The 72,089-nt window shown below is 40.0% G+C and overlaps 1 protein-coding gene across 2 annotated transcripts; it reads right to left on the bottom strand.

Annotated features, from left to right (window-relative positions):
* Positions 1 to 20,762: 20,762 nt before the first annotated feature.
* On the bottom strand, positions 20,763 to 64,556 carry serpinh2 (serine (or cysteine) peptidase inhibitor, clade H, member 2). 2 transcript variants are annotated; one of them, XM_074661982.1, is made up of 5 exons: positions 64,337 to 64,556; positions 61,979 to 62,605; positions 51,816 to 51,908; positions 51,079 to 51,311; positions 20,763 to 22,374 (listed from the first exon to the last, which is right to left on the bottom strand). In XM_074661982.1, exons 2-5 carry the CDS (start codon positions 62,598 to 62,600, stop codon positions 22,069 to 22,071), a joined length of 1,254 nt encoding a protein of 417 aa, XP_074518083.1. In that variant the 5' UTR covers positions 62,601 to 62,605; positions 64,337 to 64,556; the 3' UTR covers positions 20,763 to 22,068. The 2 variants fall into 2 exon arrangements, with proteins under 2 accessions (XP_074518083.1, XP_074518086.1); XM_074661985.1 differs by lacking the exon at positions 64,337 to 64,556 and adding an exon at positions 64,108 to 64,238.
* Positions 64,557 to 72,089: the final 7,533 nt, after the last annotated feature.

The following is a 72,089-nucleotide window of genomic DNA, read 5'->3' as shown; positions in this document are numbered from 1 at the left end:
AAGTCAACCCACATTTAGGCTGTCACTGTGACATTTTTTCAAAGAGGAAGCATCCAGCCTTCATCGCAACATGCTCCTCTTTACGGAGGAATTGTACTGCACATATAAAAGATATTTGACAGTCTGGTGATATAAAGTGCTGTTCCAGAGAAAGGCTGGCAAAGACACAGCCTCATCTTCTTCAGGGCTGAAAAAGTAGACAATAACATTTGCTGATGCAGAGACTTGGGAAACAGTAATTGCAAGACAGTAAATGAGCAAGAGACAAATACTGTACAGTCCAGTCTGTGCAGTATTCCACCTGTGGACTGCACCATAGCTGAAAGATGTTTCATCAATTTTAAAAATGAAAGAGTGAGACTGCACCAGCCTCTGTTCATTCAAGTCGTTCACTTCATTCAGTGAGTGAACGAATTGAATGAGAGCCCCTCTCTTCCTCCCAGTCAGTCAGTGAGTGATTCATGTCAGAGCATTGTTCAGTTTGTCCACTGAGCTGACTGACTGAAAGTGTGAGACCACAAGTCTCCAACTGCCAGCTGAAACACCATCAACTGAGATCTTCTTTAGTGGATGTATCAGCTGTTTGCAAACTGACAGCAGCTATAAAAAGCACATATATGTCAGAAAATGTAATGTTTGATGAAATATTTGCTACTTCCTTTGATTTGGCCAGGGATAAGAGGAAGACACAGGGGCAGGATTGAATGAAACAAGGCTCCCAACCAAGGGAAAACCTGAGGTCAGAGAATATAAGACAATGTGGAAGTGTTAAAATCTGCTGTTTGTCGAGTGTCCACTTGAGACCGGCTCTGGAAATACCAGAAGTAACATACACACCAAGCCAAAAAAAGCCATTTTAAAAGCAGAAATTAACATATTTACAGCCTGGGTCAAAAAACATCTCCTGTCTGAGTCACTAATTTTACTACCGGCTCCCACTGTACGGAGGGGGGGGGTATTTTTTGACTCGGCCGTTCAGAAGATATCAAGATCGCAAGCTTACCCAATCAGACGCACAGCTCAGGGTCACGTGACTGACAGGTGCCCTATAGCTGTACGTGAAGCCTTTGCCACTACCAATATGGCTGCTATAGCCGACGTGCTTTTATTTTCCGTTCTATTAACAGACTGGTGACGTCGGTGAGACTTTGTCTATTTTTTATACAGTGTATGCTCCCAACTGACCCTGACTTGTTGGTTCAGTCAGTACATACCACCTCAAGAAAAAGGAGAGGAAACGTGGGTTTGGGCGACTCATAGGGTGGAGTGACAGAAGAAGGGATGAAGGAGAGCACTACTGAAGTTCAAATGAACAAATCTTTTAAGATTCAGTGATTTAGTCCAGTTTGTTCACCCAGATGATTTGTTCATTTTGAATGAGTCTTTCATGATGGGTACTTTTCACATTTAAAATGACATGGTACCAAGGCCCAATACCTGGTAACTAGTATCGGTACTCAACGGTAAAAACTTCCAGTACTTTTGTGTGTTCCTATGGTAATAATAATTCATTTCAATAATAAAAGTGTTTGAATTCAATGTGTATTTCTCAGTAAATAAACGTGCAATGCTGTGTTCATGTCACAAATGGAAAATCTTTGTTTTTACGTGAATCCGTACTCAGTACTATAGATAGAATTTTGTCGGTATAAAAGTACCTAGTTTGGTTCCTATTTCTATTCACAATGACACATAACTAACCCCAGTGGGCTATTAAAGATGGGAACTCGGGGGGCGTTTACACGACAACAGTTTTAGGGTAAAAACGCAACAGTTTTGTTGCGTGTCAGCCTTGCATTAACACGGAAACAGTGTTTCAGCCGACCTAAAACGCAAACTTTTGAAAACGGCCTCCAGAGTGGGATTTTTCTGAAACACTGCTGACACCATTGCCGTCTTAACAGTCAGTTAGCGTTTTCAGTGGAAATGCTGACGTCACACTCCGCTTCCCACGAGCGCATACAACAGTCTGCTGGCTGTCTTTAACAAATTGTGCATCTGTTGCTTCACTTCTGCTCTTAGCATTCACCAATAAACCAGAAAATCGGCTCAACTCTACTTCAGTGAGTGGCTTCTGGACAAGACAGTTATAGCACAGACTACAGGCCTGGCATGCTCACTACAGCGTTTTCAGGGCCTTAGTGTTTCCATGTAAACGCAGATTTTTTTCACTGCGTTTCAGCGTTCTCAGAGGAAACGTTGTCTGGTAAACGGGACCATAACAAACTGAAGTTTGAGACCTTTGGTGAATAAGGCCTTGTACACATGTATTTTAAAAAAAATCAAATACACCTACTCTCTCGTTTTTAAAGGTACTGTCATCCACACATACAGTGTTTTTTTCAGATGTGAAACCCATGCCAGCCAATCAAAATGAACCCCCATCATTCAGTTGTGATGTTCGAGAAACAAAAACTCTGTTCCCAGCGTCTGCATGAAACAATGAAACCAATTTTCTCAAATCTTCACTTTGGTCGCAGTTTTCAGAAAACATCGTTTTTAGTTACTCAAAACTGTGGTTAGGTGTGGATGACAGGCCTAAAAAAATGAAAAAAGTGGGGTGTCCTAAAACTTTTCTTCTTCCCTACACCATGTTCCTTTAAATTGTGACATCCTGTCAACAGCACCTCAGTCAGAGAGCAGAAAAACAAACACCATCTCCACAGAGCAATCATCCTGTGACGCTGACAGTGCTCCACTACACCTTGGTGGTCAAGTTGTCATTGATCCTGGAGACAACAAGGGTGCACTCAGCAGGTCACCCTGCACAGGACGGGTGGGTGGGGTGGTCCTGCACTCTGCTAAACTGTAACGCCTCATCAAACGTCTCTTCTGTGATTACTATCCATGACACATGGACATAGTGGGCCAGCTGCTCTGCCACCTGTCTGCGTAAAAACTGAAGCACAGGAGAAATTAATCACAGCGGTGATGGAGAAAGGTAAAGATTCAAAAAGGAAGGAGGTGAAGAGATGAAAGCAGAGATAGAGAGAACAGGGGAGGAGCAGGTAAATGTAAAATGGGTGAGAAGTAGAAGTGAGGTTTGAAAGAGAAGGAAACACAAACAAGGAGAATAAAAGAGAGAAAGAGGGAGAAGACAAGGAGCCGGATCATAATGGGGATAGGAAATTTCCAAAAGGCACAATACATGCAGAGAGACACCCTGAAACACATAATTAAATTATGGCATTCACTGATTCTCTTTTGTGATCTCTCGAAAGCAGGAAACGGCTGCAGCCATGAAATGGGAGACATTTTTATTAATTCCTGTGGGTCCCTTTAGTTGCAGCTCACTTGGTATTCAGGGACATCATTACCAAAATCTACAAAAGCTCTTATCAGTTATAATACGGCACAGCACTGCAGCGGTGTGTGTGTGTGTGTGTGTGTGTGTCTTTGACAAGGCTTGGCAGCAATCTCTGCTTCACATCTCTTGGCTTCTGAGGAGAATGGGCAGTCCAGCTTTTCTACTGTGTTTTTGACATTTCCATTAGTCAGGATGAAAGCTAAACAGGTATCAGACAAGCTGGACAAGGCTGCATAAAGAGCCCGAACAAAGGCCGTCCAAATTCTCTCTCTGATGGGGACATGTAGGTACACGCATACAAAACTTTATACAAATAGCCCATTAAAAAACATCAGCTGAACACTGTTTCATCCGTCTCTACTTCAAGCCAGATTTTCACCTTCAGCACATGGAGCTACTTGAACCAACTCATAGGAATTAAGCCGCTCCCCCCCTGGGACTTTCAAAGTCAGAACATTCATTAAAGGGCTCAATGGGGCACAACTCTTTCATTAAGGGCTCCATAACACATGTCTCACCGGGGTTCAGTTGTTATCTGGCTTTACAGCTCTCCACGGCGGCTACATTTGTTTTGGAGGGGGTCAGCCTTCCCTCTGAGAGCACAGAGGTCTCTACCAGCTGCACTGGCTGTGATGGAGCTGTCCTTAAAGGACTTACACAGCGTTCCTTTTTTGTCTTTTGTCAAGAGTCTACACCAGAAATGATCTGTGGGACAAGGTTATTTACGGTGGCCCTGAGAGCTCAGGATAAGTTCGGTTTATACAGCTTTTACATTGTTTATAGAATGAAGTAGAACAAAATACTCACCCAGAAGGCTTTCCTGATCCAAGCAGTGCTTCGGGAGATATTTAGAGCCAAAATCGTGCAGCCGACGTCCGTATAATGGGATCCATGGGGGCATAGACAGCGTCGCTCCTAAAACTGCATTAATCGCCCAAAAACTCATGTTTTTCACCAATATTCCATCATGGTCTGAACTGACGAAGACTTTGTTTACGTTTGCCCCTCAAAGAAAGGAGAAAGTGGAGTCAGCTCTCCAGAGAGTACTGCGCATTCACGGAGGGGCAAACGTAAACAAAGTCTTCGTCAGTTCAGAGGTCATTACAGCCACACAGCGCTGTCTGGAGTGACACAGACTGCAGCAGAGGACTAACCCGGAGTGGACCATGACGGAATATTGGTGAAAAACATGAGTTTTTGGACAATTAATGCAGTTCTAGAAGCGGCGCTGTCTATGCCCCCGATGGATCCCATTATATGGACGTCCACTGCACAATTTTGGATCTAAATATCTCCCGAAGCACTGCTTGGATCAGGAAAGCCTTCTGGGTGAGTATTTTGTTCTACTTCATTCTATAAACAATGTAAAAGCTGTATAAACCGAACTTATCCTTTAAGAAAGCACATGAAAAAAGACTAAATACAAGCAAATTAAGAAAACATCTTCATTAGTTTGACAACATGTATGCAGCATTCAAGAACGTGCTGCAAAAACCACCACACAACGCAAGTGTTTCCAGAGGACACTTAAAAGTGACACACTTGTCCCAACATGCTTGTTGTTGCCGGGGATTTTCAGTCACAGCTGAATGTTTGTTGTCAAATTATCCAAATGGTGCATTTTCATTGTTGCTGTGTGGTTAGTTTTAATAGTTATGTTGAAGTTTTTGAGTATGTCTTGTTTTTTTACGTGCAGAAGGAGGTTACGTGTGATTGTACATAAGTGTCCTTTTAAAGACGCAATGTCAGCTCTTTCAGCCTTCCCCACAGCACTGCTGTGTGGTGTAGGACAGATACAACACGCTACATGGATTAACAATGATTCTCTTGTGAGGAAGTTATTAACATTTATTTGTTCAGTGATGAAGGTTGATATTTTACGACGTTGTATTGATGTATGCAAACCGCCAGCATAATAATGTAATATCCAATATACGTTAGCATCAAGCTATCGCCAAGTGTTCTATAGCGTTTTAGTAGATAAAGAGCTGTATAATATGTTTGGATTAAAAATAAATCTCATGTGCTTTGCCGGAAAAACAAACTTTGATTGATGTGTACCAACTGCTTTAACTTCAATGCAATTTCTGATTTACGTTAGCATCAAGCTAGCGCCAAGTGCTCTGTAGTGTTTTGGTAGATTAAGTGATGCACATTGAATGTATGACATAGGAATCTTTTGTAAGAGAGTTTTGTATTAAGCCATCATTGGGCTTCAAGGGGTATATCTAGTTGCCACATGAAGTGAGAGGTAAAAACATATAACTTAACTTACTTTAAAGTATGATTGACCGGAAGCTCTTGAATTTTTAACACAAAATCAAGTCTTCTAGCTCAGGCTACGTAGTTTTAGCAAATTCTCTTCAAAGCCCTAAAGAAATGAAAACACATTTTAAAGCCTTTATACGACTTGCTACAAGGTGTTGTACTAGATACCTGAATAATTCTCCGTATACCATTGACAGACACTTTAGGTAACTCCAGCAAACACCTTATTCATTTAAACTCTGCCACCATAACACCGTCTGCTGTCACTTTCTACTTCTTCTTTTGGTAACTGGAAATGCTGAAGCCACCTCCCACTAATGTGGAGCGATCTGTGCATACACTGTTATACAATGTAAAATAAAACTAAAACACACACTTTTCACCTTATTTCCCAAAACAACTGATGTAAAAACAACCATAATAGAACTGTGACTAAAGATCCCCAGCAATAACAAGCATGTCGGCAGATGTGCATCTCTTTTAAATGTCCTCTGGAAACACCGTGTTGTGTTGTAGTGTATTTGTAGCGTGTTTTTTCTAATGTGCTGTGTTGTGGTCTTTGCAGCGCTTTTTCTCAATACTGCGCACATGTTGTCAAATTGATACTGATGTTTCTTAATTTGCTTATGTTTTGTCTTTTTGTCTTTTTTTTCTTCTTAAGTTGCAGCCCTGTGAGCTTTCAGGGCCACCGTAGTTATTACAGTCTACAAAAACTAGAGTGCCTGTAGCGAGAGAGTGGCGACAACGGAAGTTCAAAACGCTGGCCAATCACGTGGTCCATGTAGCCTCAAAAAGTTCCCTGAAGTTGGTTGGCGGGCAATACAAAAATATAAGGAAAACAATTATCGGTAAAGAACGTCAAAGAAATACTTTCCGTTGTATTTTTTTCTGTATATTTTAATTTCCTTGAACTCTAAGTTTACCAAACCTATATCATTAGCAATTATCATATAATAATTATCTCATAAATTGTAATAATTGCTTTGACTTTCTCTCTTTACTAAACTTGTGCATTTGTTGTCTACAATAAACTGATATTTCTTCTTTTTTTCTAATCTTTTAGACTAGAGTGAGGCAAGCCAACAGGTGACAACCAGTTAACTACACAATATGTCTGGACTTACAACAGCATACTGACTAACTAACTGTTCTAATATTTTAATTCATTGCAAATAAACTGAGTTCCATAACTACCTAACTACTCCTGCTTATCCCAAACTTACTCTAAGGGATGCATAGTAACTCACACAACTGTTTTTTTCCCAATGAACTGAAGACGACAAACTGTTTTGTGTCATTTCCACTATGATGTCCTTGATACAGTCTTCACCATGGTGTACTGCGTTGCATGGGGTTGCTCCATCTGCTCAGAGAAAGGCGTCCGCATGTATGGCTTTCCTAAAGACAGGGACAGAAGTTGGAAGGAGCAGTTTAGCTCTGACAAAGATTTTAACAACAAAAAAGTATGTGAGGTAAACACATTCAAACAATGCATTTGCATATTGACACATTTTCAAATACCAGACCACTAGGAATTAGGAAATGTTAAATTTATAGTATATAATGTACTATTTAAATCCCACCAAGGGAACAATGTCAAGAATAGAAAAAAATAAAAACACATGGAATCCAACCATAATTTTAGCAATACTGAAAATAATGCGAATAATATAAATAAACAAGAGCTGTTTTTTTTCTTTAAGAAAGAGACACCAAACTATTAATTATTCCCTGTACTACATACAAATCTCCATCTGCGCCCAAACAGAGCTCGACAAAAAGCAACAAAATGAATCTTTAATTCAAGAAATCCAACCCATTGTTACTGAAAAGCAGGACTTTCATCCATGTGGGGAGAAAAAAACAGGGTGACACAAGGAAAACAGTTCCTTATACATAATCCCAAAAAGAAATACAGAGAACATTATGAATGAATCACACAAAAAAACAAATGAATAGCCTGGAATCCAAAAGTTGCATGTGACAAAGACACATGTTGGAGTTCAACACTTGTACTGCTACAACAGACAAAATGTAATGTTGGTTTGAAAAGTCTAATTAAACATCTGCAATGCTAAAAAAAAAACTACCCTTATTTCTTTAATCCATTGCTTCTGACACGCTTCTGAAACAGTCAGCATGTGGGGCTTTTCTTTTGGTTAGAGAATATAACTGTAAGTGTTGACGAGGAACACAGACAGACATGTTTTTCATTAGTTAGTATTCTAATTAAATGTTCATCTGCAAAATCCACGCAAAGCATCAGATGTGGTGGTTGGTACACTTCATCATCTTTTGTTTATTGTTGATGTTTCCATTGAGAGGTTAGTGGCTGAACAGTTGACTGAGTGGGTGTGACTAAGGTGTGCTTTGGATATTTTTTTAATCAGATATCCAGTTCTTTGTTCCAATTGAAAATAATGTCTTGAATTGTTGTTTGTATCTTGATATCGCTTGTTATAACAATCTATCTAACTCTGATACAGCTACAGCTAACAATGGCTACACAAACTTCACCACAATGAACTGCATTTCATGTATGACTAGACAGCTAAACTACATTCAGCTATGATAAGCTAACATTTGGAAGCTACAAAATATTGCTTCCGACTACCATAAAATTAGCCCAACATTAGCTTTTCATAGCTTAGCTGTCTCATCACTCATGTAATGCAGTTAATGGTAGTGAAGTCTGTTAGCTGTGGATATGTCGCTCTAAAATGACATCAGTCTTTCATCACTTTGTAAAATCATGTTTTGTTTGGAAGTGAAGAAACAGTCGCTCTGCCGACAACAACTAGAGATAGACTTGGGGATGATGACGTAGCAGGAATCAAGTGGCGTCTGTTTTCTAAGAGATGTGTTTTCACCCTCAAAACAGAGGGTCAAGGGGAAGGTAAGAGATGAAGGGGTTTGCCCTCAATGTCCCCCTCCGAAAAAGTCTGTTTTACCTCTATAAGTTTGTGCTGTGTCCATAGCAACTCTCACTCTGTAGCCTTCCAACACTGAGCTGACATAGTATTACACATTAAATTAATCATTCCTTAAAGTGGACTAAACTGGCTGTTGTAATGTACATTAACCCTCTGAAGTGAAATGTAACAAGAGCCACACATTAGCATGAGCTAGCATAGCATTTGACTGAGGTGTTCATTTAAAAACAAATGTAGCAAAAAATGTAAAAAATAAATATCATCCTTTGTTTTGAAAATGAAAACAATGCCACTTAAAATGGTTTAAAAAAAAAAAAAAAGATAGGATAAGAATGATGACTGTTAACCCCTTAATTCTGCACATGCAGTCAACATGACAGGTTCCCCAGTCCACAAGGCTAAGTGTTGGCTAATGGTTGGAGCTACACAAGTAAACCATGAGGAACATAAGAAGCAGTCCTGTATTACTCGAGAAATCTTAATTTTGCATTCACTTTTGTATTTTTCTTAGTAAAACTGAAAGTTTAATTTGGTATCAGAACAGCTTTTTGTTTTTTTTTATGATTCTGGTGAGTATTCATGCACCTGAGCCATGACAAACTTAAAATTCCCATCTTTCTCACCAGCTCCCAATCTGAGGATTGACAGCTCAGGCCCGTAGGGAGCACGATGAATAATTTGTGGGCAGAAAGAGCCGCAGGCAGCCGAAAAATTCAGAGACTAAAGTAATAAAATGGTGAAGTCAACAGCTTCATGAACTATTTATCTTTCTAGAACCGATATGTCCTCTTTCAGTGTTATTCTGTACTGTTCCACTCTAGCCACCTTCCTTGTCAGAGCCCACAGCAGTCCAGACTTTATTGAAAATTTGATTCAGTTTCCCAAGATGTCACTTTCCAAGAGCTGTGAGCAATAAAGGAGACAGGTTATTGGGAAAAGGAGCAGAGAATGGGTTTAATGAAAAAAAGAAACCTTTACAGGAGAGAAGAGTCCAAGAAGTGAGGCACTAACGTCTGATCTGAGTTTGAAGGGAGCACAGAAGTTGACAGTGATCGATAACATTAATGTGAGCTTCTTCAGAGTGGTCCTGATTAAGATACCTGCAGCTGAGGAGACGACAGACAGAGGGGACAGGGTGAAGCAAGGTGGAGGTCTATGTGGGATTGTGGAGTTCCAAGTTTAAAACTGCTGATTAATTGTGAGCTTATATTTTCAGTACTGTCTCACAAATCCACATCGTCCAAACAGCTTATAGTTTGAAACTGACTTGTTTTGTGTTGACTGCCAGTGTGTGAAACGAACACCATGAAACAGACTGGTAAAACTAAGAAGCCTGTAAACTCTCTTAAAGAGGTGGATTCAAAGATTCAAGAACAAGGGAAACTACACACACGTTGTTCTAACTTTCACTTGTCTGAGCAATTTACCTCAATTTATTAAAGGAGCTGTGAGGAGTTTCTGAGTGATCTTGAAAAAGTCTCCCCTCTAGATATATGCCTGATTGTAATCAACACTGAAAATGACATTTTCAGGTCAAGCAAGATTTGATGGATTTACGGCACATCTCAGTCTCTATGACAACACCACACGGCTAACAAAGTTTAGTAGAGATAACAGAGGTCTGTGTTTTTCTCTGCTGAAAACAATTTCTGTGATTAATTTTGTAGTGATGGTGGACACTGGAGCCTAACTGTCAGACAGAAAAAGGACAGAAGAGCAGAAGAAAGATAAACAGGAGAGAGATAGAGCACGAGCTAAAGGCTAACACAGGAGCTAACCTGTTTGTGCTAATGTTCATTCCAACCCACAGTCAGCAGTTATTCTGCAGTGGTCTGTTCAAACTTGAGAGTCTATCAATAAAATGAAGAGTGAGGTTACGTTAGCTCTGCTTGGTAGATGACTGGCAGGACATAACCAGGATTCACTAACGTTACATGTCTCAGAGCACTGGACTGTCAACATTACATATGGACGGCTACTAAACTACTATATAAACTGACAGTTTGCTGGTTGACACATTTGCCTACAGATACATCGTAGCACTGGGCTGCTAGTAGTGCTACATATAGCCAGCTACTGACGTAAGGTACAAACTTATGATGTTTGCTTGTTGTTATGCTTTAAACAACAGCGCTACACAACTGTACTGATAAACACCTTACCTCGTCACGTTGTATCTGGTAAAAAGTTAATTTGAACAGAGAAAATTTCTTCACGCCTGGTTAAAAGTGTGTGTGAGACTCTTGGCCAGAGGGTGGCGAGGCAGTTTTATGTTTATTGACTAGATTTGCGGATGGGCTATGCTTTGTTTGCCAGTTTTAAAATGAAGCGTAAAAACCAATACACTGGTGGTCCATGTCATGTGGAGCACAGACAGGCTGTTCACTTGTGCAATGTACAGCAGGGTCTTATTTTCACCGTGTTCCCTCTTTGCTCTTGGTAACAAAATGCCATCACAACAAACATTACTTTGCAGTGAAAAAAACAACAACAACAACAAAAAAACAGCAGTATTTCAAGAGTTTGTAAAATAATGGTATTTTTCTGAAGAACTCAATTGTAGGTACCCAGTCGTAATAATTTAGAAAAATCTGTAAAATAATGGTGTTTTTCTGCAGAATATTTTTTTTTAATTAAATGTATTTTCACTTCATTGAACAGAATATTTGACTTTAATTTGAAGGGTTTGTTTGGCAGTCATGGTTGCCAGTCAATTACAGTTTTTTTTACAGTATTTTTTTTTGACAGTGTAGCCTCATATTTTCCTGACATTTTCAAGAGTCCTCCTTAAAAAAAATAAATAAAAAAAATAACCAAAACATGTTTTAAGAGCAGCAGGTTCAGTTAAGACGACATTCAGATCTACTGACCCTTTAAAGATGATCAGTGAGAGTCGTGTATGGTGTAAGTCCTCGATTCAAAACAGACATTCTGAAAACATGTTGATCCATCTGTAATCTTAAACATTTCTGAGTATTTCAACACATCTGTCTGACAGTGTCAGAAGATGGCTCTATGGTTCAACAAATGTGTGAAGTGTTGCTTTTTCTATCACATGCTCGTCTCTTTCTTTGACCTATGTTGAAGAGCAAGGCGTAAACGGTCGGGCCCCTGAAGCGGCCCTATCAGCAAGTTGACCCCCAGATGAACGGAGCCACTTCTACGATTCCCTCTAAAAGGGTAAGTACTGTAAATGGTCTGACTCTGCTCTGAGTGCTCTTTTGCTGTCTCACCCTTTTTTTGTACTGCTTGAATTGTGCAGGAGCTGAATCCATCACATGCGGCAGCAGGAAAGACACAAAGTCCATGGTCCCTCTTTTATCATGTTTAATTTAAAAAACAAAGATTAAACATTAAACCCTCTTCAAAGCTTTTCTGTGTGAGCGGAGGGGAAATTCTACCACCGGTGAGTGTCAAGTTACACACAGATCACAACGCACTTCACCTCAATTGCCTGTTCAAAACATCGCTGCTCCAGTGTGCTCCCAGACACAGTGTTCTGAGGAGAAAAACACAGGCAACAAACAAAAAAGAAGAGAATAAAATGTGATGGTCAATTTGTAGGTGATGCTGTGTTCTTTAAAAGAACAAGCTATTATGTCGTGAATAATTACTCAATAAAACCTGAAGAGTGTTACTCTTAGGTTTGGGAATTTACCCTGAAAACAAAATTGAATTAATAACCATTGAAAAAATCCCCTATAAATAATACAAAGAACAGCTTCACGACACAAGAATAAAGGGGGGAAAATGCTGACAGGCTTTTTGAGAAACTAAATCAGCAGTCTTGTGTTTCTCACAGATTAAAAAGGTCTGGTTGCACTTTAAAGCCACCCCGTAGCTCCCAGGTACCGTGGCAGGGTCTGTTGGCTCTGAGATCTCATTGCAGCCAAGGTTGCTCTGCCTCAGGCACTTTTATTTCTTCAACCAAGATGAATTGAAATGTTGCCTTTATTGAAACATTTCACTCAATAAAAAATCAACTTCAGCTGCTGTTGGGTCTATGAAGTTCTAGAGCACGGATCTTAAAAACATGGAAAGCATGACCCAAACATTAACCAGGGCCTGTATGCATGTTCAGTCATCAGACAAACAGGACCATCAGTCCTAACGTTCTGTTATGGAATGGCCTGTTTGGCTGCAGCGTTAGCCGCATGCACGACTGCAGATAATCAGCCAGTTTACTAATGACACCATGAAAGAATAAATAAATAAATAATTAATAAATAAGTAATTAAATTATTTTAAATAAATAATATTAAATAAATAACCATAAAAGAAATAATGTCATAATGCATAAATAAATATGTAAGTATTTATTTGATAATTGTAATAAATAAATAAATAAATGAAAGTGATGCAGGTGCAGATTACATCATAATTGAGGGGAACTTCCTGGAAAACCCCATCCAACAAATTCAAAGTGAGCTTGTCTTCCACTCTAACAGGGATAAACCTGTCGAACAGTAACAGTGTGACTGAGAGAAGATCAGGAAAAACATTTTTCATTGGAAGAAATTGAGATTTTATTACAAGAACACACAAACAGCTGTTATCAGTGAGTCAATCAGGTAAACAAAGAGAAAGAGAAAGTTTAGATAAAGGTCTTGAACAGAGTAAATACGTGTGGTGTCGAAAGCTGGTTTGTGGAACAGGCACTACAGCAATACCCCAGTAACTCTATAAATAACTCTACAAGCAGTTTATGGACTCCAACATTTCACCACATGCATCTTCAAGGACCTGGACGTATAAAATCAAAGAGCGAATCAGACTTGTACAACTAAAGGCAGCGAGCCTCGCCAGTTTGAGACATCGGTTACTAAAAAATGTTGTGTCTCGTAGCTCAACACCTTTATACTTTTCCAAAGGATTTTTTTGGTCCCTAAATATCTGCTGTCTTTGCATATTTCATCTTAAATGGTAAGCGCAATGTCTGCCTTTAGAAAGCTGAACAGGCGCTGTTATCCTGCTGTTAGCGCCTCCATTAAAGTGTTGTTGTGTGTTGTTGAAGTGTTAACTTGGCCCAAGTATACCACTTATCAATATCTTTTTTTTTTTTTTTTCACTGTTACTACAAATGGTTCGTTTTCTTCACCAGTGGCTCGACATGCATATGGGCCCTGATATCTAAACTCAAAATAAATAAATAAATAAATAAAATTCCAACATTAATTTTGAAGTGTGTAACATATTTGAATTTATTAAAAGGAACCCTGACTGTAAGGACTAATAGGCATAAAAATGCTTAAACGCTTGTCTCAAACAAGAATTTGTTGTTAAAAGACATAAAGAATTGTTTTTTCTTTCAAAAAAAATACAGTTTAAAACACTGTTTCTATCCTACGGGCACAGCCGTTGTTTTATTCTTTGTTGATGACGTAGATTGGTTGCTTGGTGCCGAGCGTCTGGATTTGGCAGTTTATTCACTACTAGTCGCCATAAGTCACTAGGTTTCAGGAGCGAAAAAACTATAATAATGCCACATTGCGCTGCTTTTGGGTGCACTTTTCGGTCGAAAGGAAACGAGGAGACTGATGTTAGTCTGCACAGCTTCCCAAAAGACAAGAAAAAAAGGAAGTTATGGGAAATCGCTTGTGGACGTAAACAACTTCCATTGGACAACATCAAGTCGTCAGTCATCCTCATGTAAAAAACACAACAGCGGAGGATTCCAGTGACTGCAATAATTTTTGATAGCATTAATTTAATCAGTTAGATATTGTTGCCTTGAACGGCTGATGACAGAAAGTGAACCTCCTTACAGCAGACGCTTTCCCTCTACGTTGACAAAGCTACGCAGCAGCCACAAGCACACCAGCGACTGTTTTCAGTATTATCATTTTCACTTTTACGTCTCTCTCGGGTTCAAACTGAAATGGTTGAACAAACGACATGACTTTGCGTCGTGAGGTTAAATCCTATATGAGATTGAGACCGGTGCAACCATATGACGTCACTAGCCAGATGTCATTGTGGCGTAAACAACAATGGCGACCTACAAGTGAAAATATTTTTTCAAATTTTATAGAAACTAAGATATTTTGAGAGATTTTATTATTGTTCTTATGTAGCTAGTAAAAAAACTGATCATTTAGGAAAATGACGTTCTGGTAGCCAGGGTTCCCTTTAATGGATTGTCCCTTGAGATGTAGCATCTTATCTCCAAGGGGCCCCTTAATGAATAATTAATAATGTTAATAATTACAATAGTGTATGAAACCTGCAGAGATGTTCACAAGTCTTTGGTCACAAGTCCAAGTCAAGTCCCAGGTCTTTGTGGGGTGAGACCTGGATAAGTCTCAAGTCTTGGGTCATGAGTCTCAGTCAGATCACAAGTGTCTAGCAAGTCTTATGAGCTTTTGTTGTCTGCTGCTATCCAGTCCAGTCTCTAAATCCTCAGAGTCCCTTTCTACTTTAAGTGGTGTCTGAAAACTTATCTGTTCAGGCAACACTTAGGCTCTTAATTCGACCCTTCTCCTCTTTGTCCTCAGGGGCAGAATGAGTCAGAAGGTCTCGGACCCAGGTCTTAGTCAGTATTCAAAGTCTACGATTTGAATACTGACTATAGTCTACGATTTGGAAGCTTTGTACATCTTAATAACACTGTTTATAGGGCTGTAATGGTCCTATGATCCAATCTACACAATATAAAGACCAAAAAGAATGAAAAAAATCCATTCAGTATATCCGCTGCAAAGCTGCATACTAGTTGACCAATCCGAACCGCGCATGGCATGCTCAGTTCGGATTGGTCCGTGAGTCCATTCAATCCCCTGTCCCCCTCGCTTCTCACCGTCATGCCCATGGTCCCACCTCGTCCTTCCCCACTACCCCTCTCACGTCAGCTAGCTGCTCAGCCACAGAAGCGTCACGGAGCCAGAGAAGACCGAAACCAGGAAGCTGTTACTGTTACCCTCCACAGGGAAGGGAAGAAAACGAAAAAGTTTCAAGGAAAAGGCTGAAGCAAGGAAGAATTATGAGCGATACAGGTGCCAACAGATACTGAATATTATTGGAGAAATGTACAGGGAGGGGTGAGTGAGGTTACATTTTTCAAATGTGTCTCATCAGCCAAACTGGGTTTCAGATCGTAGACCATAGCTTTAGCGCTGATTATTGAATGTTGTTGAACGTTAAACTATGTTGTTGATGCTGATTTTTAACTGTGGTTAGCTGTTGCTTTATTTTTTTAGATGTAAAAAATGGCACCTCTCCTGGCATTTAATGGCAGCACCTTCAGCCAAATAACTTGTAGCACTTTGTCCCACTAACTAGGTTTTCACTTCTGTTTGAATTCTTGCTGTTGTTGTATGTTGCCTTGGACATCTGCTAAAAGAAACCGTAGAACTGTAGAAACCTGGCAACCTAGCGAGGTATACTGTGCATAGAGCTGCCCTCTGCTTCACTAAGAGCTGTTTTTCATTCTGAGTCAGATGAGGTCTGACTTCCTGTGAGCGGATGTGGACATGCATGTGTTTGTGCGTGTTCTGAGCTGAATAAAAAGTGAAGGTGAATCAGCAGGGAGCTGGTGTTGGAATGAGCAGGATTGATGTGCTCACAGCAGCCGGCCTCGGATCCATCATCGGCTCGTCTAAATTGAGCTCCTGGGTTTATTCAGAGCAAAACTATACCTGCAGCACCGTGCCCTTTACAGGACTGTGCTGCTCAGAGGGCCACTGCAGAGAGGTCATTGTAGCGGCTTTATTCACACATGAATGCACAAGTGCACTGTACATGAGCACACACACCATACACACACACACACACACACACACACACACACACACACACACACAGACGCTGTTGCTGAGCAGACCTGTGCAAAGGGCTAAATTAGGGTCAAGGCAGTTGCACTAAAGTGGAGCAGATTCATTATGCTGTGCGTTAGACGGACCAGCTGTGAGTCTAGACGTTGAAGCTCAGCACCATGACATGGCAGATGTTGCACATTTACATGTTTACTTTCAGGAAACAATGTACAGAACCTTGAGTGGCTGCAGCCAAATTTGTCATAAACAAAAAATACAGAAACATTTTTAAAGAGGACAAACAAAGAAGGACCATGTTATACTCATTTATACATATTCTGGTCATTTATCTGTGGAGTGGATGACACATTACGTCTTTGTTGGTAACAAGTGAGGAATGAGCTGAATAGTTTGTATTTGTTTTGCCTTTGTAGTGAAGTCCCTTTTACCAAGCTGCAGGCAAGGATCTGTAGAGGTACGTAGGTCCGTGACATTTTGGGCTCTAATTTCGTAGACCAGGCGCAAGCGCAGGCGCACCTGCCCTGCGCTGGCCTTTGCAGCGCGGACAGGGCGTGACCAGCGCACTTTGCATGTTTCCTGCAGCACCAAGAGAGGCGCAGTCAAGGCGCAAAGGAGCGCAGAGCTGTGCGTCCACGCCTCCCTTCACGCAAATGGCAGAGAGGGAGGAGAAAAGCCATGAGTGGGTTTAACACAGCCGAGCGTTGTTTTCACCAATCAAATGAGCGCCTCTCCTCGCCTTTAATGCGCTGCGGCCGAGGCGCAGCATCTGATTGGTCTGAGTGATCCCCAGCACAGCGGAAGGTATGCTGGAAAGAGTCAGCAGTGGAGACGGTCAGAGCCGCTGTCCCTGCAGCAGGAGAATGAACAGCGGGGCACATCGGGGGGACACGAAGCGCATCACCTTGTGAGCCAGCTCCCAGGACAGATTTAATCTGTTCCTTTGTCATTAATAGGAGTAAAAAATGAAGAGACAGTTACACAGCTGGCTCATCCATTCAGAATTCTTTTGATCCACCTGCACTCCTGGTTTGTCATCGCCAAATAGCAGAACCTTTGGTGATATACTGTATACTCTCACGGGTAAATCCTGAATGACAAACATTTATTTTGTCTCTTTTTTCTTCGTTTTTTCTCTCCCTCTTTTCTTTGAATTAAATGAAATGAGAGAACCAGATATATACTCAGTATCAGATGTTAAGGCTGTTTATTGTTTAATTGTAAGATGTGCATCAAACTTCCAGCTGCCGTCAGGTTAACTTTCCATTATGACAAACGGCTTTAATCTGACATCAGATGTGACGGGACAGTTAATATAGATACAAATGTATATTCTGGTTCAGACGGTAACATTAAATAGTGATTGCTGTGATTGTTTATTGCATTAAAATGTGCCTGACACTCTGGAAACCTGCCTCTGAGGCTTTGATGACATGTGCGCCTGTCACCAAATTACAGCTGCGTGGGGTGCGCTCCGCTTTGCGCCGAGGATAGACCTGGTTGGAGCTGGCGAGCTTTCAGCGCACTTTTTTGGCACGAGATTGTCACTGCGCCAACATAAATCTGCCGACACCTCCCCCTGGTGCGCCGTCAACTCCCACTGGTGCGCTGTCACACCCGTCTCTGCGCAGACGGTCTACCAAATTGGCAGTGCACGGCGGTGCACCGCACGAAACACTTATCACTGCGCAGGGTGCGCCAGGCTTGTGCCCCCTGCGTTGTGCCACGAAATTAGAGCCCTTTGGGTTGATAAGGCAATTTTTTTTAGTAATTATTCAAAATATTTCAATTTTTCCTCATGTTTTTGTCTTAAACACACATCAGTGGATACACAGAGGCCAAAGATGTTATCTCTTTCTGTCAGAAATGAACACATTAAGCAACACAGCAGCTCTCTCAAACTCAAGACAGAGGAAGACCCGCCTCCATCACAGCTCTGCCAATCACGTGGTTGCATATTTCATAACAGCTATGACAGGTTCATGTTCCCCAGAATAGCTTATTCTGAATACTGAATGCACACTGACAATGAGAGAAGAAGTACTGATACGGCAATACATCACAATACTTTGACCTGTGATGAAATATCAATATTTCAACTCTTAAAATCAATATTTTTGTTGAAATAAAAAATCATATTTCAGCTGAGTTTGAAGAACAATACGTCTTCTACACCTCCTATGCATTCAATGGCTCCGAAGAGCTACTTTGCTGTATGTTGCCCATAAACTGTATAAAAAATTTAATCTAAAAGTCTATTCAAAATATTTTGTTCCTAAACTTGATGATGTGGGTTTTGATGCTGTAAACATCATTGTTTTCTCTCTATTCTTGGATAGTTAATTTAAAATTATTTTAAGTTATTTTATAGTGTAGTTGGCTGATAAAATGATAATCATAGTTTTGTGTAACATCAGATTCTTTTATATGTGTAACATTGGTTACACTAAGTGACATTTATCAGTTTCACCAACTGACCATGTGTATCACACAGTAATTTTTTTCAACGTCAGTTAAATGCCACAGTAGTTTAAGTGACAAACTTGATGTTTTCAAGGTAAGTACATGTATGAAACACTGAATCTGACTTTCCTTAATTTAAACACAATAAAATAGAAAAAAATTGTTTTCAATCAAATAGTTAACTGTGTAGAATATCACAATGTATCACAATATTGTGATATTGTGATATGTATCGAATCGTGAGGTTCTTGACAATACTCACCTTTACTAACAAGATACGTTTTTAAGTAGTACTAGGCCCAGCGTAGTGTCACTAGGGATTAGAATTGATAAGATTTTGTCAATACCCATGCCCTGATCCATTCTGCTTATCGATCTGATTCTTTATCGATTCCCTTACCAATTCCTGTTGTGAATTTTCTTGGTAAAAAAAAGTAGCTTCACAGGTTTTCTGTGTCAACAAAATTCAATTGAGTTCATATTGTAAGTGAATAAAATGTAATTGGTCCCTCAGTCTGGATATTTCTGGGCATAATTATACAGAAACAGGAAACATTGCACATGATGTGACGTTGATGTACTGTGTTGTAAGATATTAATAACTCAAGTAGGCCATCTAGTGTCTCAAAGTGGTTGTAGCAATGGTTTAAGTTGTTTGGAAGCTTCCTGTAGTTATGAAGTCAGCCATGAGCCTTTCATTAGCCTGTTAGCTTTTGACATTTGAAATGGTCTGTATTTTTTTTTACAAAGAGTTGATGTGATATGTTTCTGTGATGAAAGTTGAAATTCTATTCTGAAGCTGAAGTTATACTGATGAATGCTAACTGCTAGCATATCAATGCAATTTCCCATATACGTTAGCATCAAGCTAGCACTATTTTGTTATTTTGGTAAATAAGGTGATTTATACTATTGAATGTACTGAATATGAATCTCCTGAGAGAGTAATGTACATTTCTTTGTGAAGTCAGTTCTACAGTAAAACTTCAAGCTAAAAATCCTGAATCAAAGTTTTCTTGGGAAACGTAATCTAACTGCTAAGCTAAGGTAGCTGCAGCAGACTAGTCGACGTAAGGCCCGGCGGCTCCGGCACAACGTAAAGAATTGATAAGGGAATCGTTAAGCACAATGACTAACGAAATCAATGGATTGAAACATTTCTTATCGATTCTCAACATGAACTGGTTTTTGATTCCCATCCCTAAGTGTCACACACACACACACACACACACACGGTCTGGAAAACGTTGAAGACCCCTGGTGGAGGATATAACTACAGTGGGAATCTTTGGGACAAACTTACCTCTCCCAGGTGAAAACAGGAACTGTGTGTTGCCATGGTTTCACAATGGTGTTTTGTGGGAGTGGGATGCCGCTGTGCACCAGCGACTAATGCACCGGCAAAAGGTGAACTTTTTTATGTTTTTGTAGCTAACGCATTCTGTAAAAATGTTATGGATATTCATTTTATTCTTTAGTAAATCATATCACTTTAAACTAATAAATTATCCTTTAGTGTAAATTTAATCTTAATTGTAATTATCCATAGCGTAATACAACAGGTTGTCCTCAATTAATGTATGAAAAGGATTATATTTCTGGCTGTCAGAGCAGCACAATGCCTCTTTTTTTGTTGCAACTTAAAGGGGCTGTGAGTTTAAAAGTGATCTTAAAAAGTCTCCCTTCTAGATATATGCCTGATTATAATCCACACTTTAAAATGAGATTATCAGCGACACTGAAGGTTCTTCCTAAATGCTATTTCTCAGCTTCAGGTTGAGCAGGACCGGATTGATTTATAATCCGATCAAAGTCTCCATGAAAACACCACGCTTTACCTAACTTCAGCACATCGCGTCCAGTAAAAAGTTGTCTTAAATAAAGACAAAAAACAAATCCTCCACAAAAGCATGTTTACGTTTTTATTGAGATTTCACGAAGACATTCAAAGAATAATATTATAAAAGAAAAAAGTGTAAATAATAACAGAATTTTTCTGCAACATGATCTTGATCAGCCCATATCACCCAACTTTTTAAATCATCTCAATATATTAATGTAAGTCAATCAAACAAATGTCATTGTTTTATCCAAAGAGAGCAGAATGCTATACATCCAACTAAAGCAGCCGCCCCCATCATGGTCCTGTAGAACAATCCAGAAGCCTTTCTCATTAGGGATACCACCGGACAGTGGGCATCAGTGCAGACTCACAGGTGGAGGGTTTGTAGCCCACTACCACTCCCAGCTAGTTGGTTTGGAAAGGACTTCATGGAGTAAAACAATAATAACACAAACAATCTCTTGTTTTGGTCTGTATCAGAGCTGTTAGCTAACATATCTGTCATCGTCAGAGTAGTTGAAAAATATTAACAGAAACAAAATATACAAAAGGAAATCAATGCCTCCTCTAAATCCTATAACCACTCTAAAACCAGGTTGATACATTTAAGTCCGACTATTTTAGACATGTTTGTATCCAGTGGCATTACAGTGTCATCGATCCCTGATGGTATTAAGAGATTAGAAGGTTCCCTGCCCTCTCTGTGTTGTTGACAAGCCTTGTGACTCATTATAGCCATTAGCATCGAGCTTGCTCATCAATAAGCACTTGGCTGTTCCATCAGTCTTCTTGAGATGCAGCCCAGGGGACCCGCAATAGGTCTCTGCCAGCTCTGAGAGCAGCCCACACGGACACCCTTGATCTGTTGGGTCACCACACAGAGGCACGGACACGTCCACCTGCCCCGCTGCCCGCTGTTTGACAGAGAGGACTCACCAGTCACAGGAGCCTCTCTTTGTCCAGCTCTTTGTTGGTGCTGCTCTAAGTGTTGTGTCAGTGTAACCACTTCTGCCTGTCAGCGCGTTACTGTTTGCCAGTGCAGTCTTGTTTGTCTGTCTGCTTTGTGTTGACTTGATCATTGAGACCTTGAATCTGTGTGTGTGTGTGTGTGTGTGTGAGTGTGTGGGGAGCACATGTGTGATAAAGAGAAAAGACAGGGAGCTCTACCAAGTTGGTGTTTTTTTCTGTCTGTCAACTTCAGTAATGTCTTACAGTATTTTTATTCAAGTTTGCCATGTAGGTGTTAGTATGTGTGAGTGTGTGAGTGTGTGTGTGACAGTGTAAGTGTCGGGTATGGCAGTGTCAGTGTCAGTCAGTGTGAGAGGATGCAGTGTCAGTGTGTGACAGCCAGCCTAGTCTGATGTGATCGGGTGCCACAGTGAATGACAATGTCTCCTCTTAGAAAGCAGTGTGTTGTCTTAAAGAGGGGGTGTCTGGGAGACAAAGTCAGGACTAGCAGAAGAAAGGAGTTTGTGTCAGGGAGAGTTAGAGTTCATCGTGGAGGGCTTCCCCCTCTGCATGGTCCAGAGCTCCCATCAGCAGCAGGGCTCCAGAGGTGTTGTCCCTGACAAAGAAAATAAAAGGATGATCTGCGTAGAACAGCTTGGGCTTCTCTACGTGTTCCTCCTCCAGCTCTGCACCTCCTCTTCCAGCTTCAGCGGTCAGCTCCAGAGAAGCCCAATGCAGGACACCACCAAGATACAGCTTCTCCTTCTTCTTCTCTGACACCCCGGAGAAATCAGCTACTTTCTGGTCCCAGGCGTCGGTCAAGCCCATGGCAGATAACCGTGTCTGGAATCAGAAAGCACAGAACAGTGGAGTTAAACCACCGAGAGGACATTTTCAACTCTGCACCTTCAAAACCTTCGCCCTTTTTCCACAAGGTGCTCCGGTATGGATCAGTACAGTACATCACTAAAGCCTGGTCCTGTTTGTTTTTCCACAGTAATGCTCCTCTATTAATCTAATTGTAATTGTGATTTGAGAAAGTGCAATTATGTTATCGCACAAGAGACTGCAATTTGCAATTTAAATTGCTAAATGTGCCCCTGTTTAGGGATGGGTACTGAATTAGGTACTTTTATAGGTACCGACCAAAATCAGTCCACAGTATTAAGCATAGGGCTGCAACTAACGATTAATCTTAATGTCGACTGATCTATTGGTTATTTTTTGATTTGTTGTTAATCAGGATTATTTTGTGTTTCAACCTATAATTAAAATGTGCAGACCTTTAAAATTCAACCTGTGTTGCACTTTCACTGCTTTTACTCAGAGTTAGGTTCTCACCTCTGATTGGTCAGCCCTGTGTCATGTTTGTTTGTCTTTATTTTATGCATAATGACATAAAAGTATAAGTGCAATATATATAAAAAACAACAACAACAACAACAAAAAACAAAATAAATCTCAAAATGAATGAAGCTGCTTCCACTTCACTCATGCGCACTCCGCCCCTCCTCCTCCTTGCTAGGTGTTACGGATGCAGTGTGAGCATGCCTGAGCTCCATTGGATAAATGTCCCCTCTTTTACAAAGTTAGGGGAGTTTTGACTCTAGATTGTGACTCAAATCCTGAAAAACTGCAAAGGAGACTCACTAAATCACGTTATCAGGTGCTAAACTCCGGGAGCTGTCAGGCTGTCCAACCCGGAGATGCAGAGCCCCCGTCAGCGTGCAGCGCCATCTGGGCGCGGAGATTTTTCTTCATCAATATACCTCGTGTATGAACTTAGTGATGTTTTCCCATAAAAGTATCTGTTAACTTAGCGCCTCATGCAGTGAAGTTACAGATGAGCATTACCTCCTGGTATTTGGTTTCACCATATGACAACAACAATAAAAACAACGCATTGACTATAAACATTACATCCATTAATTTTTTTATAGTCGATTATGTCGACTAATCCTTGCAGCTCTAATTGAGCACCAATGCATGTAAAATCAAACAGTACCATGTCTAGGTACCTAAATGCATCCTTTTAACTGTGAGGGAGTGGAAGAGTAGGCCATTGTCCATGCTGGACATGAAAACAGCAGTACAATTTTGTTTATGGAGAAATAAATATGTTAAATTGAGAAAATGTTGGAATGTTATGATTCACCAAATTAATATTTATTACCAGAAAGACACACAAAAGTACAGAGAATTGGTACTGTTTAGTACTGATACCCATTGCCAAGCTCTGGGCATCTGTACCGTACCATTCAAATGTAAAGATGCCCACCCCTATATGTGTGTGTACGTTCCTGTAACACTTTGCCTGATGCTGTGTGCAGCGTGGCTATGACCATGAAAGTAAACCAACGTAACAACAGAAACCTAAATGTCATAAAAATATTCTTGTGCATTTTTGACACCCAGCACCGTGATAGACACGTGTTCCTTATGGTCCATAACAACAGCATAAAGAGTTTTATATAAACCTGACCTCTTGTTAGTAAACATTCAAACACCTATCCTTCAATACTCTGTTCTCTAACTGGTACTTTTAAGGAGTCTGCTCAAGATCTTTTACTAAAACATTTACGAAGCTGGGACCCTATTTGGTTCACCTGCAGATTATTAGTGACATGATTGACACATGCAGAAAACTTGCTCCAGAAGTTTCAAAAGTACAACTCTAAACATTTTTGGATTTAGATAATAATGAAATACAGATCAGTTTTTCTCAGAACACCTCACTCTAGTGAAGAAAATCCCCACTATTTATGGATGGATTATAATTTGTGAAAATAGACTGCAAAAAGGGAGAAGGGAGGCAGGACGCTGATCGACCAGAGTGACGCACTCCATAAACACTGCAAAAATTTAAATCTAATTAACAGTTTTTGTCTTATTTCTAGTAATTTTTTTCTTATTAAACTGAATATGATTTAAACTCACTTGACAAGTATGAGGTCTAAATTGCTTGTAACAGGTATGAACATCTGCTAGTGGGGTAAGAAAAATTTAAGACATTATTTCTAATTTCAAGAAACCTTTACAAGCACATTTTTCTTATCCAGCTAACAGATATTTTTAATTGGAACAAGCAATTCAGACCTAATTAATGTCTTTTAATAACTAGAAATACAACATGTTTCTGTACTGGTCAGGTAAATGTGGCTCGTGTCAAGTGTAAAATTACATTTTTTTTTTTAAACTGAAAATAATACAAAAACACCCGATTAGATATCAGTTTTTTGCGGCAAACAAAATTGTTCAGCATGAATTTCTAAGTCTGCTGATGAGCACAACGTAATATACCTGCGGCAAAGTATGCACCAAAAAGCAGGGGCGTGTCCACACCTTTAGACTGGGGTGCCCCAACTAGGGTACTGACTTATGCTGGGAGACATGAATTTTGTTGGCCTACACTAGAACAATAGCATTTTTTTTCTCATATGTTTGTATTAAAAATTACAGGATTAGCAGGCTTCAACAAAAAGTAAAACAAAAAAAAAAAAAAAAAAAAAACTAGACCAAAACAAGGAGATTAAAAAAAAAAAAATATATATATATATATATATATATATATATATATATATATATATATATATATATATATATATATATATATAACTGAAATCAGCACAGTACAAGTTTTCTTTAGTTGTACTTTTAATTTCAAAATATGAAAAATTATTAATGTTATTTTTTGTTTGTGATTGAAAATTACATATTTCATAACTAGCAATAATACCTGCATTGCTCCTTTACAGCGAAGCATGTAGCCTAATATTATTATTCATTATAATCGTAAATAGCAATCGCACCATTTTGCCAAATTCTGCAGCTCTGTCCACCATCGTGGTAGGCGGTGTGTTAGCCAGGTGCTGATAGCCGCGTCAGTTTTGTAAATCTGTGACGCCATTGCAGCATCAGTTACCCAATAGAGTGATGCCATAGCAGCAGGACACAGTGTACCCTGCTAATAAATCCAACGAAGAAGAAAAACACGACGTAGTAAACAAAGAGTAACGATGGAAGACATTCAGCAATTTGTCTTCTTTGTGATTGTCATGAGGCTCTTTGTTACAAAGGACAATTAACTTTTGTTTCAGAGAAGTCTGTGTGCCTCCAGGAGAAATGCAGCAGCCGCTGTCACACAGGAAGTGACCATTCTTTCCACCAATCAACAGACTGCAGTGTTTTCAGCTCCACCTTCTGGGGTTTAGTCAACAAAATGTGCCATACCTAGACGAACTGACCTGAAGTGCTTGGTGGAAACGGGGCTGTAGAGACATCCTGTGTGAGAGTGTGTGAACAAGGAGCTTCCAGGACACTGATCAATTATGCACACAGGACGACCAAACAACAAGTAGGAGGCACGTTTTAAAATTTCATGATGCTGTGACCTTCAGAGGTTGGGGACATTCACCACCCATTCAAACATGACGAACAATGAATATGTCCTCCAGAGCAGCCATTGTGAAACTTCTCTCCAGGACTCCTTCACAACCATGTTTATTTACCATACAGCCCTAAAAAGTGAAGATGGAGAAGAGGCTGACAGCCGCCCTTGTTGTAAGCTGGCAGAACAAAGTGGGCGACAGGCAGAGAGGATTCAGAAGGAGGAAGCAGAGGATGAATAATTTACGAGTGATGCCCCGTGACCTCAGCACCTCCTTTGTTTTGCCTCTGATATGAATTCCACAGAAAGTCGTCGGCATGACAGGTAGTTTATCCTCCAATGGCAGTGGGCCACTCACAGTGACAGGCTTCTGCAGGGGCCAGATGAGAGCATGTGTGGGTGTGAGTGTGTGACTGTGTGAACTTGCATGTGGATGTGCAGGAGGCTTGAAGAGAAGTTGCAGAGGGAGATGAGCGGGTGGAGATGTAGTTTTCAGTATTTGTTTTTAAACCTCAGCTGATTAAACTCCTAAATGGAAATATCTCCTCCTGGCTGAATTCTGTTTTTCTGACAAAATCATTTGGAAAGGTTGTTGCATAAATGGAAATGCTCTGTGGATGCTGTTTGGCTGGCTTTGGATGTTGTGTTTTTTCCATAACCACATGGTTAGAGCTCTGCTGAGTTCACAAAACCACACAATAATGGACAATTGTTCTGATCCATGAAGTATTTCTGCTTTCCTACTTAAAAACTGGGACGTAGGGGTGAGCAATATGACCTTAAAATCTATATCTTGGTATTTCTCCTTTGTATTGCGATAACGTTATCATATCCAACATGACATAAGGGAAGTCTTTTCAAAACCTGATTCTAGCACAATGCTTGTTCCCCCTTTCTCAACAGTAGATGTCCACAATTTAGAGCAGGCTGGCAATTCATGCCTAAACTCCGTCACAGCTTTGCTAAACTCAGATTTTCCGTTGGCACCTGTTTTATTGATAACGAAAATAATGGAGGAATTTATTGTTTTTGATGTGACAAGGCTATGAAGCTGGTTAGACCTTAGAAATCTATTTCTTTAGCTGCACCAAATGGGTTCAAAGCGTGTGAAAAATGTAGCGGCCTAAAGCCCACAAACTACAATGTTCGGTTTGCTTCCTCTCTTAGCGCTGTTTCGCTTTCTGCATGCCGGTAAATATTTTCTTCCTCTAGTAGGAAAACATCACTGACTCAGTGCTACTGGCCTTAAAGGTGTATGTGCATTTATTTTCAGAATGGCTGTGGCAAAAAAGTGACCTCTCACAACGTCAGAAAAAATAAATTTCCCACATAGCCTAACCGAAGGGTCTTCGGCTCTGGAGCCTCATGCAGCTCTTTGACTCCTTGTAGCTTTAAAGAAATATCACTGAAATAAAGAAGTTTTATTTTTCTTATAGAGGATATTGATGATTAAAGAAATTAACACTAAATAAAATCATGCATTAAAATTTTGTTGTACTAAATCTTCATCCCATCTGTCAATAAAGGCTGCCACAGCTCTACTTCCCCTCCTACAACATCAACAGCCCACCAACTTTCCATGCACCTGTGGCTAACCTCAAGTTTCACAGCCCTGGGAAGATAACTACATCTACAAAAAGACTAATCTGGAAGAAAATACAGATTTTAATTCTGTGTGGATGAATACATTGAACTGACAATGTGCTGACATAATGTTTGATATTAGTACATGACAAAAGGTAAGGGTAGAAGCAAAGTTATCAACATACGTTATGAAATTCATGTTTTTTTTTTTTTTTTTCAAAATTTTGATACTTTTTAAATTGATGAAATTTCTGCAGTTTTGGGGAAATTTTAAGAAAATTTTTAAGGACTTCAATTTTGTATTTAATTTCTTTTTCTTTTCTTTCTTTTTTTTTTAACAGTTTTGCAGCATTAAGTTTCATAAATTTTTGAAATTGATGAAATTTCTGCAATTTTGGGGAAAATTTTAGGACATTTTTAAGGATTTAAATTTTGTATTTAATTCCATTTTTTTTTTTTTTTACAGTTTTGCAGCATTAAGTTTCATAAATTTTTGAAATTGATGAAATTTCTGCAATTTTGGGGAAAATTTTAGGACATTTTTAAGGATTTAAATTTTGTATTTAATTCCATTTTTTTTTTTTTTTTTTTTTACAGTTTTGCAGCATTTAGGTTTCATAAATTTTTGAAATTGATAAAATTTCTGCAATTTTGGGGAAAATTTTAGGAAAATTTTAAGGACTTAAATTTTGTATTTAATTCCATTTTTTTTTACAGTTTTGCAGCATTTAGGTTTCATAAATTTTTGTTTTTTTTTGCCATTTTTTTTGCATTTTTTTTGCATTTTTTAAATTTTGAAATATTTTTTGCATTTTTTAAATGTTTATTTTTTTTTTTTCAATTTCTTTAATTTTCAGTGTTTTTTTTTTTAATTTAATTTAGGCAAATTAATTAAAAATACCATAAAACGCATTATGTCCAGTTGCTTGAATTAAAAAAAAAAAAGTTTCTATAATGATTCACTAAATCTTAAATATGTATAGAATTGTATACACTTTATAGTCTTTTTTGTAAAGATAAAGCAGATTGTGTGGCCCTGGTCTGACTTTAATCCAGGTGAGCTGAGCCAAATGCCTCCTATGAAAGTGAAGGTTGCAGAGCCCTGGCCTAACCACTACTTACTTACGTAATTACAACGGTTGTTACGCAAATTCTATATATACTGGTGACGGTACCAAAACCGGTATACCACCCACCCCTACTGGGATGTGCATTAAAGTGGAGGTTAAACTGGATCATGTCAGCTTATGCCAAAAGATAAAGTGAGTAGATGTCTGTACAGGTGTAGGCACATGTCATTCCCATTCTGTTGATTTCGTGCAAAGCTCTCATGCACACAGACACACACCCGCACACACACCACCTTCTGCTCTAATGCACTTTTATTGTCCTCATCCATTATTCCTCCTCTGTTCCTCCCTTCTTCCGCCCGCTACCACTACATCACTGTCTTCCTCTGCTGCTCTGCCCGTTGCCTGGCATCCCCATTCCTCATCTGCCCCACGTGCCTCTATTTTATCCCACTCCGTCTCTCCCTCTTTGCTCCTAACTCAGTCTTTTTCCCTCCTTGCCTCATCCTTTATGTCTCTGACAGGCCAGTTCGCCCCCACATACAGCGCTCCCTCTCAACTTCTCAATCTCCATCGGCAATCATTTGGAGGTTTTTTCTTTTTTTTTCCTCCTTATCTAACAAGGAAACAGAAACAGGCTTGGGTGGCAGATTCCCTGAAATTGCCGAAGACAAATGTGTGTGAAGAAAAGCAGCTGGTTCCTGTCTCTCCGTCTCAGTGATATCCATCCTTTCTCTCTGTTCTCTTCTCATCTTTGAGGCGTTCCTTCACTTGCTCTACTGTAATGTGGGGCCCTCCTCTATGACACCCTCACTTTGCTTGTCAACAAAGAATGTGCTGCCCTCACAGTGTGTCATCTTACAGCCAGTAAATATCCAGGAGCCTCAAAAAAAAAAATGATTTTCCTGTTTTTCCTTGACTCTTGACTGAAGTTTGTAAAACTCAAACAATATAGAGAAAAAAAACAGAGCAGTATACAAGCTCTGACTCAGTCATACCAACACGGGGCTCTACGACCAACTCTCTCAGTTGGACACACCAGCACATGATTTAGTCTCACCCTTTATTTTTGGGGAGGGGGTGTATTGTAACTCTAGTTATGATATCTGCTACTTATCTTCATATAAATAGTTTTTCTTTTATACAACTTTAAAAGAAGACAAGAAAAATGCTTTTAAAGAAGAGAAATGACATTTCCTTGCAGCGAATGTACTGAAATGCCAAAGCTGAAGAATGACAATGTGAAATCAATTTGCTAGAAGTGGTGAAAAAGAGCTGGGAATGTGAAATGAAGAAAAGAATAAGCAGAAAAATACTAAAAGTAGTAGGAATAGAGGTTTAAGAAGTAGAAGAAGTAAAAGTAGTTGAAGTAGTATTTGTTATATAACATGAAAAGTTGTATTTGGAGTGAGAAGAGTTAGCTAAAGTTGAAGTTATGGTTCACTAACTTAAAAGTAAGTTACTTATGTAAGTTAAGTAACTTATGTTGAAATGCTGAATCAGCATTTCAACTTTATAAAAGAAAAGATTAAAAACAGACATGCACATGCTAACATGTCATTATAGCTAACAAAAACATTTTGTTGTTGAAACAAAAATAAAAACGAGGCTTTAAATAAAACAATCACTAACTAAAATTCTAACGTGAGTTTACAAAACTAACTGAAATAAACTAAAATAAATTAAAATAAGAGAGAAAGAAAATGTTTTAGTTTTCTTCTTTGTCAAGCTGTCTTGTACATAAACTTATTATTTTAAACAAACAAACCAATCAGGAGTGTGTACAGGCTGCCAACACAGTCATGCAGGTTTGCATGTGTTACTAGTTTAGGATTTACATTTTTTTCTAAGGTAAGCGAAAAACAGCCCTCTGCTGTTCAAACAGGGCATTGCTATTTATTTATTTTTTTTTAATCTTAGCCAATTTAAAATGGCACACATTTGTATAAATTTTTTTACTGTCTCGTGATGTATCCTTACATCCCTAGATAAAATATTTAGCCACGCTTAGAAAGAAATTTTAGCTTAGAAATAAAATTTTGGGGAAAAAAACAAACACAAAAAGCAACCTTGTGTAAAAATTAAACATTTTTTTATTCCATGTAGGGCTGCAAGGATTAGTTGACATAATCGACTACGTCGACGATAAATTAATCGACGCAAATTTTAATAGTCGACGCGTCGTATTATTGTTTTTATTGTCGTTGTCACATGGTGAAATCAAATACCAGGGGGTAATACTCATTTGTAACTTCAGTTCACAGCATGAGGTGCTGTGTTATTGGATACTTTTATGGGGAAAGATCACTAAGTTCATACGTGAGGAATATTGACGAGGAAAAATCTCCAATCCCAGAGAGCGCTGTGCGCTGACGGAGGCTGTGACGGAGCCTGACAGCTCCCGGAGTTTAGCGTCTGATAACGTGATTTAGAGAGTCTCCTTCACTCTCTGTTACAGTTTTTCAGGATCTGAGTTGGACATTTTTCCGATGGAGCTCTCACTCTCAAGCTCACACTGCAGCGGTAACACTAAGCAGGGAGGAGGAGGGGGGGAATGGGCATGAGCGAAGTGGAAGTAGCGCATGTAGAGAAACTAAACTAAACGCGTTGTTATGGAGAGCTGGTAGAGAGTCAGACGGGATCATACAGAGAGCAAAGCCCCAATAAACAAATAAACATTAGAAAACAAGCCTAAAGTTACTAATGAGCGGTCTGTCCAACACTGAACAACAACTTCATTTCCCTGTTACCTGCTTCATTCAGTTTGAGATTTAGCCTTTTTATTTTTTTTGTATAGTACTTGTATTTTTTATGTCATCATGAATGAAATAAAGACAAACAAACAAACAAACATGACACAGGGCTGACCAATCAGAGGAGAGAACCTAACTCTGGGTAAATGCAGTGAAAATGCAACACACAGGTTGAATTATAAAGGTCTGCACATTTTAAAGGCCAAATTAGGTTGAATCTCAAAATAATCGTGATTAATCGACTAATCCAAAAAATAATCGATAGATTAGTCGACATTAAGATTAATCGTTAGTTGCAGCCCTAATTCCATGCGTCACAGGAATTGGAGAAAACAATAAAGCACCTGTTATTTTTATCATTTCATGCTGAAACATTATTTAAAATTTATATTGCATGCCAGGAAAAAAAAAGGCCGGGGGTGTCAGAGAGCCGACAGAGGCCTCATGCACCACAGAGGTGTTGCAATGCATTATATCAGAAGAAAAGAAAAACCTCTGGGAGGTGCTCTTTGGCTGCCCTTTCTCTCTGTAGCACCACATGAATCTTGGATGGAACTGCACTGGGCAGACTGCTGATGCCTCACACACAACATCAGCAGGCTATTTGTCTGCAAGTGAGAGCCACAGGCGTTGTCAGCTGGTGGTTTCCTCTCTTTCTCTGCGTAGGGCGTACTTGGTCTACATCAGTGCATTCTGCCCAAGCCTGGGGTAGCATGGCATGACCCCTCAGGCATGCAACGCTCCACATCACATTATTTCAGCTCACTGGTTGAGCCCGCTAAGTGACTTGTTGGGAGTACCTGAGGGGGTTTTAAAGGGACGGGTTGTGGCAGTCAGGACATGTTACAGCTCTATGTGTGAGGAGTTACAATGGGTGACGCTAAAAGAAAAGGCAGCCTCTGTAACGACTATGGATCAAATATGGAGACAATCACAAAAAAGCCTGTTGTTGCAAAGACCAGCACTTCATCTGAGAAAGTGCTGACAATTACCAGCTATTGAAAGACTAAACAACACATAACTATCCCCCCAAACACACAGACACGTGTCTCACATCCTACAAGGAGCGCATGCCAAACGACTGAGCAGAGATCTTTTATTACCACGCTACTATAAAACCTCATGAAACACTCTGTACGGCAATTTGTAGCACTGAATGTCCTCGTGTAACTTTTTCTAAAATTGCTTTCATTGATTTATGCGATGCTTTATGGCTGTAGATTGCAGTTGCATTTATTGCTTTCGGAAATGCTGCAAAGTCAAAATTAACGTCCCCAAAGGTACAATTAAGTAAATTATTTTCTCTGTTATCTGGTGAAAACAACAACAAAAAAGTCCAGTGCAAAAAAAACACACGTTCCTGGATGGATGGATCTGGATGGGACTGATTTTAAACATCCATCACTTGATAAAGTTTTAAATTTGTGAAGGATATTGACCTCCTAAAAGTCTGCATGTGGGGACAGTCTGTGTCCCTTTTAAAGCTTGTGATCTGAATTACTGCATGGCCCATTACTCCTATTGTTAATCGAAGTCCTATGACTCACTTGATTCCTGAAATGTGGGGAGCTGCTTTTTCCTATTTTACTTAAAGGCCAGCTGCTGTTAGTGTTGAACAATTACTGCCCAAGACGGAAACTCTTAGTCCCAGCTAAGCTCTTTGAGAGCCATGTGGTTTAACAGCAGTGTTACCACAGACTCAAAATGATCCAAATTATTGTACATCCATCATAACCAAAATAAAAAGCTTATTGTTTTGCAATTTTCTGTGTTTAATAGTGTCTAACCAACACACACGGCTTTGCAGTTTCAGTACAAAATGGTCAGACTACTCTTCTTCTTACAATGTTTCCCTTACCATTATATAGGGGGGCAGCCTACCCCTCCTGGAGGTCAGCGTCAGATCACAGCAGAAGTGATTTAGAGTTCCTTCTCTCATAAATCAGATCTACATCTTGTTTTTTTTAATCCAACAGACAAAATAGCCTTATGTTATTTATCTGATTTACATGATGGGATGCTGTACACTGCTGGGTTCACATTTCTCCTCGCAGAACTTCAACTTGCCTGAAAGAGCATGTGATCTTTAGCACAGGGTGAAGTTCTGATCCAACCATTGACTGTATATAGAGTGGTCAGTGTGGCTACGCTATTTATCATTCTACGGTTATGAAGCCAAAATACTGCCGTCTCAGGCGCCACCATTGTAGCAGTTTGGAGCCAGATTCTGCGCAGTAAAGACGATGAGGGATTCTGGGAGAATCTAAGTGGAGCTGGGTGACAAAAATAATAATTGATTTTTTTTTTTCCGAGAGTCTAATCACTTCCTGACTCTACCTCCTGACATATTTTACGATCCCCGAAAAAAATACAGGAGAACGGCAGCTGTCAGTCATCGTTAAACGTTACATAAAGCCTTATTTTAACCTCATATAACTAATGAAAATGAAACTTTTCAGAAACAAGATAACTTGAATACAAGACAGCCAACTATCTTCAAATCACCACAACAATCGGACGTGAGAAACATTTCTACGAGGTGTAATAATTTTTTAAAGTTTGACCACAGCCCATCTGGAATGGCTGGAAAGCCATATTTTTAAACCTATACTGCAGCCAGTCACCAGGGGGAGCAGTTTTTGTGGAGACCTCACTTCAAGCCTAGAAAGTGGACGTCCATTTTTTTTTCTTACAGTCTATGGATCCAACGTGTTCACAGACACACAAACACGGCGACAACGTCACCGCCCCCCCAAGGCTGTTAATCTAGGGGAAACATTTTCTTATGCTATTTAACCAATGCAACAGGCTTAAGTAAACAGAGAGAATACAGTTTAGGCTATAAGAGATCTAAAATCTGACTTCCCAGAGACTGCATAGCTGAACAATGCGTTGTACTTAAAGCCATCAAGAATCGATTATCAGTGCCGGTATTCAGCATTTTAAGACACAACAGCTGATAAGAAATCAATTTACAACTGGCTCTGATGTAGCTGGCCACAATCTGCAGTCACTTCTCAGTCCCCAGCACTGTCCCACCCACAGTACCATCTGATTGGTTACAGGCAGAGCCATGGCTCAGGTAACAGCCAATCAGCTGTGAAAGCTGTGCACATGCAGTGATCTCTCTCTCACACACACAACAAAGATGAAAAACGTTTTTTCCAAGTGGAGAAACTCTGGATAGCAGATATATGTTTTGATGGTAAGTGAAAGCAGCAGACTCTCCCGGAATTGTAATTAACATCCCAGCCCTCTACAACTCACAACAAACGTTACTGTAAGCCCAATAATATCATGTTAACATAAGCAACACCTCTGCTCACTGGCAGTTCCTCCAGAAGTGTCCGTTGATCACATGAATTAAGGTTGCTGATAACACAGATATGGAAATAGTCATAGTAGAAGTATGTGTGTGTGAGAGAGTAGAAACCTTGTGAACTCTATTCTCCTCTCCCTGAACGTAAGTGCTCAGCTCGGCAGATCACTGAACGGTTCGTAGGGAAATAAGAGATGGTTGTTGTTGGTTTGGTCATTTATTTAGACCAGGGGTCTGCAACATGTGGTTCTGGAGCCTCATGCGGCTCTCTGACTCCTTTGCAACGGCTCCTTGTAGCTTTAACAAAATATGATTAAAATAAAGAATTTTTGTTTTTCTTACAGAGTATTGACGATTAAAGACATTAACACTAAATACAAATGCAAGTTTCATTTTCTTTGAATTTTTTGATATTTTTTGTAGATTCTTTAAGTTCCACATTTTAAAAAATTGCAGATTTTTGACATTTTTTTCTGGCCTTTGAAAATTTTTTAATATATTTTGCAACTTATTCACATTTGATAGATTTTGCAAATTTATGAAATTACTATCTTTTTAATTTTTTTCAAAATATTCGCAAAGGTATTAAAAATAATAATAAAAAAACTAGGACAACACATGTTCAATCTTATAAAAACAAACTTTTACAAGTTTTTTTTTTTTACAAATTTTAAACTTTTACAAAAACTTCTTGTTTAAATAATTAATATCAAGATTTTTACTATGTGTAGAATTTTATACACTTTTTTTACTTTGTTGTGAAAATAAAGTAGATTTCATGGCTCCCAAGCGACTTAAATCCAGGTGAGTTGAGGCAAAATGGCTTCTATGACGGTAAAGGTTGCAGACCCCTGATTTAGACTCAACACAGAAAAGCACAGTAAAACAAACAGCAAACTATATACCCAGCCTAACTGAGCAAAGGAAAGTGATTTTTAACCAGCTAGCTTCGGTCAGCGATTGCAGCTAGCTTAATGCTGTCAATAAAAAATCTCATTGACGGGCCAATGCAATTAGTATTGTGAGTATCTTACAGTCTATGAGCTTATTTTAACTCTCATAGACACAAAAATCACTCCTCTTACCAATATCCACAGGAATATATTTCTGCCTCTTAAAAAATGATAAGAAATGTTTTAAACTGCAGACATTCAGGAGCTGCTTGTTGATGCTTCTCTGCACAGTTTCTCCCTGTCTTCACTATGGAAGCCCTAGATGGTCAAAACATTTAAAATCAGTCATGTAAAACTAAACAGAAAATCAATTCAACTGCATAACATGCCTGTACAAGGCACCACAGACTCAGTTCTGTCCAGTTTTACTGCAGTAACATTAAACATTTGGAAAACTTTATTTACCGTAGAAAACTTTAGCTATTTATTTTTTAGTTTTCATTTCACTTTTGCTGCTGAGCCTGGGAGCTGTTTGATAAACATCTGCTTAAAGGCATTTGAATAAAGTTAAGTGTTGGAGTTCGTAATATTTAACATTTTAATGCCAGTATTTTCACTTTGACTGCAAATGAATATCGGCTCCAAATATCCTTTAGCTGTCTGCGGTTCTGAAAGTTAATGTCATAAATGAAGACATCCCGATCTGCCAGTTATCAGCATCTGCAACGGTTTCCATGGGTTCTGATCAATAAGTTCTGCTCTCACTGCTCAGCACGGAGCTTTAAGGAGACACATTGATAAACAAAGTTTACAGCAATACACGCTAGAAAAGTGATGACCACTGCATTGGTATGTGTAGGTGCTCGGGGTTCTCCGTGAGTGTTCAGGCCCCAGAATCAGCACCTGTGTTTGCATGCACTGTATTATGCATCTCTTCACTTTATTACTAATGCATAATCCCCTACTCACTATTGCATTCTTTATGATTTGATGGATTGGACATTGTTCGCAACTTGCACACAACAACACTGGATTATCTTCACTTGCTGGTCCCTTAGAATAAAATCACGCTCTGTGGTCACACGATGCTTATGAACACCTTGGTGCTGGGGTTTTTGAGTCAGGCTGTTACATACATGTCCTCTCTTATTTGAACCTGTCCCCATGCAGTGTGGGGTGAAACAGGGAGAAAATGAAAACAAAATTAAATCTTATGATAGAATTAAAGCAATAACCAGCTTATTTCAATAAACATATGAGTACAATGTGTTGGGAGTTTTAATCACTTTAAATTGGAGAATTAAATTTAAAAACGCCAAATATAGCATGTCTCACTTGGACATTTTAAAACGATGTATTTGTTTATGAAGACTCTATCCCTCCTCTCCTCTTATGATCTGTGCAGCAAGCTGAATGAAGGAAACTGATTAGTGCTGCTAAATGATTTGCTCAGTAGAAGCTACCGTGTGCAGTACGAGTTGTCTGAAGCATTAAGAAACACTGTCACAGCCATGGAAACCAGTCCTCGAGTTGATCATCTGATTTTCTGCTATTTTAGTTTTCAGGCCTCTGGTCCAATCAGTTAATGAGAATAGTCTATCCCCGCTCTTTATGCTAAGTGTCTTGAATTAAAATTTGTTATGAATTAGCTCTTTAAAAACAATGATTAACTGATTAATTGATTAAATGAATGCCTGATTGGTAAATGGTCCAAACACTATTAAAAACCATGGGCTGAAGCTCTCTGCTCACTGCTCCTGCACACTTTACTCCCCCTGTTCCCTCTGGCTTATCAATCACACTGGCCAAATTAATCTTTTAAGCTGTTGCAGCCACAGACATGTTGTGCTTAATTCAGAACTGCCCTCAACATCCTGCGTGGGTGGTTTCAAGTATGCAGCACTGGCAGCATCACAGCTCCATTACATGGACGCATAAGATGAAGGCTTTAAAAAAAATCATGTGTCTCTTTTAGCTCTCTTGAGGCTTCAAAGCCTCATTTCTCTTTATGAAGTCTCATCTGTAGCCCCGTGCCTTGTGTCTTATTTACATGGGCTTTTACATCTTTTGTGTTCTGTTGCTGAGATAAGTATATGAGCCACTTCCTTCCATATGAGGCAGCTGACCACAATTTAAAAACAGGAAAAAAGGAGCCGGAGAACTAGTTAAACTTTTAACCCTTTAACACCGGAGCCTCAAAATGCCTGCCTGAATCTTTTTTGCTTATTTTGACCATAAAGCATCCTGTGAGTAAATGCTCTAGCCCATTTTTCTGTAATTCTTTGAACTTTCAAATATCTGGAGTTACACTATATCACCAAAAGTATTCGCTCACCCATCCAAATGATCAGAATCAGGTGTCCTAATCACTTGGTCTGGCCACAGGTGTATAAAATCAAGCACATAAGCATGCAGACTGTTTCTACAAACATTTGTAAAAGAATGGGACGCTCTCAGGAGCTCAGTGAATTCTAGCATGGAACTGTCATGGGATGCCACCTGTGCAACAAATCCAGTCATAGGGCTGAACATCGTTTTCAGATCGAAATCGCAATTTTAGACAATGCAATTTTAAGATCGCCAAAGCAGCAATTTTTTGCAGCGCTCCTGACTGACTCAGGATCTGTTGTGTCAAGTATTATAAACATTCTGTTTTACAAATTTGTAGACAATCTATATGTTAAAAGTGCTGGTAAGCAGGTCAACAACACAAAGCCTCTGATTAGGAGTAGAAGTTGATGAAAACAGATTATTTATCATCACTATTGATGATTAAAAAATCGTGAATCACAACATCTGCCAGAAAAATCGCAATTCAATCTTTTCTTAAAATCGTTCAGCCCTATCCAGTCGTCAAATTTCCTCGCTCCAAAATATTTCACAGTCACCTGTCAGCTTTATTATAAGAAAATGGAAGAGTTTGGGAATGAAGTCATGAAGTGGTAGGCCATGTAAACTTATGGAGAGGGGTCAGCAGATGCTGAGGCGCATAGTGCAAAGAGGTTGCCGACTTTCTGCATGGTCAATTGCTAGAGCTCCAAACTTCATGTGGCCTTCAGATTAGCTGAAGCACAGTACGCACAGAGCTTCATGGAGTGGGTTGCCATGGCTGAGCAGCTGCATCCAAGCCATACATCACCAAGTGCAATGCAAAGCATCACACCGCTGCTGGACTGTAGAGCAGTGGAGTGATGAATCACACTTTTCCATCTGGCAATCTGATGGACAAGTCTGGATTTGGAGGTTGCCAGGAGAACGGTACATTTTGGACTGCATTGTGTCAAGTGTGAAATTTGGTGGAGGAGGAATTACGGTGTGGGGTTGTTTCTCAGGAGCTGGGCTTGACCCCTTGGTTTCAGTGAAAGGAACTTTGATGCTTCAGAATACCAAAACATATTTGACAATCCCATTCTCCCAACCTTGTGGAAACAGTTGCGAGCGGGCTCCTTCCTCTTCCAACATGACTGTGCACCAGTGCACAAAGCAAGGTCCATAAAGACATGGATGACAGAGTCTGGATGAACTTGACTGGCACAGAGTCCTGACCTGAACCTGACAGAACACCTTTGGGATGAATTAGAGTGGAGACTGAGAGCCAGGCCTTCTCAACCAACATCAGTGTGTGACCTCACCAATGCGCTTTTGGAAGAATAGTCAAGAATTCCTATGAACGCACTCCTCAACGATGTGGCCAGCTTCCCCAGAAGAGTTGAAGCTGTAACAGCTGCAAATGGTGGACTGACATCATAATGAACTCTATGGGTTAGGAATGAAATGGAACTTAAGTTCATATGTGAGTCAAGTCAGGTGAGTGAATACTTTTGGTAGTATAGTGTATTTCCAATTTACCACCTGTTGCATGAGAGTACAACAGTTTAAAATGACACAAAGACAGAGTTGGATATTAGAGGTTTAGTCAAGGAAACCACAACAATCAAACATCAGGAACAAATTTTGCAGGATAAGCTTAAAGCTTGAACTTTGAAAAATATACGTATTTGAACATTTATGTTGACAGCATCACCAGGATCTTCAGCATCCACACAGCTCTCTCCTCAACACACACACACACCACCTGAGGATCACTGCTCCTCGTCACAGGAGAAACTGAAAGTGAAACTAAAGGAGAAAAAGATTCAGCTGGTGACGCACACTGTACAGTACAAATGAGGCTTGATGCATTGATTTACAAAATATGTCACACAGTACAAGCCCCAAATCATGCCCAAACAGTAAAAAGAAGTCTTGGTGCACTGTTCTAACATCGCACAATAAATACACGTGCTTAGGCCTGTCACGATAATCAATAAATCAATTAACCAAACAATAAATAAAAACGTCCTCGGTAAGTTTGCCAGCCTCGATAAACCGACACGTGCATGCATGTTTGTTTTCCTCTCTTTCCACCAAAGAGGCTGAATGAGAAGATGGCTCACTACGTCTGTCTTTCCTAACATCGGGGTGCATAGGTTCTATAGCGGATTTAGAGCGGAGTGAGCATCTGTCAAAAAATCGATCTTTGGGGTGAAGACAGGGCTGCTCACGCACACACGGAGAGAGCTGAAGTGAGCGTCCTGAGGGGTAAGGAGGAAACACGCTAATATGAGTGATGGCACGAAAGATACGGTTCTTAAGCTGCCTGCCACAGTCCCAGTGTGGGAATATTTTGTTTTTTATCAGAATGAACAAAGTGTGAGCTCATGAACACCAACGAGCTGATATGTCGCATTTGTTTGAAAATAGTGGCGACGAAGAAGAAGAAGGGGAGGTGCAGCGGAGCTTGTTCTTTGACAATCCACTCTTACTGAGGCTTTGGTCTGCAAAGTAAATAGAAATAAAAGCGCCAAATGGTAGGCGCTCAAAGACAGCTACATTGCCAAAGAAATGCAGCCCCTCAATACGGTTGAAAGCCAGAAATGTTCAAAATGTTTGACAGACAGTACAGATTGACTTGGAAAAAGTACATGTTACAAACATTTCAGGAACTGTATCAACTCCCTTTTATTCAGGCTATAGTTTTGATTGTTGTTTTTTCTTTTGGAGTTTTGTTTTTTCTTTAGAGACAGGGTCTATGTTTTATTGTTTTTGATTAGTATTAATTATTTTCATTGACATGTATTTTTTTCTAAAAGAGAGTCCATTTCATTTTCATTGTATTTTTTTTCTCTTTCTTGTTTGTTAAATTTATTATGTTTTTTGTTTAATTTATTTTATTTAAAAGATCCTGACCTTTTAATTACAGTTAGATACTCTAAAGAAATTAAAGTTTCTTGCTTTTGATATGGTGTACTCACTTTATTATCCCATTTATCATAATTACATCAATGAAAAAATTAAAAAAAAATAATAATAATATTGACAATAATATCGTTTATCGGCAATAATATTTTGGAAAATTATCGTCTAGCAAAATTTGTTATCGTGACAGGCCTACATGTGCTATTTATCCACCCACTAAAGTCCCGTTCCCACCAAGCAGTCCGGTTTAGATCAGTACAATGTGGTCAGGTTGGATCGGTTAAGCCTGGTCCCGTTCCGGTTCGCCCCCTCTTGGTAAGGGCTGTGTAAGTGGGATGCCGATAGCCATGTCAGTTATGTAAATACGCATGCTTCCTCAAACGCCTGAGTAAAAATACTGTTAAAACCTCATATCCAAAGAAAATGGAAATTTTCCAATTGTGCAAACCCATTAGGGATAATGGTAATTCAAAGTGCGCTTGTGCAAGTGCGCTGACGCATCCAGTGTTAAAGGGTTAACCAATGGCCGTGAGCCACTTTTGATTATTTCAAAGCACAGAGCTGAGGGAGCTGTGTTAAAACAGCTGCCCCTTTGTACTGTATACTGTGGAGTGTGCTCTTGTAAATATTTGATGGCCTTTTGACCTCATTAGCCATGATTGAGTGAGCACCCCGGTGCACACTCATATGTCTTAGTCACTGACTAAAAGATACAGCCAGAATAAAGCTGAAGTCCGACCATTAGTGTGTGTGCGTGTGTGTATGTGTGTGGCCTGGTCAGCAGTGGATCAGAGACAGAGGAGGAGAGCGATGAGGGTGGTTTATTTAGTGACCTCCGGGCCAGGCTTGTTAAAAGGGTTCTCCATCTCTGGCTGCAGACTCCAGCGCAGTCTGCCCTTCACCAGAGGAGGACGCAGCAAATAGGGAGATGTTCAGAAAGAAACAGGCAGAATCCGACAACTAAATATAGTTCTCTGTGACTCTCAACCTTGTCCCTGAGCAATCATTGACCCCTCTCATCCTCCTCCACCTCTCCTGCTCACTTGCCTGCTGAATGTCACTTCTATGTAGGTCAGCTGAGCCAAAGCGTGTTTACTGAGTGATGGTGTGTTATAGCCAAATATCAAGTAGTGACGAACAACTTAACTCCTGTTTAAAACACTTCTGGGGTTCCTTTTTAGATAACATGATTATCAATTAACTGTCGATAAGAAATTCCTTGATTTTAAAAAATAAAAAAATTGCTATTAATCTCATTTTTAACCAGTAATTCCCCGCTTGCCTGCATGAGAGCGTGCTTTGCGCCAGACGTCCTTGATGCACATGCGGGACTACAGGAGAAGCAGACCTCTGACAACAACAACAAGACAAACGAAAAGAAGAAGACAGCTTTCTTAAAGATCCACCACCACACCTTAACTCAAGTCCTGCAGCATGGTGGAAGGTAAATGAAGGCAGGTTTCCAAGAGTGGCAAACCCTGCACAGAAATACCTGGCCATACCTGGCACGTCTGTCCCTGCTGAGCGAGTGTTTTTAGTGGCTGACCAAACTGTGAACAGGCTGCGCACAAGGCTCACTCATGACCAGGAGGCACCTGCCCCCCTGAAAGTTGAGTTATTCTTATTTTCCATATATCACCAGATCACAGCAGAAGTGATTCAGCTTTACCTTTCTCATAAATCAGGTCTGTGCCTTGTTGTTTTTTAAAATTTAACAGACTAAATAGCCATAGCTGAAACATTGTCGCAAGGCAAAGGTCCGCCCCCAACTTGTTGACAGACTCACAAACACATGCGCACATTTTAACACACAGGCAAGCACATTCTGTAAAGTAAAATCACCACTAAAAACATCTGCCAGCGCCTTCTCTGTGAAGATGCAACACTCGCTCTCCTGCCCCCAGCTGTCGACAATGCCATAGCATGGATGTTTTTGTTCTGTTTATGGGCACAGCCATTATTCTCTGGGATGTTTTTTGTTGTTTACAGGCAGCCTGTATTTCAAGGTAAAGGGGGATTGTCAAAGGTTCCTTATAGTCCAATTATGAAACCTTAATTTCTTTTCAGAATTTATCTATTCTATTTTATTATACTGCTATATAAGAGACAATGCACTAATTCATTATTTAAGTTAAAGTCACCTTCATTTTTGTTGTATTTATGAAAGTACTATTTGAGAAGTTTGTTTTGCTTCAGACAGACAGTGCACATTTGTGAATGTGTTGTTCCCTGCTGTTAGGAAAAAAACAATATTAAAGAGGACATATCATGCTTGTTTCTCCTTTTCACTATGCCAGACTAGGATGCCTGTAAAGCATTTCTGCCCTCAGTACAAGTCATTTAGTTCCTTCATTGCCCCACAATAGCGTTCTCAATATCCTCATTTTAGGCCATTCTGAAGATCTCGTTGAAATGCTCCGTTTGGAGAATGACCTCCAGTAACCTCGCAACGTCACAGCCCTTTGTGCTCTGATTGGTCAGTTCTATCAGAGGGGCGGAGGGGGTAGAGCCAGGGGGTGGTTTTTGCAGCATGACAGTATTTACAAAATTGCCATATTGGATGGAGCAGACCGAGCGAGTTTGCTGTTTGCCAAAACTTCACCATAAGGCATTGATAGCACTAATAAAATGGCAGAGTGTAGGATATGTCCTTTTGTATTGGACCCAGAGTCAGACCCAAACAAAGTACCCATTTAAACTGAACATGTTTCACCTCTAAATAAAAACAAGTTAGACCCCAAAGAATACAGAAAAAATGTCTTTCCTTACTGTTTATTAGTCTTTCCCCTCTTTAACTGCTCCTGCGTTCTTTATGTTACTTGCCACGGCCGCACTCCATTGTACAAGTGTCCCACGTCCCATATATCCCAGAAAGAAAAAACAAAACAAAAGCAAAAGTAATCCAGATTCCTAGCGCAAATTCTTCCTCCAACAGTCCAGCCCGACAGAAAACACAAAATCCAGCAGGTTCTGAAACAATAAGACTTTCAAAAACCAAAATCCGTTAGTTCAACCAAACACATTTAGCAGGCGCTCCAGTGTGGTGAAGATCCAGATCCAGATCCAGATCCAAATTCTTTTGTCTAAATCCTCGTGTCTTAGTCGCTGTAGAAAGTTTTCTGTCATGACACATCCTTAGTTCACGTGGCATTTGATGGACCTCCCCCTGCTGGCTATGCCATATGCTTAAATAACCTCCCTCCTAGATTAAAATTATGGAAACTTTCTGACGTTCTTAACCTTTTTATTACAAAAAAAAAAAAATCAGCATTGACCACAAAACAGCAGCAAACAAATCCCTCTATTAGATTAGCCACCCTATATTTTTCACTTCTTTTGACACACAAATACACACACACGCCATCTAATGTGGCTCTGTCACAAAGTCTGCAAACAGGAGTAAGATCTCAGGGACTTGTCTGACAGCGAGGACGGAGGTAGAGGTGAGGATGGGTGTATTTATATGTGGCAAATCCACCCAAAGGCTCAGAGGTGCCTAATTTTGTTTGCTCTCATTTGTCTCAAACAGTGGACACTTGTGTTCGGGCAGACACACACATACACACACACGCACACTTTTCTATGATCTTCTGTTTGTCCAGATGCTGCCCTCTAATCTCAGGAGTCCATGGTCATCCCAAGCACTGACAGACAGAGTGGTAAACAGCATTAACGCACGGTGATGAGCAATTATTTGCCTGACCCAATTGGAAAAATGATTGTCAGAGGAGATATGGTGGGCCGTCACTGGCCAAATGAGTTGGGCAGACAGACAAAATGAGATTGGAGTGGGTTGAGGGTTTGCTCAAAGCTTCAGCCCTTTCATAATGATTCCTCAAATGCACTTGTTTTTCTTGAGAGGGCATACCGAGGGAGACAACTCGTGACGGAGACACAGAAGCCAAAACATTGGAGAGCTTATCCATAATTAGGTTACATAATGACTGAAGACAGCAGCGACTTTTACTTATTTACGAGGGTAAAAGTTTTTTCTTATGTCTGCCAAACTCTCAGACAGAGACAGAAGAGCATTTGTATGCAACAGTATGTTTTCTGCTCTTTTCCCTGGAAAGTCAGAGCCGTGTCAAGGGGAGTTGTTTCAAGCTTCAGTTCTAGATTACAGCCTTCTCCCCAGAGTGTCCTGACCATGTTAATGTCAAAAGCTTGTTCTTCAGGGCATGGCTGGCAGAAAAACATGGCAGCAGAGCTCACAGATGTTTGTTAGACTAAAAAGAGGGCAAAGTGGATTTCATCAGCCCATGATGAGGTTACAATGTACATCTAAAGAGGATGTGGTAATAGGTTCCAGTCAGTGTATGTCGCTCAGGGGAAATGGCTTCTTCTGGCGTGCCCTCTGTAACTGTCAGGTTCAACTAACCCTCTCCTCCATCTCTTTCTCTGCACATGTCTTTCACACTCATCCACAACAGTCCTACCACAAACTCATACATCTCTCCATGACTCAAAAGGTGTGTTGTGGCTGAAAATGATGCAAATGTTTGAAGCACTGTGACTGCATACAAATTCAAGGAAAGCATGTAACAGGAAGCAAACAGAGTGGAATTTGTTGAAAGTTTCTTGAACTGTCTTAAAGATACACCCTCGCAAATCAAAACTTAAAGTGTTTAGACTTTGCTAAATGTGCTACTTTTCAGTTTGTATGGTTTAGAAAAGTCAGTCAGAGTTTAAAGGTCAGGTCTGCAGGAATTTTTGTCACTTGTTAGTAAACACAACATTCAAACTAGGCTCCACCTCTTTGGATCAGTGCCAGCAGCAGCACACACCCAAAAGCCTCCAACCGTGACTATGTGAACACAACACTACCACCTGTAGTACCACTTTTCTACATGGGAGAGACTGGAGAGCTGTGCACCTGACTCGCCATGCTAGCACAAGCTAATCACATGTATTTGACACGTACCTGGTTAGCAGAAAGCTAACTCACCTTGCTGGTAAACCTAAAGGGTCCCGGCTTTGTAAATGTTTCAGACAAAGATCCTAATCAAACTCCTGAAAGTGACAGATTGAAAACAGAGGATTGGAGGAAAGGGATTTGAACGTTCACTGACAAGAGGTCTAGTTTATATTAACCTCTGTGGGCTGTTGATACAGACCATAAGGAACATGTGTCCGTCAAGGTGCTGGGTGTCAAAGACGCACAAGAACATTTAGGTTTCTGTTGTTTTGTTAGTGAACTGTTAAATCACGCTGCACACACGTGGAGTCAGCGCTTGCTGCTGTATAAAAGGTGCACAATAGCAGCTAGAAAAAATTCAAAATTTTCACTTTTAAATCATCCACAAGGGAAAATTCAAATTAATGGATATAATCGATATATCGCCCAGGCCTACTTGATGTCCTAACATACCACACTTTCACAGAAAAGGGTGCATAGCACTTGATCTCCAGCCATCTCTGGCAATAAATCCATACTCCCTTGTCCAACGCTAGAAAGTATGACTGAAACTTGGTTTGTTTACCTTGATAACACAGTTGAATCTTATTTTATTTCATTTAAATTATATAAATGGATGCAATTGTGAGCTAGCACACTGACCTCCCAAGAGATGTGCCGTGACGCACTTGCAGGACATATTTGCGCACTAGTAAAAATTCAAGATTTAAATTTATCGTCTAATATTGTTTGTTTATTTTTTGTGAAAACATTTATAGTGTGCTCTATTTCTTGTGAGTGTTCAATAAAATACAACACAATAGTTTAATTACATATCTTTCTTATTTATTTATCTATTTATTTCCCTGCCTTATTGTAACTGTTTTCTGTGTGCCAACATAAATAGCCTCACGTGCCAGCTATGGCACCAGGTTGCTGACCCTTGGTTTAGATTTACAGTGAAGAATGAAAACTTGTTAAAGTGATAATGTGTTATGAATTAAAATATCATCTGCACTCCTGTTAAGATTTTAAGTTGATAAAGTCAGCGCACACAAACAAACACCACTGTTTTAACTTCTACATAAACTACAACCCGATGCATCACATTAGCACCACAGGCCACTCAGCTGCTGCCTGTTTTCCTGTTGCTCCTCCAGCTACCTGCTGGCTCTGGAGTTAACAAGAGGAGAGATACAGCCAGACGAACAGCAGGGCTGTGATGTGACCTTTGTGCTCCAGAAAAAGCCGTTCAGTGGGAGGTTTTAAAGCTACATGTCACGGTCATCTTCAAGCCCCTATTGGCCTATCAGCCAGGGTTTAACACCCTGCTGAAGGCCGTCACAGCCCAGCGCTGTGAATACAGCTGGATGTCCATCACTCCAAACCAAGAAAGGAGAAGTGTGGGAAAGGGCGACATTTGAACTCCGTGGAGTTAGAGTCGGCAGTGAACTGAAAGGGGCAAACAAGGCCACTTGTTCAGCTGCTACATGCTCCAAAGATGCTGAGAGAGAGTGGCAAGACACTGAGGTCACAGGTGGAGAACGCATCAAGGAAGCAGAGTCAGAGGAAGAAGTGACGAGCAAAAAGTACTGCATGAAAGCAGAGCAACAAGAAGCAAAAACAGGAGACGCAGAGATGACAGAGCCAAATGAGGAGAGTCAAGACATCTGAAGAGAGGAAAAATGTCTCATCGGGGGAGAATCTCCGTTAAAGAAAAGATGAAACTACAATTTAGGCCTCATGCAGGATCCACTGTGAGGCGCAGAAATCACTTTTCTCAACTGCAAATCAGAACATCACAGTCTTTTTTTGTTGAGGGCTAAAACAAAAGACTTTAACTTGTTCAGAAACAGATCAATCGATGTGAAATGCCAACACCGTGGCCTAAATGCTCATATGTTGTTCAGCAAGTGTCTTGGACCTTTTCTTAACATCCCCACTTTAATCTGTTAGCCCAGAAGCAGTTTACATGTTTGAATGGAAATCAGTTTCTTTTCACTGCTCAATAACAGCAATCAACAGCACTGTGCTGCCACCATGGATGTTTAATGGCTGCCACTAGCAACTCGTGTTAATTAGCAAAGAAGAAAAACTGAATGAAAGTAATTCATCACACGGTGACAGCAAAGAAGAACAGGGACGAGCCAGCAGAGTGTGACATATCAGAGCAAGCAAAATGTCAGCCCTGCTCGTCCTCCACTGTCACAAGATTTTAGGGGGGTATTCTTTTTTTTTTAGTTTATGGTTTCATTTTTATAAATCTGTTCTACGAGAGCTCAATGAAAGACACTTCATCTAACAAGGGGCTGCATGCCAAGCTGCCATGACAGTAAGACTGCGTTGTGTAGAGAGGCTTGGTTAATGCAAGATCTGTGCGGAGACATGAGGATGAAGTAGTGTGCAAAAATACTGACATTTAAAATGATTCATCACACAGAGGTCACTATGATGACTGTGCGATGAACAACTCCTGGCGTAAAACGGTGTCCAAACCAAGCTGCAACTTCCGGTCTGAGAATATGAGACAATGCTGAAGTGCTAAAATCTGCTGTTTCTCGAGTGCCCGCTTGAGGCTGGCTCCAGAAGTAGCAGAAATCACAAACACACCAAGCTAAAAAAAGCCATTTTCAAAGCAGAAATTAACCTATTTACAGCCTGGTTCAAAAAACGTCCCCTGTCTGAGTCACTAATTTTACTACCGGCTCGCACTGTACGGGGGGTGAATTTTTTTCTAACTTGGCAGTTCAGAGGATATTAAGATTGCGAGCTCCCCCAATAAGAGGCACAGTTGAGGGTCACGTGACGGCCGGCGCCCCATGGCTGTTCGCAAAGCCCTTGCCACTACCAATATGTCTGCTATAGCTGATGTGCTTCATTTTCCGTTTCAGAAACAGACGAGTGACGTCGGCGAGACTACGTCCATGTTTTATACAGTCTATGGTCCAAACTTGGCAGAGAAGAGGAAGTGGGGGAAAAATGATGTAAACAATGTACACAACTTCCTCTGCTCTAGTTAGGGCTGTGGTAAACATGTATTTCTGATACACCGCCCCCTGCAGTTTGGGAAGGGACAATGTGCAGTGTATAAAAGGCACGAGTTCTAATGCTGATTCTACGTCTCGTTTCCATGCATTGCATTCTAAAAGACAGGGGCTTTGTTTTTTCTTAGTAAACGTGATCCAACCCCAATCATTGATGGCTACAATTTATTTTAAAGACGCCGTGAGGAGGATCTGTTTTATTCAGTCTCACACACACTGTCGTTAAGATGTGACTTTTAACAGGGTGTGTGGTTGTTCTGGGTATAAATGTACATCAGATTGAATGAAGTTTTCTTTGTTCAAGACAACTTTTTACCAGATACAACACGACAAGGGAAGATATTCATCAACAGTTATGTAGTGCTGTCATTTGAAACGTGACAACAAGTAAACACTGTCAGTTTGTACCGTAGTTTAGTGGCCATCTATATTTAGTGCTACTGACAGTTCGGTGCTCTGAGACATGTCTGTAATGTGTAACATTAGTAAATCCTGGTTGTGTCCTGCCAGTCATCTACCAAGCTGAGCTTACATAACCTCACTCTTCATTTTATTGATAGACTCTCAAGTTTGAACAGACCACTGCAGAATAATTAGCACAAACAGTTTAGCTCTCGTGTTAGCCTTTAGCTCGTGCTCTATCTCTCTCCTGTTTCTCTTTCTTCTGCTCTTCTGTCCTTTTTCTGTCTGACAGTTAGGCTCCAGTGTCCACCATCACTACAAAATCAATCACAGAAATTGTTTTCAGAAGAGGAAAACTGTCCGACTGATCAGAAAGCAAAAAAGTAGCGATTTGAAATAACCTATATTGTGGCTGATAATCTCTTTTTAAAGTGATACTCCGGGATGGAACAAGTTGGGTCCTATCACAAGGTTTAGGGCAGAAATTACCCCTACAGCAGTGATTTTGTGCAGCAGAAGCCCAGAGCGCTCGCACCAAACACCCCCTCCCTGCTCCTCTGCCGGTTTCCTCTGCACTCAGACGAGGCCATTTTTTACTTAACCAAAAACACAAATAAACGGACTCCCACCGAAAAAATTTGATATGAGTCTGCATTCACGCTTTATTTAGAGAATTTTCAGCACATTACTTTCACACAAAAACACCGCTAAATAAGGCTCTAGTTCTCATGGTGTCGTAAAACGGCGCTACCTCCGCTGCAGAGCCACAGCTGGCTACGAGGCGCTCGCCGCTTAGTGTATCAGTCTGCACGCGCAGTGTGCCAGATATAAACAAATGCAGGTAGTCTGCCAGGACGAAGAGACACGATGAGAACTAGATCCTTATTTAGCTGTGTCTTTGTGTGAAAGTAACGCACTGAAAATTCTCTAAATAAAGCGTGAATGCAGACCAATATCAGATTTTTTCGGTGGGAGTCCGTTTATTTGTGTTTTTGGTCAAGGAAAAAATGGCCTCGTCTGAGTGCAGAGGAAACCAGCAGAGGAGCAGGGAGGGGGTGTTTGGTGCGAGCGCTCTGGGCTTCTGCTGCACAAAATCACTGCTGTAGGGGTAATTTCTGCCCTAAACCTTGTGATAGGACCCAACTTGTTCCATCCCGGAGTATCACTTTAAAGTGTGGATTACGCTCAGGCATATATCTAGAGGGAGAGAGACCGTTTCAAGACCATTTAGAAACTCCTCACAGCCTCCTCAAAGACAATTTATTAAAATTATGAAGGTATTTTAAATCAAAATGTCATTTCATTAGCTTTCTTTGCAGGAGACAAAGACTAGGCCTTCTTTACAAAGTGAAAAAATAATGAATTAACTGCCCAAGTGTCTACCTGTGGCGGGAAGCTGGGTGGAGAAATGTGAAAGTTTGTTTTGACTAACACAGAACTCTCAGTAATACAGAGTCCCCAGTAACACTTGGAAAAAAGTCTCAATTTTCCCAAGTGACAAAAATAAAAGCCAATTCAGAAAGGGTAGTAGATAAAAACAAAAACTATCTAGCAGAGTTAATTTTGTCATGCTGATCAGAGAACAGCGGTACTATTGTGTGAAAAATGTGATGAGAACAGTTTTACTATGTTTTTGGCTCCTCATGATTTCTCTCAGATTGTCACGCATGAAGGCCTTGTTGTTGTTCCCACTTCCTCCCAGTTTAGTTGTTGTAAAACTTTATTTGTGCAAGAAACCCTTCTGCCACATTTCCTTCATTCTATCTTCTTGATATATCGCAGGTCCAACTTACAACCTCATTACTGTATTGACTAATAAAAAAAGCTTTTCTTCCGTTCAGTTTTATTCCTGTGTTAATTCATTTGTATCTCTCTCATTTCTTTTCTTTTTCACTGGATTCTTTCCTGATGCTTCACCAATTATTAATAAGAGAAGGGAAAATGTAGTTTTTTTTGCACTGACCTGCAGACTGAGTGTGCTGGTGATGTTTGCAATAGGCAGCGAGATAATCACACTGGTCGTATTTGTCTTTTCCAGCCACTTGGAAAGCAGCTCAACGGTCAGGAGCTTTTCCAGTCTCCCCAGACTCTCCACATGAAAGGGCAGCAGGAGCACAACACTGGCTTTACCTCCCCACAGAGGCACCTCCAGGACCTGCACCATGTTTTCAACGTCTTCATAGTGATGGTACAAACCTAACGGAAAGGGTAGGAGGTGAATTTTCAAACTGAAAGAATAAAAAGCAGAGCGAAGAGGAAAAAACACTTTGTACTTTTCACCTGGAGTTCTCTGAGAGGTTGGTAGAGACAAAGATTAAAAAACAAGAAAAACACTCCAGGTGTTTGATTACATCCATTTAAACATTATGTGAAAATACTGCTGAGAGGATTTTAATGAATCAATGAAATAATTGTTCTCATGAATTAAAATAGAAGCTGTGATATAATATCTAACAAAATACACTCCTACCTTCCTACATCTTTTACACAGCTCCACTCTGCTTTGCTGTTGTTTTAAGACAATTCATGAATAATGAAAAGAGTTTTAAATAAGTCATAAACTACACTGTGATAAATAGTCGGGAAGCAGATTGGACCTTACAGATGTTACAGTCATTTTAGGGCTTAAATTGCTTCTTGCTGCACTTAACTGGTTGGATGGAGTACAACTGCAACAGACTGAGGTTTGTTTGTTTTTACCTGCTCTGTGCATCATCATCACTTTGGTGTATTTCTTCCCCAAGAAAGTACGAAGGTCTGCGCTCTCCTTGCTGAACTCTCTCTCCCACAGCCCTGAGCAAACAGCCAAACAAACACAGAGGATAAAGACACCGTGAATACTCCATGCTGGAGAAAGGATGTCAGAAAAAGCTGAGTGGTTAATAAAGGTGAAGAGGTGGACATCAGGTTAATACTGTGTAAGTAAATATAATGGAACCTCAGTGACACAGGCTGACATTGAACATAATTCATCCAACTCTAAGATGTCTCTTTCTTCCAGAGCTGCTGACAGGTGAGCACTACATCCAGGCAGTTGTAAGGTCCTTAAGGCCACACCACACTATTCACTGTTCACAGGATCCCACTTGGCCTGGCTAACCCTCTGACAGCTGTCAATTTAGACGAGGCTAAGAGTCGTGGAATTAGCTGTAAAACCTCAAATCACTTACAGAAAGCTGCTGGCCCCGTTCAATAGAGCAGGGGATACGGTATTGAGCAAGGTAGTCAAAAGATTACGATTTGGACTCTTGTACCTTTCTGAATGACACCTGCAGCTGGCTACACTGTGAAAAGGGAATCTCTAGTCAGTTGAAGTGATGTAATTTTTTTAATCAATCCAACTCAAAATTTTTAGGTTAAGGTTTCCAATGTTTTTGAGGATCATGTAAACTTGAAATTCTGCGTTGGTACAACTAATAAAACAAAATAGTTGGACCAACTTAAATGAATTGCTTCAATTGGTCACACCTAAATAAATTAAGTTCTTTGAAATGAAATTAAGTTCATTCAACACAACTTAATAAGTCAAATAAACTAAATATTTTAATTCTTCTAAAATCAACATTTTGCATCAGTCCAACTTAAAGTTTTCAGATGTTTCAACTCAATAATCTGCTAAACCCAAAAGGAAAACTGGATGAGGAGGGAACACTGTGGATATGAGACCCTGCTGCACATTAAGATACACGCAGGGACAGTGTGTCTGTGCTCCATGGCATGGACCAGCTGTCTGTACTCCACAGCAAAGGCTGCCTGGCTGGTTGGCTGTGCCCCATGACATTGGCTGCCTGGCTGCGCTCCACGGCACAGTCTACTTGTCCTGGCTGCCTGGTTGCCTGTGCGTCATGGCAGCGAGGAATCCAATCAAAATACTCTCTCAGTAATGGTAATTCAAATATAACTCAGGACAAAACCCAGTTTGTCATTTCTGATTATAATCTTAACCCATCAACGCATCCTATTCATAAACATATTAAACATTAAACACGCTAAAGGTACACGGTCCATGCTACAGGGCACAGACAGCAGGTCCATGCCATGTGGAGCGCAGAAAGCTTGTGCTCTTGGCAGGTTAACATCTTGATGTACAGCAGGGTCTAATATCCACTGCATTCCCTCCTCAGTCACGGTTGAAATGAGTCAGTTCAATAGGCTGTAAAGTAAACTTTACAAGTAGACATAAAGCAAACTCAACTTAAGACTATTATTATATTTACTAACCTTTTTAGTGCACTTGTTTTCCTAGATTATTTTAAGTAAGCTCAACTTCTCACATTTTTACAGTGTAAGTATAAAAACACCTCTTCAGATTTTACTTTGAGGTTTTGCAAATTATTGAGTTGAAACAACTGAAAACCTTAAGCTGGACTGATGCAAAATGTTGATTTGAGAACAATCAAACTCTTAAGTTCATTTGACTTAATCAATTGGGTTGATTAAACGCATTAACTTCATTTTAAATACTTCATTTAAACTTAATTTATTTAGGTGTGACCAATTGAAGCAATAATTTAAGTTGGTCCAACTGTTTTCTTTTTTCAGTGTAGGGCCAAAAAAGGCCAGGGTTTTTAATACTGAATAGAAAGGATAACCACATCATTACACAATACAAAGACACACTTTGAAAAATGAAATAGTGCTGTTCATATCCTTCAGCTTTTTTGAGTTAAAATTACTAAAACTTTTAAGTTTTTACAGAAAAATGAACAAGGTCTGTTTGAATAGGGTAGCAATGGTTTTAAGGCTGCAAAACACAGTTGATTAAAACAAACAACCATCTCTAGAGATGGGTACCTTTCTTCATTTGAAAGAGTAATCAAAGCTTTTCAATTTGACATTTTTATTTCTCAGTATATAAACTCACAATGCTGTGATTATGTCCAGTGTGGATAATCACCTACTCTTCCACTTCCTCGCAGTCACAAGGATGAGTTTTAGGTACTGAAACATGGTACCGTTAGATTTTACATCAATCAGAACTCAGTACGGGGGATGCACAATATTTGATTTTTGTTGATACCTGATTTGCCAATATTTAACAACTCATTCATACTTTTTTCTGTGCAAATGACTGCAGAGAACATCAACTCTCTTCTGTATTGGAAGTAGCATATTGTATTATGGTGCATACTCTTATCACATTTGTTAGGGAAATTCATTTCTTGAGCAAAATAGGAAAAAACACAGTTGAAACTGTATATTTATTTATGATGATTGCTTTCAAATAAACAAAAGAAAATCCAAAAGATAAATCATACTTGAAGGCTGGATATTGCTCGTCCTAAAAAAAAAAATGTAATCATACCCAACCAGGGCAAATTTGGCCAGTTTCATAACTGGCAGTCAGTAAACATAACCTCTGTTCACAGGGAACATAAGAGAAGTGCAACTGTACAGCAATGAAACCCAAACTGACTAAAACGTTTTACTTTAGGTAAATTGTAAATGTGCATAAATTAGTCAGATACATATCTCTTACAGACCGCTGCTTAAATTCAAGTTTAACCTAAAACAGGAGCTAAATATGGGAGTACTCAATCTGAACTATGCAAACAAATCCACAAAAACTTTAAAAAATATTTACAGCTTCAGCCCATTGTTTTATTGGTTTATTTCATTGGCAGAATTTGGAGCTTTGGCTAATACCTGATATTTTAGTTTTAAGCCAGTATCGGCTGATACCAATAACGTGCCGATAATATCCTGCATCCCTACTTGGTAGTACAGACAGAATTCGTTGGGAACCTATAAATCAGTGGCGGCTGCTGGTCAGTCAAGGAAGGGAAGCTCATTTTCTTCCGGTCTACATCATAAATTTGTTTGTTTATTTAAAGGTAAATTCTACCCTCCATGTCAGCTTGTTAGCAGCTGGAGCTGCTACATGAGACTACGACAGGCTGTAAGTATGAGTGACAGGGGGAGAAGCTCTGCAGCTGTAGCTGCTTATTGGTGAAAAGAGAGAGAATCTTTAAACACAACACTCGTCGTTTTTAGCAGAAGCCCAGCGTCCAGGCCAGCCCACTGCCTCATAGACCTCCAGAGACGCTGAGCGTCCGATGGCGGGACAAAGCCCAGCGTTTATCCAATGACTGTCCAGTTTCCACAGTGGAACAACCCACTCTACATTTCCCCACTGAAGTCAGAAGACGCTCAGCGTCCGACTGTGTTAAAGCGCTGAGACGCTGTGGGGATGAATGAGAAGGAGGTGGAGCCAGGTACCTGTGATAGGAGCTGATTCTGAACAAAAGATGAAGGAATTCTAGCAAATATTTTGTCAATGAAATGTTCACACAGCAGTACATATCACTACTTTTTGAGGTCATTTTAGAGGAAGCTGAGCTTCCCTTGTAGTCTTAGAGCAATCCCCACTGCTATAAATGTACCTAATTTGGTACCCATCCCAAACCATCTTGCTTCAATCTAACACACATGCAAAGACACTGTACTATGAGATACTATACTCTTTGTTTCATATCAAAACCTAATTCAAATCCAACTTGAAATATAGACAAGACAACCCAAAAAATCCATATTTTCTAATCAATCTTCAAAAAACTGCTCCTTTATATTAAAAAATGGTTTCAGCAGATTAATTTTTGTAACCATAAGTGAGGAGGGAACACTGTGGTTATGAGGCCCAGCCATCACTGAGATGTGGCATGGACCAACTGTCTAACTGACCATGACAGTTTTTCATTTGAACACAACCTGGGTTTTCTTTTTCAGGTAACCTTAAATTATCAATACTTTGACAGAGTTTAAAACAGAGCGCAGACAGCTTGTGCCCCATCATTCAACGCACAGCAGGGTCTCATATCCCCTGTGTTCCCTCCTCACTCACGGTTACAAAACGAAATATATTTTTAACTTTGTGATTCAACCAGTGAAACTAAGGTGTTGTATTAACACAAACCATATTAATAATGTTTAATTGTTTTAAGTTATTTGAACTCAGCCGTATTAAGCAAACTTACTGTGGGGGTAGTAAATCTAACATAATGTTGTTTTGATGTACTGTAGTAACATCATGTAGCTTTAAAGTGAGATAGTTCAGTTAAAATTACATTATATGTGTTGTTTATAGTTCTATGTGTGTTTGATTTAAAATCAACATTTCATTTTTTTGGAGTATGCATAAAGGACAGTACATCTATAGATTTCAAATATTCTGAGGACCACACAGCCCTCACTGGATCTCAGCCAATCACAAGTCACAGCAACATGTTTAGTACGTTTCTCTTTCAGGCATGCTCATGCAAGTTGCAGACTCTGCTTCCTTTAACACCACAGAGCGAAATAAGATCTGCTGGAATTTCAAAAGGTTACCTGGAGTGGCAGCCATGTTCCTGAAAAGACGTCATAGTGATGAATAATTTCCCTGCAGTGAACTATTATGTGGAAATGACAGGAAGTGGTATCTAGCATGGATGTCATGACCTCACCAGTCTGTTGATCTCTGTGTGTGGTGCTGCAGACTTGTGTCTAGACAACATTAGCCCATTCTAGTTTCAATTACATTATCATATTCCTTTTTTATAGGGCACAACAGCGGCACAGAGATCAGTAAAAACTCAAATCATCTAAATCTATCAATACAGAAAGAATGAAACAATTGCACAGCTAAGCAATCCAATCACAGATTTCCCAATTCTTACAGTAAACTTCAGGCAAGAAGCAGAGAATCGATGAAACTGACGTGCTCCCTCTCCTCCCTCATCAACTTTTGATTACAAGTAGTTGTGCTGTTTCAGAAGCTATTATTAGAGGTTAAATATGAGGGGGCTTGTTGTTCTCGCCGACTTTTCTTTCCTGCTCTAGTCCCCTACGTGTCTGTGCTATCTTGTGTGTGATTTTCTCTCTGTTGTTTCTTTTTTCCCCCTGCAATCTTATTTTTCTTCTTCTGTCTCTTGTGTTTGTTTGTCTAAAACAGGAACAAAGCCTGAATTAATTAACTAGTGTGGACCAAAACTCCCAAGGTAGGCCTTTTACATCCCTCTACTATGTCTGTCAATCTTTCTGCTCTCAGTAGGCCACCCTCTCTTTACTTTTCTCAAATTTTAAGCTTTACTTTTCCTCTCTCTGTCTCTTTTCAGCTCTCCATTCAGTAATCTCTCATTAAACCGCTCTCTTTCTGCAGTCCTCTTGCCACTCTCTTTGTAACATGTCTCCTCCACAGCACCCCCCACTACTTATGGCTGTTGACCTTCCCTTTCTTTAATGTGGTGAACGGCGCTACAAAAAAGCCTTACACTGCTGTGTAGAGCTCTTTGTAACTCGTACACTCATCCAACAACAGGCGTCAAAAAGGGAAGCTAACAACAAAAGGCTAAAGGCAAACCTCTATTCACTGCCAGATCACTGTCAGCACAATCTCAGAAATGCTAATAAGGAGACACTGTACGAAAAGCTTTGAGACCCTAAAACCTGCTGTAATGAGAATCTTATTAGAGTACAGCGCCACCTTTTGGCTCGGAGTCTCACGCACACTGTCATGAAGACATGACTTTTAACAAGGTGTGTGTTTGTTTTGGAAATTAATGGAGGTGGGATCAGAACAAATTTTCTTTGTACAAGTCAACTTTTTACTGGCTACAACGCAACAAGGTAAGGTATTTATCAGTACAGTAGGGTAGCGCTGCAAAATTTATCACAAAAAATGTTTTCAGCAGAGAAAAACACAGACCTCTCTTCTTACCACTAAATTTCATGCCCAAACCGATTGGGAAGCTAGGAAGTAGAATTACAAAATAACCTATATTGATGCTGATAATCTCATTTTAAAGTCTGGATTGCAATCACAGAAAAGAGTATAACTGAAAAACTCCTCACGGCCCCTTTAAATAGTAAAACCACAGGAAGTTTCAAAAACAAAAGGCAGCATGTAAGAGCAGGAGGCAAACTATCGACCACTTTTAAATTATGAGTCAAAACTAAAGGAATCCAATTCTCAGTAATCTAATTTGTGTGCTGCAATCTGCTGTATAATCTAATTTGTATATTTCCTCCACAAAATTAATGAACCAACCAATGAGGGTCGGTTCACAGGAAAACTAATTTTGTAATGAAGTCAAACATCAAACAAAGAAAATTAATTAAATTGCTTATCAAATATATAGTCTGTCAGGGAATGTTATTTTCAAAAGGCTGTCTATCTTTTGGCATCCTGTGTTCACTTTAACAGCCTTGCCTTCTTTGCACGGAATAAAAAGAATACCTGCAGGAGGAAACAGCAGGGAAAGAGGCAGATAGAGGCAGATAAGGATGTGAACAGGAGAGAAAGAAGAGGATGAGGAGACGGGGGTAGATTAGACACCAGATAAACAATGACAAAAGCACAAAAAAAGACAAACGCAGGAGAAAGAATGAGTGAAACAGTCGGCTATATTTAACACATAATCTTTTGTGGGGAGTGCAAACAAAAATTAGATTCTACGTCAGAGGGAAAATGCTGCTTGTGCTCTAAGAAAGACAGCGATGATAGATAAATTCCTGAAAGTTATAATGTGCTGTCTTCGGCATTGCTGAGAAATACTACAACCCTTTCACATCCTATTTAAATTTGCATTAATGTCCTTTTAAAGTGCTGAACAATGAACGTTAAACTTGTATAAGTATCATGTGGATGTGTTTCTGCAATGCAACTGTTAAGTAACAGATGGGGCTACTAACTGACTGCATCCGAAATGAAACGCTGACTAGTTTCCACCGCTGCGGACTGCCACAAAGAGCAGATCCAAGCCAAGTTGTGCTGCTGCTGAGGTGGAGCACGCCGAGCACAGATGTTGGGCATGACACCAAGGGAGAGCGCCTGGACACTTGTTACTCAATTATTTAAGATGACACATCACCCCAGTGGAAGATGAATAAGCTCTCAGTGATGGACCCCAGGATCATTCCTCATCTGCTGTGACCACCAGCTGGAGTCAACGCAAGCACACACATCCAAACATGCAGATATACACACTGGTGTGCATGCTGGCGTGTGAAATGTAGATGGTGAACTGGCGTGCAGGCTCGCTCTGATGTCTGAACACTTGGAGGACTTCTCCTGCAGCGCAGCATACAATGTCGGTAATGAGACATTGCATAATTACAAATGACTCTGCAATTACAGAGCACAGCAGGCCATTTTAGCATCATTCAGTCCAAACTAACTCCTATGTAGCATATTTGCAACCATAATGAGTTGACTATAATGTTATATAATGTTCATCAACTGTGGGACTGTCTTATGAGGTTTTTCAACCAATGTCAAATTTTCAAAGACTTTATGACCCCAGGGCCCTGACGAACTTTAGCGCTATGTAAGAAAAAAAATCCACATTAAAGGAGCACAGCCTTTAGCAAAGCAGGCTAGTCTTTGCAGACAACTCGAGCTGCGCTGCTACGTACATATCACATGTCCCACTCATCATAACCACCTTCCAATCACATACTCTGCCTTTCAATTTGGCGGTCTATTTAAACTGAAATCTCCCATCTGCCCTGCGTCTGTACTGCTGCATGTTCTTCCGTCCCCACCACCACCCCTGCATCCACCTGCAGGCTCCAGAGAGGTTGTTCAGTCTGTTTTGCTCATCATTCTTCAATGTCTCTATATTCTTATCTGAGAGGACTGATGAGGCCAGAGCCTGGGCACCAAACATATAAAATGTATCTGCTGCTAAAAAAAACAACTCAGACATGAGTTGTCAGACTGAAATGCATGGTGAATATGTTTAATGTTGTTACGTTTCAGCCTTTTGGACACCATAACAGAAAAGTCCTCTTAAGATCAGCCATCAGCTCAGATATGTGTGTTTTTTCTGGGGCTGAATTATTAATCCACTTTGAACCAACATTGCAATGTATTACAATGCAAATTTCAAATCACAAAGGCTGCAATTAAAAAGAAAAAAAGTTTAAAAGTGCGTTTAAAAAGTGCAACCCACACATTTATATACTTCAGTTGAGCCAAAAATGTGTTTTTATTTACGTTTATGTGCTTAAGTTTGTGTTTTGTTACGGATGAGAGATCAATCAGATCTTTATTAATTGGATATATATATATGTTCACACAGCTTTTCTTTTTCATTTTAGAAAAAAAGTGCACTTCACATGTTGACATATTTCTGTGGTGAGCCAAGGATTGGGTCTTATTCAAATTTCTGAACTTCATAAAAGAGAGGATTCATATTTATTTTTTATTTTTTATATCATTGTTCATACCAGACCTGTTATTCTGTAGTGCTTTGTTGCTTTTTCTGATTTTATCGAAGGTAATTAACGATAATTTTATTACATGTCTACAAGGCCTGAAGTTAAATCAATCAGACAATATTCTGTAGTTATTGTCGTCGTTTAATAAAGATGTTTTATTCTTATCAACTCGTGCATCATCTTGTCATTTCATCATAACATGTAGGCCTGGCCAAAAGGAAAGACTTGTTTATATGGTGACAGTATCCTGTGTTGTGTTGTGTTTAGTGAATAATACAGATAAGCATCCCCCACAAAAAAATCGCATACTAAATCGCATTCACAATATTGGTCCAAAAGAAAAAAAAATAGATTATTCTCCAAAATTGTTCAGCCCTAGCTTTCTCCTTGTTAAATTTGTGTTTCCATACGTGTCAAATGTCTTGTATCTAAGGTGGCCCTGAGGCCACTGGGAGTAAATATTTCAAATAGCAGATTTCACAAAACACAGAAACATTTCTTAAGCGAAAATACATAAAAAAAAACACAAACAAATTTCACAGAAATAAATTATATTTAAAAACACACAAACACAATTCGCAGAGTAAATATGGGTTAAAATAACACAAAATAAATTACTTAGAACTGTAAAGGGTAGGACCATACTTGTCTCAGACTGGCTTAATCAAAGCATGTCAGACATCAGTCATCTATCACTTCCTGTTTACACTGAGTAAGTGGCCACAGGGCGGTTGTGTTGCAGTTGTTCAGGTTATGGGGTGGCCTGTGTGCCCCGCAATTAGTATAAAGTTAAGAGGTTTGCCTCAGGGTAATCTGGCTTGCCTCGTGTGTCGAGAGGAGAGCAGCAACAGAATATTTAATCGTTTCTATTAAAATGAAACTTGTTGTTGTTTTAAATGCTATTCTTCCCCAAAATATGCTTGTATCTGAAAGATTTTAAAGGAAGAATAATGGTTTGAAGTAAGGTTTGGTGCAGGTTGCCGGTCAGAGATGCATACTTCAGGTGAAGGGATGCTGCAGTATTTTGTATGATGGAGTGGTGAAATATTATTTTTTGTAGATATTGATTGAGTTTGTGATTGCATCAGGAAGTGTGTGAGTGTGTGTTTAATATCTGTGAAAAGATCTGATTGGAAAAGATTTTAAATAGGATTTGTTCGATTGTGTTTTCCAGTTTCACAGAGCCACATGAAATTAAAAACATTTGCACCCATCGAAATCTACACATGATTTGTGATACCTGGGGCTGCTACACACTGGAAACTACATCAAATCAAGCTCCTCCTCCAGTCTGGTGAATTCTTTAAATTTTGGGCTGGCTCTGCTACAGCTGGTATCCAATGTCAACAGGAAATAATAGATGACTGATGTCTGACATGCTTCAGTTAGGCCAATCAGAGGCAAGTAACATGGTCCTACCCAGTACGGTTTTGTGAAATGTATTTTGTGATCCCCTGTCTTTAATTGTGTTCACTTTAATCAGTATTTATTTAGCTAAATGCATTTGTGTTTCTAGAAACACATTTTTATTTTGAGAAATGTTTTTGTGTTTTCTGAAATTTATTGTGCACTGTTTGAAAGTTTTATTCCCACTGGCCTTTAAGGTCAACATAAGAGTCAGACGGCTTCAATGTGTGGACTACCTTTAACAGTGGTCTACTCACCTCTAAAGCGCAGTGCATTGGCCAGGAACAGAGCACCAGTCTTAGCCTGGATTTCAGCCACAAGAGGAGCTCCTTCAAGCCCACCAAGACCAGTTTTAGCCCACCTCTGGAACTGCTTCAGATCAGATTTGGAGTCTCCTTCCTCCAGTGGCTGATGCTGCACCTGGAACTTTGTCTGACTTCCCTTCACAAACTCTTGGTTGAGCTGCGAAGCCTGCTTCGAGAACAGGGCCGTGGATGCGTGTAAGTTAAAACTGGACCCATTTGCTTCAGAGAGGCTCTTCAGCGCCCCGGATAGAATAACACCAGTGTCGGCCTCAGTCTTGGCAGGGGAGGGGGCTTTCAAGAGGTCCTGGAGCTGGCTTGCAGTTGTGCCTGCTGACCCGTCACAGAGGGCACTGAGTGAGGAGGCTAAGAGCAGGGGGGAGAAGAGGGTGTTCACTGAGACAGAGTCCAAGCGAAGGCCCTGGTACAGGCGCAGACCCAGGGCCCAGCTGGGGTCACCTGGGGGGGCAGGGGGACGACTTGCAGCAGGGCTCTTCTTGGATGAATCTGCAGTGCTGGCCTGCACAAGGAGAGCTGGCAAAGCAATGAGGATGCAGCAAGGAAGACTGGGCAGCATGGCAGCTGTGGGATAAGCACAAACAGAGGAGCAAGTAAATAAATAGACAGACAGGTTGATTGATTGATAAATAAATAAATAACTAAATACAGTTTAGGGAAGACCGGGGACAGTTGTAACATTTTTGTCTCTAACTTTGAGCTCTTTTAATCCAGTGTCTTCAAACTGCTCTACAAACTACCTTCAAGTCCCTGCTAACAAACAGAAAATGCAAAGGACTTAACTCTATAACCCCAAACACATCATATTTGATATGTGACTTTCAAACACCTCTATCTCATCAACATAATATATGGTTTTCTTGAAAACCTGTACAAAAAAAAAAGTATTCTTCCCCCTTTTGGATTATCACTCTACTTCAGGCAGCTGAAGATGTTTTTTGGTCCTTTTTAAAATGGCTGCTCTCATCAAATAATACACACCCTTTTTTCAGGAAACCATTGTTATTTTGTTAAACAAGTGCTGTGTTGTTACTCAGAGTTTACTTAGTATTTTCTGCATTAAAAGAATGCAATTTACCAATGACCTTGCTATAAAAGTTGCCAAAACTTCACAAATTATCAAATGTGACACAAAAAAATATCATAAACAAATTGATTTAGCATTTTTTGTGGGTTTTGTTTAAAAGGGTGATGAACATCTCATCCCCACAAAAATTAGAATTTTCTGCCTTTCTTAATGGGTCAGGCTTTACAGGGATAAATTAAACTAATAACTGAACATTTATGATAATAAAACTATGCAATAGGTGCAACTGTGCTCTGCTCAACAACCAAACATTAATGTGTGTTTGTCCAACACTAAAATTTAGAATTGAGAGAAATGAATAAAATTTGGTCTGGGTGTGTGTGTGAGAGAGTGTGTTAGCGTGGGGATGGGTATGGGCTCCACAGGCCTACAGATGACATGTCATGAATCTAACACATTTGTTAAATATTACAACTTACCCGAATCAAATTTGTCACAACTGTCCCTGGGTGCATTGGCAATAAGCTAGCTCAGCTAACAACTAAATCATTACCGCAAACAATCTGAATAAAAGATAGATAAACAGACACATAATCAACATGGTGTATGTTTGATTAGCTCACAACAAAGCATGCTGGGTAATCAGAGAAAATAATTTGAGAAAAAAAAAATATTATTAAAATTACATTTTTCTTACAAATTTAGTTGTGTCTGCTTCAAGGCACTGCAACTGTTACAACTGTCCCTGGTCTCCCCTACGTGTCAATGTGATTCCTCTTTTCTGTAATGCACACATTATGAATGAGAAATACACCTTTTTTGTCACCCCCTTATTTTGAACAGAATACTAGATGCTCATGCTGTTATTGCACTGTTCATATTTGAGATGAAGCAATATAAACACAAGCCTGAGGGTTCTCAGCTCTTGGCTGTAAAACTCCTACTTGTGCAAACAGACGCTTCTGCTTCATACATTGCCACAGCAGTAAACCTGATTTTGTAAATTCCTCCCTACTTGACAACAGTGTTATTATCTCACCCGCTGCGCCAAAACCCGACTGACAATTAACTTCGATGAAGTTTCAACAGAAAGCTTTTCAGTGAAGAGACGAGCAGAAAATACTCTGGTTCTCATCCGTCTCGACCTATCTGTCGGTCGCAGGAGTGACGTGAAACATCTGCAGTGTGGTTCAGCCTACTTCTGTGACAGTATCCGAGCACCCACCCGAGAAAGAGAAAGGAGGAAAGGAGTGTTTGTTCAAATTTACCGTTATTTATTTCAAGAGGACCCCTCTTCTCCGCTGGCGGGCTGTTAGCTATGTGCTCCAGAGGAAGTCGGGCTCTGGTTGGGGCTGTGGGTTCAGACGTGGCAGAGGAAGTCTCCTCCAAACTTCACCCCGGACAGCACACTGCTGTTCCAGAAACTTCCAGGCATCCACTCTGAATGAGGGAAGCTACAGACAGGGAGGTTACCTGAGGCAGAGCCTGTCATCAGGATCCCCTCGTAGCTATGGCGCAGTAAAACAGTAAAAGAAGGAAAAATATGTGAGCTATTTAAGTCCATGTTTCGACGTCACCCCGTGGTTAAACTTTTACCTTCAAACTGGATTAAAAATGACGGTTTCACTCCGTATGGTCACACCTGTAGCTTCATATCTTCCTCAAACACAGCTGTAAAGGATCTGTAAAAACTCTTATATGAGGTTAAAGAAGCCTTAAACTGGTGAAAATCCCCATTTAGGTCGCACCCCTCAGTTGTGGCGGCTGGTTTGTGCAGGCATTGTAAATTTATGCTTTGCAAAACCATAATTAAAAATTACAAAGCCTATAAGGCTATATTTTGGCTGTTCCCTGTGAGTTTGGACGGAATAATGTGCATGTAATGCTGGGCCTGGTTTGGGGTTTAAAAGAAAAAAAAATCCACCAGTTGCGGTAAATGAAGCGTTCCGCAATACATTCGCAGGCGAGCTCTCCGGTTTGCTTGAAAAATAAAACCCTCTTGTTCTGGGCTCAGTGGGAGTTGTAGTTCCTAGAGCCATTCAAGCGGGGTCGCTAATGGTCTTCTCATCGCCTCAGCTCAGTGACCCTGTCAGAGGCTACAGTGTGTATGAGCCAGCGCCTGCCCAACTTGACACCCAGCCCTCCCTTCCCCCTGGGTGGGAGATGGACTACCGAGCCAGTAGGAAGATGAAGCCGAGTCCCTCTGAGGAGTTTCTCTAAGGTAATGATTCAGCTGAAATCACTCTGCACGTCGGATGTTAATTGCAGGATGTGTGGTGAAACTATTAGTGAAAACAGCTCTTTTTAGAGTCTTCATTTAAGGCTAATTAAAAATTAATGAACAATTTTTAAAAAAGATATGTGCAGGAGACCCTCTTCGCTTTAAATCCACCTCACTTTGCAGAGTTGTAGGGGAGTACGGGGTTGGATGTCACACTTTTTACTCTAGTGTGAATTACTCATAATCAAAACATCTATCAGTAGTTATTCCTATATTAATTTGAAGCATAAGCTGTTGGCTTGAAACTTGTATCCCTCTCATTTTCCAGTTCACTGTAACAAAGCAGTGATTTACTATGAAAGACACTCTGACACATCATGACAAACAACCTCATCACAGGGATGGTTATTGCACATTATGGGGTTGTTTGTCACAATGTTATTTTAACAAAAGGTGAGAAGGCAGAAATACATTTAAGTGTTTGAAGCAAATAACACAAAATAAGTGAGAAACATGGTGATGTAACACATCTTCAGGCCAGACTAATGTTATAACTTAAATCAACTCAACTCAAACTTTATTTATACAGTACATTTAAAACAACCAAAGTTGACCAAAGTGCTGCTCAGACTAAAAGCAGCACACATGACAAGATACATAAAAAACATAAAACCACTGCAAATAAAAATAAAAAAAGAACAAAATGAATTTAAATTTAAGTAATACTATTAGAGCTGAAACGATTCATCGAATGATTCGAGGTACTTGATTACAAAAATTACTTGAGTAATTTTCTCCGCCTCGAGGAATCGTTTAATTTTAAAAAAGATCAAAGAGTGGTATTTCAAATAGAGCTGAGGCCATATTAAGAGAGTTTTCAGACCTATCAAGCTACCTCTTATACAAAATAGCAACTAGCAACAAATCTAGCCTCTTTTCTGGAGTTTGGAGACTAATGGGTCAGTCTACGAAACAGATGCCATTTGGGTCCACAGCATTTGATGAGATGTACAAGACACAAAAAATGTGTCAAAGTGTGTTTACAGATTTTGGAGCTACCAAAGCAAGTGCTCTTATTGACATGCTGTATCAAAAATTTCTATTTCTTAAAGAGAAAAATTTTCATTTGAAAAATAACTGCTCTTTAACTAAACAAAAATGTATTTTATCCGATTACTCGATTAATCAATGGGATTTTCAGTAGAATACTCGAATACTAAAATATTCGATAGCTGCAGCCCTAAATACTATGCAAGATGTACATTTAACCTTGATTGAAAGCCAGGGAGAAGAGGTTTGTCCTAAGAGAAGATTTAAAAATTGATCTTGCAGAGCAGATAAGGGCAGGTTGTTCCAGAGCCCAGGGGCAGCTGACACAAAAGCACGGTCACCTTTAGTTTTGTACCTGGAATTTCTTCCTAGCATCAAGGCTAATAACTGTGTAACAACCATGGACTGTATAAAAAAAAAAAAAAAAATGGATGTCATCTTGCGCGACTCAAAGTGAGGTCGCCACAAAAACTGCTCCCCCTGGTGGCTGGCTGCAGTATAGGTAAAATAATCCAACTCTGCAGTCATTCCAGATTCGCTGTGGTCAAACTTAAAAAAATTAATACTCCATGTAGAAATGTTTCTCACGTCCAATTGTTGTGGTGATTTGAAGATATCATTTGGCTGCCTTGTATTAAAGTCCTCTTTTTCTAAAAAAAATTGTTTTATTAATTATACGAGGTTAAAAATGAGGTTTTATGTCACGTTTAAAGATGATTGACAGCTGCCGTTCTCGTGTATTTTTTTCGAGGGTTGTAAAATATGCTGGGAGGTAGAGTTAAGAAGTGATTAGACTCTCGAAAGAAAAAAATATCTATAATTTTTGTTACCTGGCTGCGCCTGTGACGGGGGTATTTTGGCTTCAAAACCGTACAATGGTAAATGGAGAAGCCACGCTGTCCACTCTATAAACAGTCTATGGTAGTAACTAGTGAGGTAGCTAATAATAGTCCAAACCAGTGATCAGGGGCGTAGCTTCAATTGGACAAACACAGGCAGTTGCCTGGGGCCCAAGATTCCCAGGGGCCCCCCAAAGCATCTCTTAAAAACTGATTTATGAAGTTCTCTTCAATTGAAAGCATTTCTTTTTTCTAAATCTTACTTCACATGCTTCAAAATACATCAAAAGGCTTAATCTTTAATGATGGTTTTGGGTCCTCCCCCTCCCTTCTTATTCAATGGGCTATTTCATGTTACAACACATCTGAAAATTTGATTCAGGAAAAAAGTGGTAAAAATAACTTTTTTCCTCATTTTATTCTTATTTTCAACCAAGTCAGAAATAAAAACAATGTTGCTCTGAGATCTGAGATAAACGCTTAGGACTTTTAGGATTTTAAGGACTTAATCTAGCCCAGGAAATTGGATGATTTTCTCAAAATCAAACGTTTTGAGTTGGTGATAAACATTATTGAACAAAACCTCTTTTTTGGAAACATAACTCACTGGACAGGGGGTCAAATAAAAATACATTAACTTTAAAATAATAGTAGCAAAAAGTATGGTAACTGTAAATATCACTTCTTTCAGTAGATTTTTTTTCCCAGTTTTATGTTGTGCTTGATATTTACATATTTTTTCTTTACGAAATTAATTTTTTCAACATTACCTAATGTTTTTCACTTCATACTTTCTTGTTTGTTACTGTTACTCTGTAAATTCCCCACTGTGGGACAAATAAGCTGTCAATTGACCATAAAAGATTTCAAATCCAGGACAAAGTGGACTAAATTATGAATTCACTTTTTTCTAAATCAAACTAAAGTACAGAACTTGAGGAAATGCATTTAGTTGCGTTAAGTTACCATGTACAAGATTAGCACTGTCTCATGCCTTGATTCTCAGAAAAAGACAGTGGACCCAGGGAAGGCCAGTCTAGCTCTGAGGAAGATGAGTTACAAGGACATGGAGGGCCCCATTGACTGGGTTTGCCCGAGGCCCCCAAACGACTAAATACGCCCCTGCCAGTGATGTGCACAGGAGGGGGGCTTGAATCAAAACGCATGCTAAAGTACTATTCCTATGGGATTAGCATTACATGGAGATCTCTGGTAATTTCAGAATGACCTCCTGACGTCAGTTTTTAGTGTGGAGTATTTGCACGGAAGCCTGTAAATAACTTGGTGTCTCTCATGTTTCTGATAGAAAACGCACCTCACTCTGCATTGCACAGCCAGCCATACATTCTGATCAAAGAAGAAGACTTCCACACCCGGCTTCAGTCAAACAATGTGCATTGAAACTTCTGGATATGCTAAATAAATTCAAGTATCCTCTTATTAAGTGCTACTCCCTGATACATTTTTGTCAATGATGTGATCATGTGCTCTGAGACAGTGATCACTGCCAACCTGTGCTCCTTGTTTTTGTACCTCCTGGGTTATGGAGCTGTCTATTATGTTTATATGCTGTTTTATGATTGTGTCAGCCTAATATCCTGTGAGTGACACTAAACCAGGGATGTGCATTCTTTTCGTTTTTATATTTACATCCATAAATGAAACTATGTAGTCTATTTATCAGTGACATTGGGGTACATTGTGAGTCCATCTCGTGTCTCTCAGAAGTGTTTTGTTTAGAATGACCATGATGTCTGAATCATTTTTATTTTGGCAGAAAATGATCAGAAAAAGCTGCAGAGATCATCTTGAAAAACACTACTACACAAAATTACAGAGATGCCGATTCAGACTTGATTAGTACAATCAGAGGACCTTTGTGCATCTCCAAAATGCGGTCTGTGATTTGCCCAGGAAATTTTACTTTACAAATTATGGATACACTTGAGTCGCACGGGATCAAAAACACAGACGTCCTCTGCAGTTATTACAAATTATCCGAGGTCCCCAGGTAAAACCAATCCCGTGCGAATAGGGCCAAAAGTGTCCTATTGGGAGCCTTGAGAGTATTAGAGTGCTCTCTTTGGGGACCAAAATATGTGGGCAAAAATGCCCAGGAAAAATGCAATATGATGCCCCCTTCTGTATGTGCTTTTTTTTTTTCTTTCGCCACTGATCCAAACTATAGTTTTCCATTTACACTTTTAATGGAAACAATTGTTTTGTTATAAAGACAGTGAAAGCCTGGAAGATAATTACTGAAGGGGTGAATATTTACAACTTGACATGAAAAATACAAAAAGTCCTCTCCCCTCAAGTTCATCTGTCTCACTCCAGAGAAGACTATGTAGGTGAGCTCTGATCCCAATTCTGTGAATTTCCATCCCACAATTTGAGAGACCGCCCTCTGGTGGTAAGATATAATGAATCTGAGAACCAATGCCAAGGTCCCCTACTAATGTGGTTTGATAGCTATAAGTCTGACCCTCCCGAATGTCCTCATTTATTCTTCTCATTCACCCCTTTGCCTGGTTGAATTGTACCTGCCTTCCTCCAGCAGTATAAGCCACGAAGAGCAGATAACTTGAAACAAAATTGTCTCTGGGCCAGGGATTATTGCCCAAATTGAAGGATGGAGAATGGCCATATAAGGGCTCAGATCAATAAATGTAGAGATAGACTAAGGGGGTTAGAAAAGGATCAGAGAGGAATATGGAGTAAGATAACTGCTCAAGACCACCAATGCTCAGCAATCAGGCTGAACATGACAGCTTGTAGACCCAACCAATTATTTACCCCAGCCAAATCAATAGAGCTCTCTGTGAAAGATAACCATCAGCAGCACTATCTGGAACACATTCACAGCAGAAAGCACAAACACACTCTGCTCACTGCCACTTTCATTTTCTGCCTCTTTCGGAAACACACACACAGTTATTTTCCTTGCAGACACTTAGTTATCAAGCTTCCTTGGAAGTAAGACACAAATCATGCAATTACTGGACAGCTCCAGTGACAAAAGTAACGTTAAACAGCATATGTCAAACCGCAGGGACGTTTACAGAAGAACACTCACATGCTCACACACTTTGGTTAATGTTTTCGAGGCTTAACAGGCAGACTGCGCTTTGGGTTTCGGTGGTGATGAAGTGATGTGTGCAACCGTTGAGGTCTTAACCCTCACCAGAGGAGTCACCACCTCCTTCTGGGACCACCCCAGGACCACATCACAGTCAGACGTGTCAGTAATGAGCAGCGACACACATTACACTGCAGGTGAATCATTTGAGGCGCGGGGTGTGCTGCAGTCAAACGAGTCCCCCGGGGATCTGGTGGGGAATCTGAGAAGCAGCCAAGTCAGCAGGTTCTGAGTCCGGGGATTTCTTTTCAGGGTGCGCGCTTTATCTGCATTTTGCCTTTTACCATACCCCAAATTAAAGGTAGGGTCTGCAGGACTTTTTGATTCTTGTTAGTAAACACAACATTTAAATTGAGCTCCTCCTCCTTGGCTCAGTGCCAGCAGCAGCACACACCCACAGCCTCCAACTGTCGCTACGCAAACACACTCACTAGCCCAGAAACCACCTGTAGCATCATGTTTCTAGGTGGGAGTGTGGTAAAAAGCTGTCTCTGTTTGGTGTTTTGTTCCACTTTAGCTGTGTTTTTCTTCCTCCGTGCTACGTCCACTATTGTCACTGCTCTGATTAGCTTCCCCTCCTGATCATCAACACGCAAAGTCACTTGCATACTGGGCACACTGGGACTGGCTGACATAGCCACATCTACTCTCTGCCCAGGAACGTCCGGACACAACCAAAACATCAACAAACAGGCAGAGGAGGGGGTTGAGACTGACACAGACACTGGCTACATTTCTATACTGTTAATATCCAGGTTAAGAATAACCTGTTAACATGCGTGATTAAACAGGGTTATTACTGTTAACATGGTATCCAAAAACAGCGACACACAAAAAACTTCATGACGCAATGCCCATCATTTCCGCTTCTTCTTCCTGTATCCATAGCAACAGCATCATAACAACAGCAGTAGCACAGCGAAAAATTGAGCCTGGAGCAGGTAGCAGTCGCCTTTATTTGCGCTTTGGTGCTGGTACTGATCCACCAGCAGTACTTGGCAATATTATTTGTCAATTTTCTAAATTAGCAAAGGCAAGAACGTTGAGAAATTGGAAATTTCATTTTGCCATTTCACTGCTAGGACTTCCACTACTCAAAAGACCAAGATTCCTTGCAAACAACACCAGAATATGAGCTTATTTCATTTTTTAAAAAGGGTTATCGGTGTTTACATGGCCATGCGCAACTGGGTTATTGCAATATTCTGAATTCTTAAGACGATAGAGCAGGATTATTCCTGTAAAAGTTGGCATTTTATTATTTAGGAAAATCTTTTACACCCTGCCTTTAAGTCACCTGCACCCTGTCCTGTTCAGCCCTACCTTTCAGCACCTTGTACAACCGCTTTAGGCTTGATTTAGTCAGCTAGCGCCACATGTCATGGTTCTTGGCAGTAAATGTTGCATTTCACCTTCCATGTTATCCCTTCATGCGGCTGTTAGCCAGTGTTCTTAGGTATCACAGGGGTTAAACTACAATAGCTCAAGGGCTATAAACAGAATCAACACCTTACAATGAAAGCTGCTATGACCACTGCCAAGTGGCCTACAGCTATATCCACTTCCTCATGCCCTTTATTTGCTCTTATTTTCCCTCCACAGATTCACAGTTTTACACATATGATAGCCTTTATTTTGCACTCCTGTCACTTCATCTTTGCTCAGTCGAGAATGAACTCAACGAGATTTTTCACTTAGCACTGTATTAGTGCTGTCTTTTTAGACTCCTCTTTCACTCAAAAGCTTCCTCTTTCCTACGTTTCATCCATTCA

Source organism: Halichoeres trimaculatus, unplaced genomic scaffold (genome assembly GCF_033239565.1).
Source record: "Halichoeres trimaculatus isolate MK-OKI-2021-1 unplaced genomic scaffold, fHalTri1.1 fHalTri1_scaffold_22, whole genome shotgun sequence".
Taxonomy (NCBI): domain Eukaryota; kingdom Metazoa; phylum Chordata; class Actinopteri; order Labriformes; family Labridae; genus Halichoeres; species Halichoeres trimaculatus.
The sequence above is the reverse complement of the archived record's forward strand: the minus strand, read 5'-3'. Positions and strand labels throughout refer to the sequence as shown.

What these genes read in the sequence shown, in the direction of transcription:
- serpinh2 (XM_074661982.1), bottom strand. Translation starts at nt 62,600, where the DNA reads ATGCTGCCCAGTCTTCCTTGCTGCATCCTCATTGCTTTGCCAGCTCTC. An exon ending in GATGATGATGCACAGAGCAG is followed by an intron (nt 51,312 to 51,815) that starts GTAAAAACAAAC and finishes CCTTTCCGTTAG; the next exon opens with GTTTGTACCATCACTATGAA. An exon ending in CCAGCACACTCAGTCTGCAG is followed by an intron (nt 22,375 to 51,078) that starts GTCAGTGCAAAA and finishes TTCTGATTCCAG; the next exon opens with ACACGGTTATCTGCCATGGG.